The 60,948-nt window shown below is 43.0% G+C and overlaps 1 protein-coding gene across 1 annotated transcript; it reads left to right on the forward strand.

Annotated features, from left to right (window-relative positions):
- Positions 1-21,464: 21,464 nt before the first annotated feature.
- Positions 21,465-59,580, forward strand: STOX1 (storkhead box 1). The gene is made up of 4 exons (XM_075258579.1): positions 21,465-21,788; positions 55,398-55,550; positions 56,192-58,496; positions 59,393-59,580. Exons 1-4 carry the CDS (start codon positions 21,476-21,478, stop codon positions 59,547-59,549), a joined length of 2,928 nt encoding a protein of 975 aa, XP_075114680.1. The 5' UTR covers positions 21,465-21,475; the 3' UTR covers positions 59,550-59,580.
- The last annotated feature ends 1,368 nt before the right edge of the window (positions 59,581-60,948 follow it).

Genomic DNA, 60,948 nt, shown 5'->3' on the forward strand with positions numbered 1-60,948 from the left:
TGCAGAAAAACATTTCTAGAGGAAATGCTGCGATTTGAAAGACACTTGCATTTTTGCAAATCACAGCATGTCCATTATACCTACAGAAACAGTGGCGTTTTCCGTGTAGGTATGATAGAAGTAAAAAGTTCACTGTGGACAAAAATGCGATACGTTTCCACCACAGTCTTTTCAGCAGCATATCTTTGCAGTGATTTGCTATGTGGCGCCTTAGTCTCACGCTGCAGTTTTTTGAGCCAAAGCCAGGAGTGGATTTAGCAGACAGGAGAAGTACTAGTGATTCCTCATGTCTCACATTCCTTTTGTAGCCATTTTTGACTTTGGCTCTGCAGCAAAATCTGCAATAAAAAGAAACAGCTTTTTTTCCACAACGTGGGGCCTCAGCCTTACATGGTGCTCCCTATCAGAGCTAGCCAGTGGCATAACTAGGAATGGCGGGGCCCCGTGGCAAACTTTTGACATGACCCCCCCAACCGAAGCCCTCGACCGACCCCCTCTTCCGCATTCCTGCGCGCTCTATTATGTCCCTTAGTGGCCCCTGCACACACTATTATGCCCCTTAGTGGCCCCTGCACACAGTATTATGTCCCATAGTGGCCCCTGTACACAGTATTATCCCCCATAGTGGCCCCTGCACACAGTATTATCCCCCATAGTGGCCCCTGCACACAGTATTATGTCCCACTGTGGACACCCATAAACAATTATTATACTCTGGGGTCTTTTAAGACCCCAGAGTATAATAATCGGAGACCCAGGGGAATAAAAACATAAAAAACTAATGTTTCTTACCTGTCCCCCGGCTCCTACGCTGTCGGCCTCCGCTGCCGTCCTTCTTCAATGACGTCGGACGTCACATGACCCGGGATGCAGGCCGGGTTCATGTGACATCAGAGACATCAGACAACTAGGAAGGAGGCCTGGCAGGATCGTGGAGAGGTAAATAACAGTGTTTTTTATGTTTATTACCTCTCCCAGGCCTCCGATCATTATACTCGAGGGTCTGCAAAGACCCCCGAGTATAATGATAGTGTTTGTGGGACCCGCGGTGTCACTTACCGATCCCGGCCCAGCCAGGATGGGTAAGTAAATAGGGCCCATAACGGCCTATTAAAAAAAAACAAAAAACGCAGCGGTAGTGACTGTCACCGGGCCCCCTAATGTCCCGGGCCCTGTGGCAGCTGCCCCTGCTGCTATGGCGATAGTTACGCCACTGGAGCTAGCATAGATTTCGGTCCTGCAAAGGGTGCGTCTTTTTTACGAGGAGATGTGGGCCTTGCCATAAATTTAGGCACATTCTCTGCCAGCGCAGGTGATATGGAGATAGGCCTTGAAAATTCTGGCCTTTATAAAACTCATAATCTCTCATAAATTTATATATGATGTGAGAACATCTAGTAAAGGATTGGTCTGTGAGGTCGAGCTCTGTGCACATCCATTATTTACATGTAGTTGTGCATCCATTATTTAAGTCTTTTGCAATAAAACAAGGCTTCTTAACCTAACTTATTTATGGATATGACTTTATCATTAAAGCATTTATCACAACTGGTGAATAGCCTGTTTGGTTGCCTGAAGCATGCCACCTGCCTGACTAGTATTTCCTTTAGTTTTATTGTATTATTATGGTGCACTTGGGGCCATGAATGTTAGCTCGTAGTCTAGTAGTAAGCAGATATGGATCTATTTAAAACAGAGCTGTCACTACAACACTAAAAATACAATGCAATGTGCAATTCCATGCCACAAAACACATTGAAGAGTACGATATCTGGTTACCATCCAGGCCTGACCCTTGAAACCTCCCATATATCACCTCCAGTAGTTTACCTGCCTCTCCTGTGAGACTAAAGCTATATCCACATGACAGTAAATATCGCCCATGTGATATAGGTACATATATATCACATATATAGGTTTATAGGCCACATTAAATTAAATGCATGTGAATGGGGGCTATTAATATGACCGTTTAAAAAAAAATTGTGAAAAAGTAGAATATAATGTATTTTTGTCCATTTTCGTGAATCCCTCAATACACTGAAATATATCAGGGACATGTGAATATAGGCGCCCCTCGGGGGTAAATTTATTAATGCTAGTGTAGATTTCCATTCCAATTCATGTCATAAAACTTATAATAAATCCTTTGCAAAATGTAGTTTGGTGCAAGAAAGGGCCTTGCGCCAAATATGCACCTCAATATCATCCCTCCACACTAGAAAACTGGCGTAAAGGGAATGATGAATTCCCTCCAATGTATGTTTTTCATGGCGTTCACAAAAAAACTGATAAGCTCTATCTTTGTCCATCAAATGGATATACAGTCCTATGAAAAAGTTTGGGCACCCCTATTAATCTTAATCATTTTTTGTTCTAAATATTTTGGTGTTTGCAACAGCCATTTCAGTTTGATATATCTAATAACTGATGGACACAGTAATATTTCAGGATTGAAATGAGGTTTATTGTACTAACAGAAAATGTGCAATATGCATTAAACCAAAATTTGACCGGTGCAAAAGTATGGGCACCTCAACAGAAAAGTGACATTAATATTTAGTAGATCCTCCTTTTGCAAAGATAACAGCCTCTAGTCGCTTCCTGTAGCTTTTAATCAGTTCCTGGATCCTGGATAAAGGTATTTTGGACAAACAATTCAAGTTCAGTTAAGTTAGATGGTCGCCGAGCATGGACAGCCCGCTTCAAATCATCCCACAGATGTTCAATGATATTCAGGTCTGGGGACTGGGATGGCCATTCCAGAACATTGTAATTGTTCCTCTGCATGAATGCCTGAGGATTTGGAGCGGTGTTTTGGATCATTGTCTTGCTGAAATATCCATCCCCGGCGTAACTTCAACTTCGTCACTGATTCTTGAACATTATTCTCAAGAATCTGCTGATACTGAGTGGAATCCATGCGACTCTCAACTTTAACAAGATTCCCGATGCCGGCATTGGCCACACAGCCCCAAAGCATGATGGAACCTCCACCAAATTTTACAGTGGGTAGCATGTGTTTTTCTTGGAATGCTGTTTCTTTTTGGACGCCATGCATAACGCCTTTTTTTTATAACCAAACAACTCAATATTTGTTTCCAAAATGAAGCTGCCTTGTCCAAATGTGCTTTTTCATACCTCAGGCAACTCTATTTGTGGCGTACGTGCAGAAACGGCTTCTTTCTCATCACTCTCCCATACAGCTTCTATTTGTGCAAAGTGCGCTGTATAGTTGACCGATGCACAGTGACACCATCTGCAGCAAGATGATGCTGCAGCTCTTTGGAGGTGGTCTGTGGATTGTCCTTGACTGTTCTCACCATTCTTCTTCTCTGCCTTTCTGATATTTTTCTTGGCCTGCCACTTCTGGGCTTAACAAGAACTGTCCCTGTGGTCTTCCATTTCCTTACTATGTTCCTCACAGTGGAAACTGACAGGTTAAATCTCTGAGACAACTTTTTGTATCCTTCCCCTGAACAACTATGTTGAACAATCTTTGTTTTCAGATCATTTGAGAGTTGTTTTGAGTAGCCCATGATGCCACTCTTCAGAGGAGATTCAAATAGGAGATCAACTTGCAATTGGCCACCTTAAATACCTTTTCTTATGATTGGATACATCTGGCTATGAAGTTTAAAGCTCACTGAGGTTACAAAACCAATTTTGTGCTTCAGTAAGTCAGTAAAAAGTAGTTAGGGGAATTCAAATCAATAAAATGATAAGGGTGCCCATATTTTTGCACCGGTCAAATTTTGGTTTAATGCATATTGCACATTTTCTGTTAGTACAATAAACCTCATTTCAATCCTGAAATATTACTGTGTCCATCAGTTATTAGATATATCAAACTGAAATGGCTGTTGCAAACACCAAAATATTTAGAACAAAAAATGATTAAGATTAATAGGGGTGCCCAAACTTTTTCATAGGACTGTATATAGAGCCATATGAATAGCCCTGTTGACTGAATTAAACAATATATTGAGTACCTGTGTAAGTAATGCCATTCTGATAAGGGTGTTACAATGAACATTTCAGCAACTAGTCACATCCTCAAATGAAGATATACAATGTTAATGCTAGAGAATGCAAGTGACTTTAAGGGGTTATCCAGTTTCAGAAATTGATGGCCTATCCTCAAGATAAATCAAGTGCTGTGTTCCTGCAACACAAGTCTACAGTCTGGCCAGCTATACTATTAGGCCCTGTATACTATACATACATGTTATATTGACCATGTACTACATCTCTCTATAACACAAACTGACCACAATTGCTCCATACAGCTGTCCGCTCCCATCACCCCAGTGTATTACCCATTGTATAGCTCTATATTCATGGCTGATCCTATAATTAGCACACAGGAATGACTGTAGTCAGTTCCTAAAGTTATTGGAAATAAACAAAATAAAGACACTTTATGTTCAGGCTGTTATAATAGTGCAGGGTGATGGGTGCACAGGGGTTAATAATATACTCACTTCATTTGGTTTTGCAACCACAACACACATTTGTGTAGTACTAGGTATTGCTTTGATGTTCCTGCTGCTGCCGGGGGTTAATAGGAGTCCTGATTCCCATGGTAAGTATAGAAGGCAGAGAAGTGCCCTTTATTGGCACAGCATAGCAGGATTGTGCTGGAAACATCCTTGGAAACAGTCATTCCCCCTACATCCGACAGCAGCACAATGAATGGTGTATTCCTGTCCCTGTTTGCTGTTTAGGACAAGTGGAATTTTTAATTAGTGAAACCCTCTCCGTATAAGAGGTCAGAGAGTGTGTGGGACAGGTGCGAGGTGGTTTATTGCGCTCCCTCTCTCTTCGCTTTTCTCTCTTGCCGGCATCCTGCATGTCTGGTGGTGGGGCCGGCATGGGGGAACCATTGTTTTTCGTGTCTAGTGCGGGCCTTACTTTGGCCGGCTTTGTTGTTGCGCTCCCCGCGTCACTTCCAAGAGCGCGCTCGGTACGCTTAGGAGCACACCGGGGTCGTTTTTTAGCCAGCATTTATGAGTATTTTTCCTTTTAGTGCGGCGGTCTCCCCCTGTACCATAGGGTATTTCTTCTACCCATCTAGTTGCCGCTTTTCTCTTGTTTTCTTTATCGTGGGGCAGGGTTTTGTCCTAGCTCTGCCCCTTCTGCTTTGTTTTCCTTCCCTGGGGATTTAAACCCCTGGGATTCCCAAGGCTGGTGCTTGCTAATTTTTTGATCAAGCTCCAGGTTTACACAACGAAATCCTGAGAGTTTGGAATCACAGCCCTCAAGGGCTAGACAAGCCGATCCAGATATCTATCAGAACCCGTCAATCACTCGAGTGGTGGTCTCATCTCAAAGATGGGATGTCCACGGTTCAGCCAGTTTTGTCCCGGTTTAACAACAGATGGGGGGGATGGGGAGAGATGGGGGCGCATCTAGGGGAGACCCCTGTGAGAGGGACCTGGAGAAGACCCAGTCTTCCAATTGGCGCAAACTTACCACAGTTCATCGGGCCCTACTACATTTTGCCCCTCTACTCTGCGGGAAAGCGGTGAGGGTTCGATCAGAATAACAACGGTCCTCTATTTGAACAAGCAGGGAGGTATCAGATCCCCTTCCCTGCTCAGAGTGACGAACCTCATCTTTTCATGGGCGGAAGAAAACCTGACTCACCTCAAGGTGGTCCATATAAAAGGACTTCTGGCGGATCAACTGAGCTGAGGCCTTATGGTATCAGGCGAATGGTCCCTCAACCAGGAAGTGTTCCTTCAACTCACTCAGATGTGGGGTCTCCCCGAGGTGGATCTGATGGCCACCAAATTCAATGCCAAGATGGAGAGGTTCTGCTCTCTCTACCAGGAGGACAATCCCACCTGTCCTAAACAGCACACAGGGGCAGGAATACCCCATTCATTGTGCTGCTGTTTGGACTAAGGGAAAACAGATTATCTATATAATCCTCCAATAGTTTCAATAGCAATTTTCTGGTGACAACAAGGGTCTGTAGATGGGAAGGCTGAGGCTGGTGGCACAAAGGGTGGTAGCAGAGGGTGGAGCAGAGATGCTGACAAAGGAGAATGGAGGCACAGAGGCTAGCAGTGGAAGCTGAGGGCAAGGAAGCTGGCAGTGGATGGGGGAGGGGTCTTCATACAAAATAGGCTCTATCCCAGGGGTCTCAAACTCGCGGGCCGCATGCGGCCCCCCGAACAATTTTGTGCGGCCTGCACAAGCCTAGGAACGCCGGATCCGAGTTCAATACATTGCGAGATGATTATATCCACTAGCCGCTACTTTCCGGTTAGTGGACATATAGGCGCGATGTGATGACGTCACATCATCACATCGCGCCTACAGGTCTATTAGTGAAACTGCAGAGCGCGGCGAGGGAGCGTTGGATGGTGAGTATAAGTGTTTTTTTGTGTGTTAAAGAGGACCTTTCACCATTTTGCCCACAGGCAGTTCTATATACTGCCGGAAAGCTGACAGTGCGCTGAGTTCAACACACTGTCGGCTTTCCCGATGTGGGCCCGGTGTGAAGAGCTTACGGTCCGGTACCGTAGCTCTTCTATGGTCAGAAGGGCGTTTCTGACAGTCAGTCAGAGACGTCCTTCTTAACAGCACAGCCAATCGCGCTGTACTGTGGAGCGGGGAGGAAATCCCCCTCCCTCCCTGATAATACTCGTCTATGGACGAGTACTGCGAGCAGAGGGAGGGGGTGTTCCTCCCGGCTCTCACAGCACAGCGTTTGGTTGTGCTGTGAAGAAGGACGTCTCTGACTGAGTGTCAGAAACGCACTTCTGACCATAGAAGGTCCGGTACCGTAGCTCTTCACACTGGGCCCAAATCGGGAAAGCCGACAGTGTGCTGAACTCAGCGCACTGTCAGCTTTCCGGCAGTATATAGAACTGCCTGTGGGCAAAATGATGAAAGGTCCTCTTTAAACATTGAGGTAGAATGAAGGGGCTCATGACACTGGGGGCAGACGAAGGGAGGGGGGAGAACGGCATGACACTGGGGCAGAAATGGAGGGACATGAATCTGGGGGAAGAGATGGGGGGACATGAATCTGGGGGCAGAGATGGGGGGACAAGAATCTGGGGGCAGAGATGGGGGGACAAGAATCTGGGGGCAGAGATGTGGGGACATGAATCTGGGGGCAGAGATGGGGGGACATGAATCTGGGGGCAGAGATGGGGGGACATGAATCTGGGGGCAGAGATGGAGAGGACATGAATCTGGGGGCAGAGATGGGGGACATGAATCTGGGGGCAGAGATGGGGGACATGAATCTGGGGGCAGAGATGGAGGGACATGAATCTGGGGGCAGAGATGGAGGGACATGAATCTGGGGGCAGAGATGGGGGGACATGAATCTGGGGGCAGAGATGGGGGGACATGAATCTGGGGGCAGAGATGGGGGGACATGAATCTGGAAGCAGAGATGGGGGGACATGAATCTGGGGGCAGAGATGGAGGGACATGAATCTGGGGGCAGAGATGGAGGGACATGAATCTGGGGGCAGAGATGGGGGGACATGAATCTGGGGGCAGAGATGGGGGGACATGAATCTGGGGGCAGAGATGGGGGGACATGAATCTGGAAGCAGAGATGGGGGGACATGAATCTGGGGGCAGAGATGGAGGGACATGAATCTGGGGGCAGATGAAGGGTGTATATGTAACTGGGGGAAAGATGGAGGGGGGACATATAGTTTACGAGTGACTGTAGGAAGATTATACTGTGTGCGGGCACATGAAAAATGAATGGGCGGAGTCAACATAAAAGTGGGCGGAGCTAAATTTGCCGCGGTGCGGCCCGCCGACTGGCTGGGATCTTGCTCTGCGGCCCACATGCTGAGTTGAGTTTGAGACCCCTGCTCTATCCATATCACTTTCTTTACATCCGTTTAGAACTTCAGTTTAATGGATGCAACAAATGTACACAAATGGATGCCAGCTGATGGCCATCTGTTTACATAGACATCAATGTAAAAAAAAAAAAAAATGGATCCACTTCTGTCCATTTTTTTGCAGGAAACAAAAACGTATCATACCATACTTTTGTGTCCGTCCAAAAAACACAGACAGACAGACAGACAGAAAGGGATCCGTTTTTCTTTTTAAATTGATGGCTACGTCATCCGTTTGTGTCTGTTTTTTGCATCCGTTAAACAGATGTTCCTTTAGATGTATTTCTAGTATATGCAGATAATATTAAGAGACTGGTGGTGGTTGGGGTGTATCTAGATGACTTTCTGTGAAAAGCGCAGCAGTACTCTTCATGGGGCCTTAGCCTAAGGCTGAGGCCCCACTTTGTGGAAATGCAGCTTTTTTTGTTGCAGATTTTGCTGCGGTTTTTTGAGCCAAAGCCAGAGGTGGATTGATCAGTAAGTAGAAGTATAAGAACTTTTTATAAATTTCCTATTACTTCTGTAGCCATTCTTGGCTTTGGCTCAAAAAACCGCAGCAAAATCTGCAACAAAAAAAGCTGCTTTTCCGAGACATGGGGCCTTAGCCTAAAAGTGTTTTCCGGTTCCTAATACATGTTTTATACTAATGACCAATCCACAGGTAATTTGTGAGGGGTTTGACAGCCTCCGGGTACTGGGAACTACAGAAGTGGATGGGAAGCAGCTCTGTATTCAAGTAATACAAGCAAAACTGCAGCCACATCCATTGCTTAACAGTGGCAGGGTGGCTGTGGGGGATTGCGGTAGTAGGGGATTCCTACTACTTGAATAGGAGCAGAGCCACTTCTTCTCCATGTCCACAGTAGCAGCTTCTAGAGCAGGAGTTCTCAAACTTTTTAAACAGGGGGCCAGTTCACTGTCACTCAGACCATTGAAGGGCCAAAATATAGTTAAAAAAAAAATTAACATTATACACTCCACAGTAGTTCCCCTCACAGTATTATACGTTTCACAGCAGTCCCCCCACAGTATTATATGCTCCACAGTACAAACCCCCACATACACAGTATTATATGCTCTTCATTACGCCCCCCTACACTGTATTATATGCTCCTCAGTATGCCCCACACAAAGTATTATATACTCCTCAGTACACCCCCACACACAGTATTATATGCTCCTCAGTATGGCCCTCCCACACACAGTATTATATGCTCCTCAGTACGCCCCCCCACAGTGTTATATGCTCCTCAGTACGCCCTCCCCACACACAGTATTATATACTCCTGAGTACACCCAACCATACTGTATTATATGCTCCCCAGTACGCCCCACAGTATTATATGATCCTCAGTACACCCCCAAACACCCCCCCCCCCACACACACACACAGTAATCTATGCTGCTGAGTACACCCCCCACACGGTATTATCTGCTCCTCGGTACATTCTCCCCCCCAAACAGTATTATATGCTCCTCAGTACACCCCACCTGCACTGTATTATATGCTCAGTATGACACACACACACTCATTCTATTATACTTACCCATGAAGAGCCGCCGTGCATCCTCCTTCTCCTTCTCCATCCTCCTTCTCCGACTGCAGTCGCTGATGAATTACGTCATGGCGCTTGCATCGGGCATATGTCACACTCTGCCCCAGGCGCATGGCCTACACTTACTGCTTTCAGCTGTATATGCATTTGCACATACAACTGAAAGCAGTGATTGCTCTCTAATGGGTAATCCTGTACTGGATTCCCCGTTAGTGAGCGATCTGAGCGACGTCGCACGGGCCTCATGCGGCGGGCCGGAAAAATGTCCACGGCAGGCCGCACGTGGCCCCCGGGCCATAGTTTGAGGACCCCTGTTCTAGAGGTTGCCTGGACAGCTGATCTGTACTGGGTCCGGGTCACATACTAATCACATCCTGTAGATAGGTAATGAATGTGAAACATGCATTAGGGGCTGAAAACCCCTTTATGCTTTATTGTAGATTTTGTGCCATTTTTTTGAGCCAAAGTCAGGAGTGGATTTAACAAACAAAATGTCTCAGAGCTTCCTTTATGTTTTCCATTCTTTCCAAGACACTCCTGACTTTGGCTCAAAAAAACGCAGCAAAATCTGCAAGAAAAAACACGGTCTTAAACTTAAAACCCCTGATGTCTGATGTCAATTATTGCTGCAGGTTATACATGAAGATTGCAAAACCAGGGGTGAGAAAAACGCTGCTGAATTTCTCTATGGACACTTAGAAACATTTCAGTGTGTGTGGCCTTTGCGTAATAAGGAAAATTGGCATCAAGCACAAATAACACAGGCTTGTGTACTTTTACATATTGTTCTGCTAATGTGGGTTTTATAGAAACAACTCTATAAAATAGACCATGATTTACTAAATACAATATCACATTTATGCTGTGTTTTTGTAGCAATAGAGATGTGTTTCTATATACCCGCTGATGTATTCGTCACATCCCAGCTTGTAATTTACAATGTCAATTTGTTAAGGTTCAGATACAACAGTAAATATAGTGTTATTAGTATATGTGTGTGTGATATAGTGCAGCTAGAATCGTGGTCTATATAAGTATTATTCTAGTAGACCACATGAATCATTTAGAAGGTGTAAAGGTGAATTCACTGTAATGTGATACAAAAGAATGAAAAGTAAACAGCAAAGCTGTCACAAAGTGATGGAAAAGCAAATGCAGAGGAACACACACAAAAGAAAATACAGTCCTCATCCAAAGTAAATAAACAGGCAGAAAGGGCATTGCAGCAACGCTTAGGAGAAAGGTTTCGACCACTTCTACTTCTACTCTATGTGATTTCACAGTGCTGTAAAATAAGGTGGCCGTACTAGGTGTGATTCTGGTCCAATGATGGTCTAGGAGGCCATGTATTGAGTTTTCATTGAGTAGGATCAGACTCAATGTAACACAATAGGTACAGGAAATGTATCTCCATCATTGAGATTCTCTAATACACTCCCTGTTAATATTATACCCACGGGAACTGATACTAGAGAGGGGCAGAATGTTTTGTTAACATTTGGATACACCCCACATAACATATGTAATGTGGGGTGCATCCATAGGGATCAATGTACTTATCCCATCCATATTGATGAGATGTAGCAGCGCTCAGCACACAGTCAGCTCTGTGTTCAGTGCACAGCCAGCTCTACTACATCTCAGATGTAGCAGCGCTGTAGCAGCGCACAGCCAGCTCTGTGTTCAGCGCACAGCCAGCTCTACTACATCTCAGATGTAGCAGCGCTCAGCGCACAGCCAGCTCTGTAGCAGCGCACAGCCAGCTCTGCTACATCTTAGATGTAGCAGTGCTCAGCACACATTCAGCTCTGTGTTCAGGGCACAGCCAGCTCTGCTACATCTCAGATGTAGCAGTGCTCAGCGCACAGCCAGCTCTGTGTTCAGCACACAGCCAGCTCTTCTGCATCTCAGATGTAGCATCTCTGTGCGCTGAACTCTGCTACATCTGAGATGTAGCAGAGCTGGCTGTGCGCTGAACACAGAGCTGGCTGTGCACTGAGCGCTGCTACATCTGAGATCAGACCACAATGGAGACTGCTGTGGACCGATCTTAGACTCTGCCTCCTCACAGACGAGCCTCTGGCAGAACCAGCGTTGATTGGCCAATGCTGTACACTGTATGGCATTCAGCCAATCAACACTGGTCAATGCATTCCTATGAGAAAAAGGCAGCGCCCGCATAATGCAAGCTGCCAGGGATCCCGACTAGCATATAATGGGCTGCCACGAGATTTGCTTGTAGGTGAAGTTTGAAAGTGATGAGACCTTGCCAGCCGAGCTAAATGCAAGAGTAAGTTCAATGCAAACACATCGTGGCATCGCATCATATGCTAGTCGGGATCGCTGGCAGCTTGCATTATGCGTGGGCTGACTTTTTCCCATAGGAATGCATTGAATGTACTCTTGCATGTATCTCGGGCTGGCAAGGAAGGTATATAGAGCCCCAAAGAGCTGTTTGAGTAACATTCCTACCTAAATAAAGCTAATTCCTAGCTAACCCTGTCAGTACATCTATCCCTGTCTCATAGTCACATAGTTCACAGTCTCATATGAACCGAATCTGAAATCCACTATTCGTATAAAGTGAAGGTCACCTGATTTAGCCAGCCAATTACTTTTTCAGATTTTTTTTCAATGCCTACGTTTTCCAACTTCCCATCCCACCTCCCCTGCACAGTTATTGGTGTAAAAAAAGCGCCAAGGAAGGTGGGAGGGGATACAAATTTTTAGTGCGTTTGCTGCGTGGTATTCGATCGGAATCAAATACCTCGAACAACCTGATATTCCATCGAATACCAATTCGATCGAACGCCATTCGCTCATCTCTACTGATGACCTGTTCCAAGGATAGAGCATCACTCATATCATATCAGCGGGTGTCTGACACCCAGCACCCCTGACAGTCATCTGTTACAGGAAGCTACAAAACTCAGGAGAGCATCACTTCTTTATAATAGAGAATGAGCTGCAGAACCAAGTGTAGTCGCTATACAATGAATCAAGTTGTGCCTGGTATTCAATAAAGAGACAACAATGCTCTTTCAAGTACTGTGGCCATTTCAGAGAGCTGGCCTGCAGGGGTGCCTGGTGTCAACCCCCCCTGATCTGATATAGGTTAGCAGTATCATGATTTTGGAAAACTCTGTCTTGTACATTTACACTGCCGGATTATGATCACAACTCGCTTGACTCTCATTGATCTTAAAAATAACTGGTCACTGTGAATGCAAAAAAAAGCTTCATTGATGTGGCCATCATAAACCCAAGCAAGAGGATCTAAAGCAGCTATGTTATCCTTAGTTGTCCCACAGAAAATCCACAGGTATGATGTTTAGTCTAGAATTGCATAGGGTTTGGATCTTGCAGTCCTATTATTGCCATCAGACTCACTTTAAAGTTACTCAATCGGGATTTGAGACGGTACATCAGTAGGTGTTTGCATAAAGGAAGCCTTGAAGTGCCGAAACTGTGCACACAGGAGTTATTACACAGAGCCGCTGTATAGGTGCATTGTCACTGGTCTTTACCACACATTAACACAAGAGAGAATTGTTTCTTGCCATCAAGAGAACAGCAATCTCCTCCTGTGCAGGAAGATCTATGTAGTTCGTCAACAGACAGGAGAGAACACTATGGAGCACCTTGGATTGTTGGTCTAAATGTGCCAATTAAAATGAATGGGTGTGCTAAAAGAGGATGTGTGAATAAGCCCTTAAACAGGCAGGCCTAAGCCACTTTAATTAACAGAGTCTACAGAAGTGCAGGTCTCCACCCTCCACAACTCTATACAGGGATTAGGGTTTTGCTGTTACAATCCCAAAGTTGCATACGACGAGTATCTGCCAACCTAGAAAAGCAGAAATTTAAAACACAACCAAATACAAAGTACACCCTCATTCTCTATAGGAGTAACCCCTTCTCAGAATCAGCAGAGGTCTCAGTGGTTAGGTTCCACCAATCTGCAATTTTTGTGGCACAACCCCTTTAAATATTACAGGGCTGCAAGGATAGCCTAACTGACCTTGGTTAATGCTTCCGAAGATGGTTCCCTTTGAATGATTTAGGTTGATCTTAAGTTTGATATAGCCTCCCTATATGCTCTTTATGCTCTTTCAACAACTTTATACCTTCCACCTGGAGTTCTGCAAATACCTTCTCGATGTCCACTGCAGCACCTCCAACATGGCTTGCAGGGCAGAGCTAGGCAGGCTCCCCCTATGGCTCACCATACAGAAGAGGGCATTAGTATTCCAGACACACATTCAAAGCAGCAACCCCGACTCCTACCACCACCAAGCATGGCATAGAACTCGAAACAAACCCGACACCCCCCAACCAAACAACAGCCAACCGCCAAACCAAAAACACCAACAGATGATGACCAAGGCCCAAATAAAGGTGACTATAGAGGCAAACAGAGAGCAATACATCGAAGAATAGAGAAACTAAATAAACAACTCCAAGAAACTCAACGTATACCAATCTCTGCAAAAAAACTACACCATGGCCACCTACCTGGAGAAAATACCATACCCCAAACACAGACAGACCCTGAGCCGATACAGACTGAGCACCCACAATCTAAAAATTGAAACGGGGCGGGACAAGCAGTCATACAAGCCACAGGTGTCCACACGTGTCCAGCTGCCACCAAACAAGAGGAAGATGAGACCCCACAGACTATTAAACCCCCACCACCATCCAGTAGTCGTGAATAAGGTTTGAACACTCTGTTGTCTATTGTCTAGTTGGAACAAAACTGTCTCAAACGCTCTGTCTGCCACCTAGTCTCCACAAAGCTTGATAGTTGCCAGCAGCCTCAACAACGTATAGTTGCCTGCTACCTCCATAACAAAAAGTTGTCAATGGCTCATGTATGAGGCCACACGGTGGCTCAGTGGTTAGCACTGCAGCCTTGCAATGCTGGAGTCCTGGTGTTCAAATCCCGCCAAGGGCAAAAAACCATCTGCAAGGAGTTTGTATGTTCTCCCTGTGTTTGCATGGATTTCCATCCCATATTCCAAAAAGACATACTGATAGGGAAAAAGTGTACATTGTGAGCTCCATGTGGGGCTCACAATCTACATTAAAAAAAAAAAAAAGAAAGTTGCCAATGGCTCAACAACAGAGATTTCCCTGCTGTCTTGACATCAGAGGGTTGCCTTCCACCTTCACAACAGTTTCCTGCTGCCACCCAACAGAGTTGCCCACTGTTGCCTAGTCACCACAACTCTGTCTCAAACAATCTGTTGTTCACTACGCATTTGTCATGAAACTGGTTCAGTGTCTCTGTTGTTTATCGTTTTCCTTGAACCCTAAAAAAAAAAAACTTGACTCGAATTCTCTGTTGTCTGCCACCTAGTCACCAATACCTTGGCACAAACTCTCTATCCTTTGGCATACAGTTACCACAGACCCGTCTTGAGCTCTGTTTCTGCTGCCCACCCTCAAACTTCGCTATAACTCTCAAAATCTGTATTATCTTAATTATGCCCCAAGAACAAAGATTTACCCTTCATCTTCACAATAGAGCTTTGCCCTATGTCTTGACAACAAAAAGTGCCCATTGCATCGTTATCAGAGGGTTGACTGCTACTCCAACATGAAGGTTGCAAAATTGTACTCCAGCACCTGAAAAATGGCATAAAACATAACTTGTGCTTCATATTAAGTTAAAAATTGGGAATGAGTACCTATAAATTAGACATTGCTTATGGAAATTAGCCTCTTACTCAACTGTAGAAACTGGGTAACCCCTTCAATTCTCTGTCACCATGACTCAAACTTTCTATTGCCTAGTTGCCATGAACCCATGTCAAACTCTGTTGTCTGCCAAACAGTTGCCGTGAACTTGATTCGAACTCTCTGCTGTCACGTACAGTATTTGCCAAAAACCTAGGTCTGAATACTGTTGTCTGCCACTCAGTTGCCACAAACCTGGCTGAAACTCACAGTTGCATGTCACCAAGTTGCCATAAACTTTGCTCAAACCCTCTGTTGTCTGACACCTGGTCACCACAAATCATTTTCAAATTGTGTATTATCTGCCCTCTGCCTTGACAACAGAGAGTTGCCCCAACCTCAAGGCTACTGCCTAGTTGCAAGAAAACCGCCTCAATTCTCTGTTGTCTGTCGGACAATTACTACAAAATCTTCTCAAATTCTGTGTTATCTGCCCTTGAGACTAGAAAGTTGCCCACCATCTTGACAATTGAGAGTTGCCATTCAGTAACCACAAACATGGCACAAATTCTCTGTTGGCTCCAGGGGACCACACGGTGGCTCAGTGGTTAGCACTGCAGCGCTGGGTCCTGGTGTTCACATCCCGCCAAGGTCAAAAAACCATCTGCAAGGAGTTTGTATGTTCTCCCCGTGTTTGCATGGATTTCCATCCCATATTCCGAAAAGACATACTGGTAGTGAAAAAATGTACATTGTGAGCCTTATGTGGGGCTCACAATCTACATTTAATAAAAAAAAATTCTCTGTTGTCTCCAGTCACCATAAATCTAGATCAAACTCTTTGCTGTCTGTCACCCAGTCGCCATGAAACAGGTTTGAACTCTCTGTTGTCTTTCACCCAGTCACATCAAACTCTTTACTTTCCAGTTGTCACAAATCCAGCTGAAGCTCTTAGTCATCTGCCACCCAGTCAATATGAATCTAGCCTGCAATCTCTGTTGTGTGCAGCAAAGTCGCCATGAATTTGCCTTTAACACTCTGTTGTCACAAATCAGGTTCAAACTCTTGCCTCGACAACATAGAGATTCCTGCCACTGCCTAGTCACCACAAATCCATCTCAAAATCACTGTTGTGTACCACCTTGTCTTCAGTAACTTGACTTGAACTCTCTGTTATCTGCCACCTTGTTGTGCCAGATTTCTCAAATTCTTTACTATGGGCAGATAACATATCTTGGCAACAGAGTGCTGCCCTATCGCCTTAAAAACAGAGCTGTCCAAAATAGCTGTCCAAGCTATTTCTATATGTGTGCACCATTGCCAAAACCTTCATTGCTTTCCACTGGAAGGTGTCCCCCCATGGGTCCTGAACTAATTGCTTGTATGAAGGATGTCCGTAGTTTGGAATATCTGACCGCTTCCCTTAAAGGGATCCTGTCATTCAAACTATTTTTTTTTCCTCACTAACATGTCTCAATAGCCTTATGAAAGGCTATTCTTCTCCTACCTTTGGATGTCTTCTCCGCATCGCCGTTCACTTGAAATCCTGTTTTTTGTTCGTATGCAAATGAGTTCTCTTGCAGCAGTGGGGACAGGCCCCAGCGCTCAAACAGCACTGGGGGACTCTTCACGAGTCTTCTTCCAGCACGTGGGGGGTCAAAATTCAAAGCATGTGCAAGATGGCTCTGCTAGCGGACCTCGGGCAGAGATGACTTCATAAGCGGGCGGCCATTTTTTTGTGTCCACTTACGCAAGCATGCACAATACACTCCTGTAGTTCTATGGCTGCTGGCATGTGAAGGCCCGCTGGCAGAGCCAACTTGCACATGCATTGAATTTTGACCCCCCACGCTCCAGAAGAAGAAGAGTGAAGAGGCTGTTGCTGAAGAAGATGGAGGCGGTGCTGGAGAGAATTCTTTTGCAGCATTGGGGACGCCCCCAGTGCTGTTTGAGACAAAAAACGGGATTTCAAGTGAACAGCGGCGCGGAGAAGACATCGAAAGGTAGGAGAAGAATAGACTTTTTTAAGGCTAATCCGATGTGTTAGTGAGAAAAAAATGAATTTGAATGATAGGATCCCTTTAACCATAGGATGGAGGCCTTTGATGCCATATGGTCTTCCCGGGATGCCCATTGCATTCTGTAAGGTCTCTAACTCCTACCCTCCCTTCCCTATTTTCCTTGTCGTCTTCCCTATACTCTCTGTGTTACTCGTTCTTTCTGTATGCACGCCCATATTTGTTTAGCTAATGTTGAGCTACCTGGCATGTTGTGCCACAATTCTTTTGTTATTTTTTTTATTATTATTGTTATTGTGTATCTCATGAAAATTGTAATAAAATTACAGTTTATTGTAATGTCTATGGCTAGGCTTATTTTGCACCGTACAAAGTATTAGTAAATCTACTCCAGTGTGCCTGCCATCTGTGCATGAGAAGGTCCTACATGTTTGGAAATGACTCGAAGACACTTCTGTTTTAGTGAAGAAAGCATCAGCTCAGATTTCTGCCACAGTTGGGGCTAAATACCATGTGGGCACCTGCTGTGGTCTTGTTTCTATTTTCAGCATTGAAATGACAGCAGGATAGGAAAGAAAGTATAAAAATGTTATCAGAATCTGTATGCAAAAATGTCATGTGAACATCTTCTTATGGAACTTCAACTAGCTTTACCAGTTTTGGAGATGTGAACCTGGGAGATCCTTTTACAGGGTGATACCTGAGCAGTGGGTCATGACAAACAGGTTTATGGCCTTTATAAGGAGCTATAGAAGGGCATAGTAAAAAAGATTCTGATTGGAGCCGCCAACCTATTAGATGGTCCAATATTCTGGGCAATTATCGGCAATGAGTGCTCCTAGGAATGCCTGTTGCTGACAACTGCCCTGTCTAATAGTGCTGATGATCTTTTAAGCATGGTAATAGTAGAGATGGGTGAACCTCTCAAGGTTGTTTTATTCAAGATTTGGGTAACTTGATAGAACCGGAAATTAAATTATATTACTCTGGGGTCCCTTCAGAAGCGGAAGCAGCTCACCCATCGCTAGTTAGAAGATGCCAACCATTGGCAAAATGATGTAATTAGGACAGTGCTGCCGAATGGTGGAAGAACACTGGCAGAAGAGACCATTCTTCCCCATTCAGTTTGCATTGGCCTATGTATAGCAGATGCAAATGAATGGCGATCAACACATTTCTCGATAATCAGAACTTGTTTGCTTTTGATTTGGCTGTCTAATATCGCCTTATGGCATCAAACTCTAGATAACACATCGAAATAAATTCAGACCAGAATAAAAAAAAAAAAAAATCTGCTTCATGCACTCTCCCTATATATTGTACTAACCCCTGTGTCTCCCTATACATTGTATTCACTACTATTTCTCTAACTTTCGCATATGCCTTCTTTCTCCATGGTGTTCTTCCTATACGTAGTATTAAACCCCAACAGGTAAGGTTCACTAAGGGCTCGTTCACATCTGCGGCCCGGCACTCCGTACTTAGGTTTCCGTTTCCTGCCTAAAACACAGGCAGGATACGGAAACCTGCAGGAGTCTCTCTCACCCATTCATTTGAATGGGTGAGAAAGCTGTCTGACCGTGAGCGGCAGTGAGCGTTTTAGGCTCTCCGCTGCGAAATCGGGTTTTATAATCCGGACACAGAGTCGGACATGCAGTACTCTGTGTCCGGATAAAAAAATCCGGTTTCGTGGCGGAGAGCCTAAAACGCTCACCGCCGCGCACGGCCGGACCCGGTCTATGGTTTCCGTCTTCTGGCATGCAGAAGACGGAAACCATAGAACGGAGACCCCAAACGCAGGTGTGAACCCAGCGTAACTTGGACGGTATGTACACTTCCTCTAACTTCTTACTGTCTATACTTGTCCCCACTTCTCCTGTGATTGCAGTCTCTATTCCACACAGCCAATATACTGTTAATAAAGGACCTTTCACCACCTTCACCAACTCCAAATCTTTACAAAATTTTGGATTTTTTTTTCTCTAGCCTCCACTGCTGTGTAGACACACAGTGTATTATAGACCATAATACCTACTGTTGTGTAAGTAAGTAATAAAGTGCCAAGATCTTGGATGAAAAGTGTAACTGACAGGTTGAGGAAAAATCTGAGCATTAGTTGACATCTCCGTCATCTCCTTAAAGGCAAATTTTTTATGCCTGGCTTTACGCTTTATAGGTGACTCTCAGAAGGACCCGACTACGCATGGGTATATTTAATTTTTTGTTTGTGTACTGGCCCCATAAGAATAGGTTGGTTGCTATGGAAACCTAGTGTAAAGCTGTGTGTGTGTGTGTGAAGACTGAAGAACTTGCGAGTTTACATTGGTCCATAAGCGTTATATGATCATGTGTATCTCAGTTTGGATATCAGTGAAAAACCTGCGATTGGTTGTTGGGGAAACCTGGAGTAAAGCTATGTGTATGTGACCTTGTGTAACAGTGTCATCCACAGCGCCCTGCCCCTTTAAATCTAACCTATAGCAGTGAAGACAAATGACTGGGTTGTTATAGTAATCTGGAGTAAAGCTGTGTGCATGTGGAGACTAAGCGACTGCGAGCTTCCATTGGCAGACAAGGGAGATGTGACTGTATGTATGGAATATGACTGAAAGACTTGCAGGCTTGTATTGGCTAATGCAGGTAATATTTTAGGAATACTGTAACTCAGGTAAGTCCTAGAGAGCTGAGACCCAGTCTAAAACATTCCTGGACATCTGATGTACCTGTGTGCCAAATTTAGTGAGAATCGGTCAAGTCGTTTGGTTGCGCATAAAGAATGAACAGACAGAAACTCATTTTTATATATATAGTATGAGACATAGATAAATGTCTGAAAGCCAAGCTTCTAATATTCACAAGAAGGAGGTCCTGTGTCCCCCAGTTTAAAGGGGCTCTATCACTGGGAAAAGTCATTTTTACCTAAACACATGCTTGCATAGGCTTTAGAAATGCTACTTCACACCTACCTTTAGTATGTAGATTGCCTCAGTGGTCTCTGAATAAGTCCGTTTTTATTCATATGCAAATGAGCTTCCAGCCAGTACAGGAAGTTCCCAGCAGCCTCCTCTCTCCTATTATCTCCTATGTGTGTGAGGCAAACAGGAAGCTGAGTCATCATCATCAGCCTCCCATAGGAAACCACAGGAGAGGAGTGCACGATATATCGTGCAACAGTCTAATTAGCATATGTATAAAAACGGACTTATTCAGAAACCACTGAGGCAATCTACATACTAAAGGTAGGTGTGGACATTGGTCATGCAAGTCTAATGACGCTCCATTCAACTTTATGGGGCTAACCAAGCTGTCTAAAGTGCTATCTTCTGTAGTGGGATGACTGGTAGCAGACGTGTGACTACAGTTCCACTCATTGGACCCCAAGCAATCCTTTATCTTCTGTTCTGTGAATATTGCTTAAAGGAGTTTTCCAGGCTGCAGAAGTTATCCCCTATCCACAGACATCCATTCACTTCAATAGGAGTGATAGAGCACCTATGGGGTTCTGAGTAGTTGGACGCCCAATGATCTGCATTAGAGATGAGTGAGTAGTATTCGATCGAATACCTCCCCTGCATAGTTATTGGTGTAAAAAAAGCGCCAGGGAAGGTGGGAGGGGAATCGAATTTTTGCTGCGTTTACCGCGTGGTATTCGACTGATTACACCAATCACTATGCAGGGGAGGTATTCGATCGAATACTACTCGCTCATCTCTAATCTGCATGTTTAATAACCCCAGATAGGTAAACCCCTGTAAGGCCAAGGCTCCATGTATCAGGCCAAGGCTCCATGTATCAGGCTGCAGCCAAAAAGCGCTGCGGGAAAAATGCATTGTGGTTTTTCCTTCTGGGCTTTTCACAAGAAGGTTTTCAGAGTTTTCCTCTGTAGACATTGTGCTGCAATAGACCTATATGGACGCCGCCAATGTTTCCATAGATATGATTGACATGGTGTGAATTCCAAAAAGTTCCCTTCAGTGGTCATATTGGTCATCCGTTGTCGCCCAATTTTTCCCGACAATTTTTGAACAACAGGTGTTTTGTTTTTTTTTACTTTCGGTGACTGTTCCCCAGCTTCTCTTCCTCCATAGAGTCTATGTGCAGAGTATTAGGGGTCCCTCCTCTCCGCCATCACTACTTCACCTCTCCACGTTACCAGCCTCACAAACCAAGGTGCACAGCTCTGCCCCGCCCCCCCACCGCCGCCACTTGCAATTGGTCGCCGCGAAGGTGATTGGCTGTGGCCGGCCCCGCCCCTCAGCGCTAGTCGCTGCAGGGTGTAATTGATGAGTTGCATGTAAGGTCCCGTGTATGTGAGGAGCGCCGAGACCTCAGCATGTCCCGGGACAGGGTAGTCCAGCTGGCTGCCTCCTCTCTCGCCCTGGTTCTCTGTAGGCTGGAGGGCACAGCAGCAGCGGCGGTGGAGGAGGAGAAGGGCAGTCAAGTCTTCCAGGACTTCCAGGCTGCAAATGCGAGGTGCTTCTGGAACAGGAGGCTGGTCCGAGCCGTGGCCGAGGTGTCTTTCCAGGGCTGGCTGGAGAGCTGGGTGCTGCTGGTCCAGGGCCAGAGTGCCAACCTGGAGGTGCTGCGAGATGCCTGGGTCAGGAGGGCACTGAGACCCCCCAGGGGCTTCCTCATCACCGCGCTAGGTGAGTACTGGTCACATCCCTGAGCTCACTAGTGTTGCTGAGAACCATGAGGGTATGTGCTCATGCAACAGGTTTTATTGCAGAACTTTCATCTTAATTGGACTTGCACACCCAGATCTATGTCCTTGCTGCTTAATGGGACTTGCACACCCAGATCTATGTCCTTGCTGCTTAATGGGACTTGCACACCCAGATCCATGTCCTTGCTGCTTAATGGGACTTGCACACCCAGATCCATGTCCTTGCTGCTTAATGGGACTTGCACACCCAGATCCATGTCCTTGCTGCTTAATGGGACTTGCACACCCAGATCCATGTCCTTGCTGCTTAATGGGACTTGCACACCCAGATCCATGTCCTTGCTGCTTAATGGGACTTGCACACCCAGATCCATGTCCTTGCTGCTTAATGGGACTTGCACACCCAGATCCATGTCCTTGCTGCTTAATGGGACTTGCACACCCAGATCCATGTCCTTGCTGCCAACAGATCTGTGGTTGTGATCCAGTACATGTGTTTTTGTTATGATGGTGTGTTACATTTGCCTGTGTTGTTTTGTTTCTACATTGTGGCTGGATTCACCCTTGGTGTCTTCATGCTGCATTTTCTCTGCAGGACACTGTTCACACTGGGGTCATGGCTTTCATTATGGATTAGTGCATTTCCTTCATCAGAGAAGAAAATTGAAAACAATTGAATGTGTAATTTTACTGTAAAAAACAAAATGTGTGCTATTGTGTTTAATTTCTTGCAAATGTGATGAAATCTGTGAGACGTTCAACCCAGCCATACAGTGGAAACTGATCTTGTCCTGGATCTAAGGGGTTGTCCAGCCCCAAATCAATTTATTTTTTCATACCATGCCTGCACAATCTCCATGTCCAGTGTCCAGACACTGTCAGAATCGCGGATATCCAACCCTGTGAATAGGTCATCAGTTGAAAAATCGATTTAGGGCTGGAAACCCTCTTATGAACACAGATCTAAATGGTAACCAGCCGTACCCTATAATGGGTTCAGTTGAGGTTCTCATTGTTTTGATGGTAACTATAATACGTCCTGCTGTAATAGTTTCCTTGTAACAAGTGGTGGTTAAAGCTCTGAAAAGTGTTATGGCAAATATATGAGCAATGCCTGAAAGGGATATTTTGGCAATTATCCATATGGTAGGGGGTTACTGCTAAATCGGTGGCTGTCCGATTCCTGGAGATCCCACCAATCTCAAAGAACAGGAATCCCATGTGCCTTGTATGAATGTAGCAGCAGTCACACATACCCCACACTGCTTCATTCAGTTCTGTGGGACTGCTGGATATAGCTGATCTGCTTCTCCATTGATTTTGGGCACATGAGACCCCTGTTCTTGTGATCAGTGAAGCTTGTAGTGCTTGAACCACCATCCAGATAGGTGATAATAACTATACCCTTTCAAGCAAGGGTTGAAAAGCCTCCCATTGATTTCAATATGTAGCGCACGTAAGACTGCACCCATTGAAGTCAATAGGATCTATTTTGAAGCGCTCACTCTGACACGTGTTTACGTGTCAGAATGAGTGGCGCGTTACTCTGTGGGAACGGAGCCTTAGGGTCACATTTACTATTTTGGTACAATTGTATTAGAAGCAATGCTGTGCATTCTCTATGCTGTAGGTCGTACGGCTCCTATAAATTTTTACTGTTGGATACAATTCTTATTTCGGTTCATACCTGCTATTAGAGGATGTTCTACCCCCTCCATGGGGGTTGTGAAGGAGTCACAGCCAAAGCTGCCTTGTAACCCAAAACTTGCAAATATTGTCTATAGACTGTTCACAGCCATTTGGTGATTGTTCCAGAACATTTTCTCTTTCTTGTCCTTGTGAATTTCCATTTGTTTTTCACACCTTGATTCCTAGCACCCTATTCCGCATTGTACGGTGTACCTGCTCCACTCATGGCTGCACAACCCCTGGTTGATGGAAAAACTTGTAACATAAGTCTGAACAGAGGCATATGTCATCCTTTACTAAAAATATGTTTTACCATCTGTAATAGATGCAAAAACACGTTTTTGTTTTTTTTTCGTTTTTTTTTTACGCTATGTGAATGGATGGCCATTTAGAAAGTGACACAAGGGGCTTTGACATCATGTTCTGACTGTCCGGGTTAGTGGGTCAGTTTGCAAAAACTGATGAAATGGAAAGTGATACATGGGGCCACACGGTGGCTCAGTGGTTAGCACTGCAGCCTTGCAGCACTGGAGTCCTGGTGTTCAAATCCCGCCAAGGGCAAAAAAAAACATCTGCAAGGAGTTTGTATGTTCTCCCTGTGTTTGCATGGATTTCCAGCCCATATTTCAAAGACACGCTGATAGGGAAAAAATGTACATTGTTAGCTCTATGTGGGGCTCTCAATCTACATTAAAAAAAAAAGAAAAAGAAATGGAAAGTGATACATGTCTTATGACGGAGTTATGGAGAAAAGTTATGATATTGTATTTTTGAGCCTTCGTTATTGTGTGTATAATGCTATGTATAGATTCACTTTCTAATACACAATTATAACTTGGGGGGGGGGGGGAGGAGGGACATGGGGGTTGTCTGCCTAGTCCCATTCATAGGCTATTATCTATGGACAAGCAAATGTAAACAAACAGTGTCTCCTCTGCAGCTGTGCTTGCAGGGATCAGCCCTCGGTCACTGAATTTAGTGAGAGCATCACATGTGACCGATTATTTTACCTACCAATATACACATACATATTTCTTTTTCCACAAGGGTCTCCATTTTTGCCACAGCCCAGTGCACCATTAAAGTAAAGCATTGGACATGTCCTATGCAGAGATGTTTTTATCTCTACAGGGGATGAAGGGCATATATCTTAAGTAAATGTACAGATGCCATGTTCTATGGCCAGTTAAAAAGAACCATTAATAAAAACCCAAGAAGTGAATATCCCTGTCTTAGTCTACACTGCCATTACAAAAACGTCTTGTGAATAACACCTTAGTCCCATACAGTAAATGGAGTAGTAGTGCACATGTGCAACCATTGTACCGTTTAAATAGGGGTCTTGGGATCTTTGTCCTTGCAATCGAATGGCTATCTCTTACCTTATACATATCTTGTTGCTAGAATACCCCTTTAAGGTATTTCTTTTTACCATATAAAGTATTGTAGGGATTAATAATGTCCTTTCACTAATCTATCAATCGTTGCACACTGTGTACATTGGATTTGCCACTCTGTATGGACAGGTTTTATATGGTGCTGAGTTGCATTGTACATATTCATTGGGAAAGAATGATTAATGTAACAGCAGATCCAGTAAACAAACTGCTCCTTCATTTGTTCAGAGCTAGAAATGTATTCAGCATGGTGTGTACAGTGTCTTGTTGCTGAAGAGTGAGAAATGTGTGCGACAAGTGGACGTGTGTGTATCCATGGATGGCTGCTGTCTGACTACAAGGTGGGGCTAGAGACAAACATATCCATATTTGTTATGTTACTAACCAAGTACCCCGAGTGCCAACTTAGGGATCTTGACATTATCACATCAGTTCTGTTTCCACATATTTAGTGTATTATGCACCTAGAAAGAGACTGCGCGATTTTGGGGGAAGAAGGTGCTAATTTTCTTTGTAGTTGATATGAAGATTTATAAGCTGGAGACTAACGCGCTTCTTTTTCCCTATTTGTACACGCAACAAAGTTGTGTCGTGTCATCTCTTCTCTGGTACTTTGATATGTTGACTCTGTGCAGGGTACATAATAATGGTTGCCTCTGAAAAGTCCATTAAAATAAAGCAGATCAATTCTCAAAGCCTGCCACCTTCCAGTCTTTACACCATGCAACACTAGTTCTATTCAATGTAACCACGTGTTATTGCCAACTGGAAGTGGATTCTGTCTGAAAAATGTATTTCTTGTATCAGTGCCTGTTCCTAAACTGAAGGTATTAATCGGTGAGACATCTTGCATCTGGCATTGGATCGGAGGCAGAGTTGGTGGAATTCATATTAGTTCTTAAGATGCCTAAAGAAAATTCTGTAGTGTCTTATATAATATATAGTACTGTGTGCTTCCTTCAGTGTCGGATATAGAATATTTGTCTTATAAAATTGCACGTGTTACTTTGCGCATTAGCTCGATAGTTGTGTATGCACATTGTGAATCTCTATGCAATTGTTGCAGCATGCTAAAAATTGTAGTAAATTTTTGACCGTGAGTAACAAGAATGGACAGTCGTAGACGGACATAATACTGCAGATTGTAGGGGCTCCTATACCTTTTTATGAGGCTCAACAATTTAAATCTGCATAGACATTCGTAGAAAACAACCAAAAAAAAAATTGCTGTCAGTATCCCATTGGTTACCTGGCTGCTGATCTAAGGGCAAAATGTTTTGCTCTCCTTTCTTTTTAATCCCTGGTACAGAACAGGTTGAGCAATAAGAGCCAGAGACATGTTTTATCTGGTTGTAATGTAATATCTTACAGAGGATTTGCATAAGAAGTACCTTGTAATGAGTTGTATCCCGTTACAGCGTGATTCTCGTCTGTCCAGTACTAAACAGCTGTTTGTGTCATGCACTATTGGTAATGGCGCAACGTATCGTACATGAAGGCACGATGCATCACTTTAGTCCTTTGGTTGGGTGTTGGTGCCGTTGTTGAGGATCTCTTGTTTCACATAAACCTATACAAATTTATAAATAAAACTTAAACATTTTTGCAAAGATAATAACAAAAAATTAGTAATTGTAATTAAAGGGGTTATCCAGCTTTTACTTGTGGTCTATCCTTAGGTTGGATCTGCGGGGGTCCGATATCCCGGACTCCTGTTGATTAGCTGTATCGAGACATTGTGGCTCTTGGTAATGTTTACATACTATGAAATCCGCTGTGCAAACTGTAGCGGCAGCTGTATGAACTTACTGCAGCACTGCCCCACAGACTTTATTAGGGGGGAAATATATCTGTGTCAGGATTTTGTAATGACAGCGTTTGTAAGAGTTCAGTACTGACAGATGAACAGCATGACCCACCACTGTTACTAGTTATCCAAATCTTTGCCGACAAGCAAGTTACTATAACCTTAGGTCACCCTGTACGCCATGTTCACACATTCAGGATTGTGTCAGAATTTAAGTGCAGATCCTATAAATTCAAGTGTTTTCATATGGCAACAGTGACTGGACATTACTAGGAACAGTCATTCCCAAATACATAAAGCAATAATTGCTAAAACGTTGACCCCTGTATAGTTTGCATTTGTTATTGGCACCTTGTACTACTGACAAACCACATTTTATGATGTACTCCCCCAGCTGAATGATCACTGGCACCTTTACATGGCCCATTGGGAACAGCTGCTCTTAGGATAAATAATTCATGATAATTGGGCCAGTTCTCTGCTGGTGGAAATGACCTAAGTCTAGGACTACTTGTCTGGACAACATGACCTGCGTGACGAATAATGTGGTTGCATTACCACCCCTAACCCTAGTAATCCAGATGGATGAGATAAGATAAGATAATCCTTTAATAGTCCCACAGTGGGGAAATTTCAGCATGTAACAGCAGCATAGTAATACAGGTACAGGATAATACACAGTAATATATTACAGAAGTATATACACTTAAGCTGAGAAGAGAAGATATACTAGGAGTCCATAGCAGCTAAGGAACAGAAGAAGAAAGAAGGAAGACTTCATAATCATTAGTTTTCTGTGCGGAGTGATCTTCGCTTGGTCTGATGTAGATTATACAGCCTGGTCGCGGTTGGAAGGAAGGACTTGCGATAGCGCTCCTTCTCACACTAAGTGCCATCAAGGTCCCATACATGGTGTGGGATTTGGAGGTCACCACGGACAGTATCCTTTTGTCACCCACCACATGTACTGGGTCCAGGGAGCTGTCCCTGGTTGATATACTGCTCCCCCAGCAGGCTACACCAAAAAAGATGGCAGAAGCAACCACAGAGTTGAAGAAGGTCCTAAGAAGTGGCCCCTGGACTCCGAAGGCCCTCAGCCTCCTGAGCAGGTAGTCTGCTGTGGCCCTTTCTGTGCAGCGCCTCCAGGTGATCAGCCCAGTCTAGTTTATTATTGAGGAGCACACCCAGATGCTTATAGGTCCTGACTATCTCAATGCATGTCCCTTGGATCTCCAATGGGGTCGGAGCACTTCTCCGTTTACTAAAGTCCACCACCATCTCCTTGGTCTTCCCAGCATTAATCCTGAGGTGGTTCTGCTGGCACCATTCAACAAAGTCCCGGTTTAAGTCTCTGTATTCCCTATCGTCACCATCAGTGATAAGGCCTACTATTGCAGAGCCATCGGAGTACTTCTGTAAGTAACAGCTGGAGGAGTTGTGCCTAAAGTCAGCAGTGTACAGTGTGAAGAGAAATGGGGCAAGAACTGTACCTTGTGGTGCCCCCGTACTACAGATCACAGTATCAGACACACAGTCCCGGGCTCTCACATACTGAGGGCGGTTTGTCAGGTAGTCTAGGATCCAGTCGGACAGGTGATGGTCCACACTACCAAAGTTCAGCTTCTCCCTCAGTAGCCCTGCCCGAATGGTGTTGAACGCACTGGAGAAGTCAAAGAACATTATTCTCACAGTCTGCTGACTGCAGTGTTGTGGTTGCACCATTTTATGGGTTTTAATAGGGGTTCTCAAATCCACAGCATGTATACTATTGTTGTGGATACCACATGGAAAAACTGTAATATTTCTTAGAAATGTGCATGCGTTTTTCAGACTGACAAGTGACTATTTTCCTTTCCTTTCAGCAATAAATTTTTATAAATCTCGCCAGAACGGTTTCCCAATGTAAATCTCAGTAGGAGCCAGTGGTAATAAATCCAATATTGCATGGCCAGGCTCATTAACCCTGTTGTGCTGGATACGGGTGCGGTGTCTTAGCTATTCATACAAGATCATATTATATTGAACTAGTAACATAAGCTGCTGTTTGCTCCTGCACGTCCAGCTGTCCCATTGTAATATGTCCTTATAAGTAAGGAAATTGTCTCCTACCTCTGATGCTTACGATAGATTCCTGCTTGAGATCTTGTAAAAGATATATTGCAAATGACGGAAGAAATAATTACACAGCCATAGAAATGTTTTGTCGGAAGCATCAATTGGCTTGTGAATTATTTATTATGGAAAATCCTATATTACGGAGCCCACGCACCTGACATATGATGTGTATAGAGATCACTGTTGTGTTTTCAAACCTTTACCATATAGACTCTTGTGCAAATATGGGCCTGGAGCTGAGAATTTGGGGATCACAATTCATTACAGTGAATAGTACAAGGAAGGTTCTGACTGATGCAAGTGATTATCGCTTACTTAGCTCCGTTCATATGGTGCAGTCATTGGTAATGTATATGACCAGGCCTGTGGAATCCGTAGGCCAAACCAATGACTCAAAGTCCTCCAAGTGAGTTGGCAACTTTTTTTTCGACTCCAGCCAAAATCGGTCCTGGCTCTGTCTCCACAGCCCTGTATATGACCAGTTTATTGGTGGTGTGATTGTCTAGGGACAAACAGTTTCCATGGATTTTAATGGCCGCATAGAAGATGTAGTCAGCGGGTGACTGAGAGTGTTTGCTGGCTGACTACAGGCGTATTTACACGGGTGGGGTGATTAGAAATGAACATTTGTTCAGCCAATCATTGTCTGATGGAAAGGGACATAAGATGGAAACTGGACGTCAGATGAACAGCTGATGGTACTTTTCACCACCGGCTTTGTGAACTTTCTATAGCCATTTCTGATGATTGTGCTGTAGTCATTTCACTATGTGCTGACCTCACGTTTAGGCCCGACATCTACAATTGTCTGTATCCCAAAAGGCAAATTCTCAGCTGCCGAATCCTGGTACTGTGCATCTGTTGTTTGGGTTGTGTCATCCAGACATCACCCAGTGAGTCACTCACGTAGGAATTACAACTACTATGCTTTGGTTGAGTTCAACCACATATTGTAAAAGATGGGGGGGGGGGGGTAATTTTTTTTAAAAAAAAAAATAAATTGATCATATATCGGGTCCTTCAGTGTGAGATGTTAGGGATCTCGCAACCTAAATTTCAAGGTGTCCCATCCCTACCGAGCCAATTCTCATGGTGATTCCATGGTGTAAAGATGTAACAATCGAACTGTATGTGTACATTTCTGGTAGAGCCACCACTATAGACTTTAGGAGCCAGTTAGACCACTTCAGGTGCCAGGTTTTTTTTTTTTTTTTGTTTAGTCCAGCAACTTCCTTAGAGATGATTATTGACTATCTGGTTCCTCAGATTAGTTTATCCCTAGTAAAGTATTAAAGCGATTGTATCAGGTTAAGTGTTATTACTTGTTCACAGGTTATATTAGTGTCTACTCAATTACCCCCCCCCCCCCCAATCTAAACTTAACCCCCACAGAGGTCTATGTTAATGATGGGAAGGCAATTAATAAAAAAAAAACGGGGGGTAACCCCTTTAAACTTCAATTCAAACAATAGGAAGAAGGGGGAGGACAAGAGGCAAAGTGCTTGAATAATGGTAGAGCTATCTGAACCAAATTAGGGGGTTTTATGATGTGTTTTAGGACCTATTCAAAACTAGAAACGTGGAATAGTAATCAGAATGTCCGAAGTAAGCCCATCCAGAGAATTGCAGCAACTTGAGAGGTCTTGGAGTGGAAGGTTCAAATTATGGCGTACTAGTATCTGCCCGCGACTTCATCTGTGGGTTAGCGGTGGCACTGAGCCACTTATATTTAGCCGATAGCTGTTGCTTCTGATTCGCGGTGTGCACACGTGCCTACCCCTGCGCACCCTGGCCCCCATTGCCCCTCGCTTGGCACCGTGTTCTCTCTACCTACCGCCTGCCTCTGGCTCCCCCTCCGCGTACCTGCCCCCTTCGACTCCCGGGTTGATGCCCCTTCCCACCCTGGCGCCCCCGTCCTCCCGCTGTTTTTCATGGGCCGGGCCCCCACCCACCGCAGCACCCTCATATCGATCCCAACCTCGCAAGGCCCCCCGTGTCTCCTGCTGCACCCCGGCTCTCCCTCCCTAGCCCCTCTCTCCCGTGGCCCCCTCCCGGCTGCACCCCCCCCCCACCCCCAGAAAATCCCCTGCTGTGACAACCTCTCTCCTGCAGATGAATGATGCGCCGTAATTACCCAAGCTTGGCCTGTGACAGTGTGTGCGACTGCAGACAGAGGCTATAGCCGGTCGAAACGAGGTTCCCGACAGTGGTGCAGGCGAGCCCTTCCCCGGGTGCTGCGGCGAAGCACGTCTGTTCTCCCGCGTGCGCACACAGCTGGCACCGCCGAACCTCCTCTCATGGCTCCACAGTACGGCTGCTTGTTTGGTACGCTCCGGGACGTTAAGAGCCGCCATGTTATTTTGCTTGCTGGCCGGCCGATCACTCCGCCCTCACAGTCGCGCCAGCCAACCAAGGAGTGCGGCTCAAGAGCCTGTGATGACGTCATCTAAGGTCCTTGAGCAAATTCCGGAGTGCAAATCACTGTTAGCGCCCAGGACCTCCAGTGGTCTACGGAAATATTAAGTAGCCTATGTTTCAGTCATGTGCCCAAGGTATGTATGTGTGAAATTTGAGGCAAATCCGTTTAGGCGTGATTGAGGAACAAACATCCAAATGCACAAACCCACAAACTTTCAAACACACAAACTTTCACATTTATAATATTAGTAGGATCTTGGGCTTAAATAATTGGCAAGATTGAGATGTGAGTGGGGTGAGCGCTATGGAGAGCTTTTCACATGTGCGTGCGAAGTTTAATCTGTTGTCTAAAGTAAACAGACAACTGGTGTTGCGACTGGCACGGACTGGAGACGTCGGTGTAGCGACTGGCACGGACTGGAGGCGTCGGTGTAGCGACTGGCACGGACTGGAGGCGTCGGTGTAGCGACTGGCACGGACTGGAGGCGTCGGTGTAACGACTGGCACGGACTGGAGGCGTCGGTGTAGCGACTGGCACGGACTGGAGGCGTCGGTGTAGCGACTGGCACGGACTGGAGGCGTCGGTGTAGCGACTGGCACGGACTGGAGGCGTCGGTGTAGCGACTGGCACGGACTGGAGGCGTCGGTGTAGCGACTGGCACGGACTGGAGGCGTCGGTGTAGCATTTGAACTTAAAGATGAGCCTGGCTGCTGCATTCAGGATAGATTGGAGAGTTTAGTAAGTAGAAGACACAGATAAAGAGTTACAGTAATTGACGTGAGATAAATAAGAGCAACAAAGGTTTTTGATGATTCTACGTTGAGAAAAGGTCAGATTCTGGAGATGTTTTTTTAGGTGACATGCAAGTAATTGAATCTAGCTGACGAAAGAAGGGTCTGAGTCAAACATATCCACAAGACAGGGGTTATGGTAAGCTCAAAGACTGAAATAAAATGTCAGCTATGAGTTTTAACAAGCAAACCTATATTTGACACTACGATGGCGATGAAGACTGACACATGAAGTAAAAGAAGAAAGAGATGAAATAAGTCCTTAGCATGGCTGACGTTTTTATGATCTACCTGATATTCTTATAGTATTCGCTTGTCCCATGTGCACCTGGGGCAGGACCGGTGAGGATCTTTGGGCAACTCCCCTCATTCAGTTGCCTAGGGAGTTTTGTGGAATGCAGTCATTATAATTGAGGTCTGAAAATTGTGCAGAATAAAGAAGTCTCAGACCGTCCATGTATAATTGTAAAAATATGCTAACCAAAGTGGTGACCTTCTTTTTAGAAGAGATTGACCTTGTACCAACATTCATCTCGGAGGGACGGATGGAAGTGTAAATATAATTATCGTCATGTTAACATTTTATTTCCAAAAGCATTCCACTGAAGACCTGCCTGCCCCGAGATTATTCCAGAATGTCACAGGCCTCCTGCTTATTAAACGTGATCTGTTTCCCTTATACCATGTGGTTCAGCTCTTTCACGGGGCCTCTATATATCGCTTATTATGAAAAAGAGGATTTGCATTGAACGTCACATATGTATGTTTTTCCTGTATGATTAAAGCTGAGCTCCCCACTTAGATGAAATAGCAAGTGGAACCTTTGTGTCTTCATAGATGAAGTCCTCTAAGCTGAATATAGTGAAGTTCTTCATGTTTGATGCCCGCACTAAAAATTTGTAATCCTTCCATACGGACCTCCTGTGTGATTTGGCTTTTTTAAAGACGCCCAGCAATGATGACAACCCTACAGATTATTCTGCTTGCTATAACCGGGACCTTGAGATATAATAAGTATACAACTTGATATAGTAATATCCAATTCTTTGTAAAAAAAAAAATAAAAATCCTCTTATTTGGGTTACTAAAGATGGCCATACTTATTAGACTAACCAAACTCCTGATTTCTTATTTTACCCATTGAAAGATGGGTGAGCTAAGGATTGGGCTGCTGGATTTCAACATCCCCAATCCTTTTGTTTTGGTTTAGGAATATGGTTTAGGAATATGTGGCATATCCACAGGAAATGCCATAAATATCTGGTAGATTTGGGTCCTATCTCTGGGACTCAAGCCAGTCTTTAAAGTGGGAGTCCAGGTCTGGACTGTACTCCCTGTTGTTGTTGTTGCCACCAAATTCACTATGAGAATGAATGTAGAGGTAGCAGCTCATATGTAACCCTTTCTCCATTGCTCAGCGTTGAGATGTCCATAATCCAGGAAAAAGTAGCATGTGCGTGGATCGTGGAGGTTTTTCAGCCAAGCAATATATTTTTTTGCGAATAAAACCTAACCTAATATGTATTTGCTGGATTTGCCAGCTAGAACACAGTTCAGCTGAATTGAACTTGGCTTGTCCATTCCATCCAGCTTAAGAAATATTATTGTGCGCCAGAATGCTGAAACCCCCACCATTTACTAGAAAGAATGGGCATGAGTACACAGTTGACTGCTGCTCTCCTTCGCCTCTTGACTTAGTTGTATATGGTCTGTATATTTTGTTGAAGATGGTTGATCATCTTTGCATCTGGAATTTGAACAATGTATCTGATATGTCAAAAGTTTATTTCAACAATAAGTGCCCTTTAAATTGGGTGTCACATCCGTGCTATCTGCAGCAGTAAGGACCTGCTCAGCTGTCATAAATGTATATTTTGCAGTTCTCTCAGACAAAGGGACATAAGGTCTCTAATCTGGTTTGGCTATGTCAGATACCAGCTATGCTACTGCAGACTGGAATCATACAGAGGGTTTTTGTTGCAGATTTTGCTGCAGTTTTTAAGCCAAAGCAAGAAGTGGATTCAAAGGGAATGGGAAGGATTTTGGATTTAGTATAAATTCCTCCTTCATAGTCTCCATTCCCTTTGAATCCTCTATTCTTTTGCTAAAAAAAAAACCTACTGCAAATCTGCACCAAAAAAGCTGCACAAACTCCATGTGTGTGTCCAGCCATATACATGTTTATTGAAATAACTTGGTCCGTGAACCTCAGTAATAAACATCCTTATTATTCATTTCCCAGTTAATCTATAGCTAAGCCCATATATAATGTAATTGTGATCATTGCATAAAGCGTGTTTTCTTTACCCCTGGCTTCCAGTCACGAGTGAACTTCTTGGTCAGTTTGGGACTCGGGTTTGTGATCTCGTAATTATGCGTTCCCAGAAGACTGGTTTAGTATGCGCGCTCGCTAGGAGCCAGTAACCAGATAGTGTATTTTTGTTTCCATTCTGTTTCACAGGCTTTTGGAACAAATAGTGTAGTCTTGGGTGAATTACATTAGCATCCATACAAAGTCAGCCTAAAGCTTCTGAATAAGGCAGGATTTCAGGGCTTGACTTGTATCTTTTTTTTGTTTTTCTACACAAATGTATATCTGTTTAGTGAAAGGAGTCCTGTTTATGTGCAGAGCATTTTTCCCCAAATGCAAAAATATTGCTAGTAAACATCACTCTTTGCCAAGTTTTCCATGAGATTCTGGGAAAGCTCCTATAGGGGTTCTCATCCAGCTCTCCTATACTTGTCAGCACTTTTCTAATATCGCTTCATAATTTAGCATATTAACCTAAAAGTTTAACAAAATTCTATGACCATCTGTATTAGAACTGTAATGGCGACTACACTGATCAGCCATTACAATCAAATATTCTGTAGGTTCTCGTCCTACCACTAAGGCATCTAGTAGATACAAAAGACGGCACCGAGCGGTGCCTAGTGTAATACCGCCAGGTAAATATATAGATGGGTAAGTTACAAAATTGGGGCTTGCCTTTTGGAGTTGTGAATGAGTCACAACTACCTGAAATGCAGAATGAAAAAGACACAGGGCTGATATAATGGTCGCTGCTGGATCTCAGTCACTAGTAGATCAGTTGCAATGAGGACTAAAGCCAAATCCGAATGGCGGTATAGAAGGATCCGCACTTACCAGGATGTGAACAGAAAACTAAAGAATAACGGAATCTTCTGTTATCATCCTGGTAAGCATGGGTCCTTCCTTACCTCCATTTGGATTTGGCTTTGGTCCTCATTGCAACAGATCTGGCCTGTCGAGACACGGACTCCTTAAGACCTCTAAACAGTACTCTGTGGCATAGTTTAGGTCTTGCAGCATGGGGGCTACAATGATTAGACTCACATCAAAGCGCGTTAGCGCCACTGATCCTGTCCCTTGTCCACCATTTGTCTTTCCTTGGACTACTTTTGGTAGATACTGACCATACCCTAGAAGACATGGCTGTTTAGAGGATACTCTGACAATTTCTAGCTATCACATTTTAGTTCTTGTCATGCTCGTCCATGTTGCTAGATCCTTACAATTGCCCAATTTTCCTCCTTTCTGTACATTGGCTACTTGACAGGTGGTGGTGTCACATACAGGGCTGTGGAGTCAGTCAAGGCCAGTTTTCAGAAAAAAGTTACCGACTCCGGCGTCAAATTAAAGTGTTGCATTATTTTTAATACTGTATAATTAATTATTACATTACATTGTTGCACATTCACTTCCATAGTAACTCAGTCACAAGGAGATGACTGCTTCTGGCTGACTGTGGCTGTATGCGTTTTGTGAAGGAGTCTGCGCTGGTGCTTTGGCCTACTGACTCCACAGTCATCATTAGACATTTCACATGTAAGTGGCTTTAGGGTTAGGGTAATGAGCACTCCATTTTAAATAGACCCTTAATGTTATTGCCGGGCACTGATTATTTAGAAAGCTATGTGACATCCAATATACATTGAACTATGACTAGCACCAAAGCATCATTTATTCCCGAAGTCCCCAGGTAGCGTGTCTGCGTCATGTGCATAGTACATAGTCCTGAAGGTGGAAGATGATTTCTTACTACAAGTCTGGAATTAATATTTATTAGTCCAAATTAAATGGATTTTCCAAAGGAACATTTTTACAAATGTAAATAATTCAAAAGTTGAAGTTTTTTTTTTTATTTTTTATTTTGTGGTGGTCTGTGTCTTTTGATTGCTTACCAATGGATAAGACCATGAATGCAGGATCTATGGTCTTTCACCCAGCCATGTTCTCCTTATTTTGGTCGGATTATCTTCTCATGTATGTACTGTTGCTACCTGATGATATGTCTAGAGATGAGCGAACACTGTTTGGATCAGCCGATCCGAACAGCACGCACCCATAGAAATGAATGGAAGCACCTGGCACGTACACTTTGCCGGCGGCCAGTCGCCGTGCCAGGCGCTTCCATTCATTTCTATGGGTGCGTGCTGTTCGGATCGGCTGATCCGAACAGTGTTCGCTCATCTCTAATTATGTCCACAATTGTAAAATCATGGCTTGTTTTCAGACAAGTCCAAACCATAAAAAGTTCCTGCATTTTTGGTTGTATCTATTGGGAACTGACAAGGATAAGACTATCACCACTAAGATGTTTGGAGAAAATCTTTACAACTCTGCAAAATTTTTCATTTCTTTATATTTACGAAAATTTTTTAACTTTTAATTGTCTACAAAGTGAACGGGAAAACTCCTTTAATATAGTGACTTGGATTATTCTGCAAGCATGTTGGAATGCTGACCGGACTTGCATTGCTTGGAATAACATGGTCTCCATTGATGTAACCCTGAACCCACCATTGAATGGAGTCTGGAAGTGACTGGGCATCTAGCGCTTCCAGATTTAGTTATTTCCTCTGTAAGGATCTTCTCCTTGTCTAATGTAATATTACATATACAAGCAGATTTCATACAGCATTGTAGTCAGACACTTTGATAAATGGCCCTGGGGTGAGCGTTTCCACAGGGAAATAAACATTCATTCTCTATAAGCCCGATATTTATGTTGTAGAAAATTACACTTTCCACCTCTTCCGACACACAGCTGCCCATGCAACCTTACATTTTATGTATCAATTGATCTCCATGGCAGAAAGATAAATCTGTACTTTGACATCAAGCTGAAACGCATTTGCGTTTTCTTGGACTTCAAAGTCATTCCAAATAATTCTACTTTGTACAAGTGCAGTAGGGTGTGGATATCTGGCAGAAATACCCATTTCCCCATAGCAGCGGCAGTGTATTCAGTTTCTGAGAGACCAAATCTTGCAGCAATTTAGACCACGTTTACCCATGGGGCGCATTTCCTACAAGCTTTAAAGAGAAGTGTCAAACTGTGTTTACTGTTGTAGAGGGCTGGAACTTTTCTGAATGGCTGCCATAGGGATCTGCTAATTGTATGGACCTCTTCTGTGAATATGCTAATAACACCTTCCTCCTCTTGTTAGGATGTATGGCTTCCCCAAAGGCTCTGCTTCTACTAGATGTACTCCTTATGGAAGCCATCTGATCACATCACAGTCTGGTGCAAGTTACAGCCCAAGGGGTTTTGCGCTTATGTAGCTTATTAAAAAAAAGTATTAACATATGAACTGAATTTTCTTGAGAACACTTTGCTTTACCCAGTGTGGCTTTTCTTCCATGTTTTATTATACAGAATACAACTGTAAAATAATATTATGAGGTGTAGTAGTTTCTACAAAAATGGTTCCCTTTGTTCTTTCTGAAACCCTGAAAGGAAAAGCCTGCAGAACCTTCTACGCCATCAGAAGACAACTGTACCACCTCAAACCACCGGTGAGGGTCTGGCTGAAGATATTTGACGCAGTCATCTCCCCGATCCTTCTCTATGGCAGTGAGGTTTGGGCCCAGCCACCTACCCAGACCAGCCAAAATGGGACTCTAGCCCAACAGAGACCTTCCACCTGGCAAATACCTGCTCCATGTCCACCGCAACACCCCCAACATGGCCTTCAGGACAGAGCTAGGCAGACTCCCCCTATGGATCACCAAGTGGGGGGAAAAAAACAGTCCTCAAGCTCAGGGAAGGGGCAGACAGACAACCAAAACACCCCCTCCCCTTCCCCAGCACCCAGCAACTACTGCACCCAAAAACTCCGACCATTTTAATTTTTGAAATTTTCCAATAGTTGCTGCATTTCCCCCCCTAGGCTTATTCTCGTGTCAATACGTTTTCCCAGTTTTTTTGTGGTAAAATTAGGGGCCTCGGCTTATATTTGGGTCGGCTTATACTCGAATATATACAATATATATATATATATATATATATATATATATATAATTATTATTATCATTATTATTTATTGATATAGCACATTAATTCCATGGTGCTTTACATTTGGATATATATATATATATATATATATATATATATATATATATATATATATATATATATTCCTTTTGTAGCTATTCTTGGCTTTAGCTTAAAAAAAAAACAAAAAAAAAAAACTGCAGCAAAATCTGCAACAAAAAAAGCTGCATAATCACAATGTGGGGCCTTAGCCTTAAAGTGCAATGAACAGAAAATTGCAGAAATAAAAATCTTGTAATTTTTTTTTTTATTTTCCTGCTTATATAGTGCCAACATATTCCACATTGCTGTATAACATGTCACTGTTTGCATCAGTCCCTGTTCACAATAGAGCTTGCATTTCAAATTCCCTATATATATATATATATATATATATATAATATATATATATATATCCAGCCATACACTTCATATCAATGGTGGACAATTGCATGTTCTACCAACAGCTATCGTGCCTTATATTTGCATTTATGGGGTGGCCAAGCAGTTCATGGGTAGAAGAAGAAAGGAGAAAGCTGCTGCCAAACGGTTCAGATTCAATGATGCTGTGCTTAAAGAAATCTTTTCGGCCAGGGAAATGCAGCTGACGTCTAGTCCATATCTCAGTGTGAAGCTAACCTAAACAAGGCTTCTTAACCAATTTTATGCTGTTTACTACCATTCCTGCCATAGGAGTCGTCCTTCTGGATTGAAAACATTGTCCATTAGATAGTCCTATAATAGTCTCACCGTGGGGAAATTTCAGTTTGTTACAGCAGCATAGTAATACAGATACAGCATAATAAAAAGTAATATATTACAGAAGAAGACACATTAGCTGATATGGTTTCCTAATATTTTTCTCAGCTTAAGAAAGAAAGAAGAATTCAGGATCATTTAGGATCATCTCTCTCTTCGCTTGGTCTGATGTAGATTATACAGCCTGATCGCGGTTGGAAGGAAGGACTTGCGATGGCTCCTTCTCACACTTGGGGTGAAGTAGTCGGCCACTGATAGTGCAGCCAAGTGCCGTCAAGGTCTCATACATGGGATGGGATTTATTCTCCAGCATGGAGCTCACCACAGACAGTATCCTTCTGTCACCCACCACCTGTACTGGGTCCCTTCTAACCAGCCTATCAAGTCTATTTCTATCCCTGGTTGATGTACTGCTCCCCCAGCAGGCCACTTGAAAAAGATGGCTGATTGCCAGATTCTATGTACACATAGCCCAGACAAACCTGCATTTGTCAACAAAAGAATTATAACTTGGCCACCGTTATGACAAAATTCCCGTTTAATCCACCGCCATAGCCTTCTTTATTGACAGACTGATAGATAAAAAGACATCTATGTGCAAATAGCCTAAAGGCTAGTTTCTGTTCTTGTGTGTATTGTGTAGGTGCTGAGTGTTTCTGACACGTTGCGTTTACGCTCTTGTTGTAGAGTTTATGGATTCACCTCTTATCCGATTTATTCTGTATTGTCTGGGTATTATGTAGAGTACTGGTAAAGGTGTTCTTTAGTATTGATGTAAATTGGCTTGTTAGCACATGGGGAGACAGCAGGGGTTCCTCTTATTAATTCCCCACCACTTTCTTTTAGCCAGAAGACTCTTTGTGGACATTTTGTGATGGCTATTGAATTCAATGGGTGTCTTTTCACTGGACGTACTAATGCACTTTGGGCGTAGGGTTCACGAATGGTTGTTTGTGTCAATGTTGCATTTGATATTCATCCGGATCTGACTATATCGATTGTTTCAGGAAACTTTCCTCTAATGTGTATGGGCAGCTTAGGCCTGTGGTCGGGCTATGTGAGTACACGATTGTGCAGTTACCTCACTATGTTCCTTTTTAACATATGTTCCGTCATTATATTGGCCTCAATCCAAGAGGGAAACCACAAGGGTTTACTGATACTAACTATAGTGTTACATCCAGTCCATGTTTAATGAGTAGTATTTACACGTGTTTATAGCATACAGTCCTGAAAATAGTTAGGGCTTGGGTTTAGTAGTGGATCTTGTAGGAATATGCTTCAGTCTGGTGCAATGTATCGCATGCCAGTAGACTGTTGGTCGGTATGATATAGCTGTGCATTACATTGCATGTGAGATATGTGTAACACAAGAACTGACATTCTCTAGCTGTAATAACAACACATTGCATGGTCCAGCTGTCTCAATGTGACAAGTCCAAGACTGGAGATATTTTATCGATGAACATATCGATGAGCATAATATTATTTTTGCCCCTTCCCCTAACAATTCAATGATACTGAGGACTGAAACAGGGAACAAAATAAGTTTGAGTATAAGCCACAGCTCCCCCCAGCCCTTCCCATTTGGCCCTGGTCCATTTCTACCCATGTCCATTTGCATCTCCACACTTTATAATGCCCTTTCAGTGGCCCTGACACCGTAACATACCCCCTTGTGGCCCTAAATCCACCCCCACAGATCAGCTGGTTAAAGAGGTTGCTTTGGTTTCTTCACTGAATACCAAGCACTGTGCTGTGCATGGCATAGGGCAGGGGTCAGCAACCTTCGGCACTCTAACTGCTGTGAAACTACAACAACCAACATGCTCCATTCACTTTCATAGGAGTTCCAAGTATGCATGCTGGGAGTTGTAGTTTTACAACAGCTGGAGTGCCGAAGGTTGCCTATGTTTGGCGTAGGGGATGTGCTTGGTGTTGCAGTCTACTTTAATGGGACTGAGCTGCTGTTATACCATGTGACTGATGAATGTGACGACATTGGCACAGGAAAGAGCCCTTTCCCTTTTCAAACAGCTGAGCAGCAGGGTTCCCAGGTGTTGAACCCCCTCCGATCACATATTGATGACCTGTCCTAAAGATAGGTCGTCATCATGCAAGTCTTGGAAATCCCTTTTACTTTTTGCATAAAATAACAATTATAGTGGTTGTTTTTTTTTTTGTTGTTTTTTTTTTTTGGGGGGGGGGGGATGTTTCCTGAGAATTTTGTTATGCTACTCCTCGTTTTATACCCCCTGGAAGAAATGCAAAAAAAAATTGAAAAGTTGATATTACGACTCTACTTCACGATGAGGGGTATCTCTATATAATCGGACAATGGCATTTTGTACCTTTCCTACCATTGGGTCACCTTGACAATGAAGACAGTCGTATCTACAGAACACTTCCCTAATGTCTTAGCTGAGGTCTTGTGTGGTCTCAATGAGTGGAACAATTTGTTACCATCTTTTTGCCAAGGCTCACAATATAAGAATACTAGAGGCCAGTTTACATCATGTATTAATACAGTGCTGGCCACACATCCCTATCACATTACAGAGGCTCAGCCATTTAATCCATATTATTATAGCCTAACTCCAGATGATTATTTTGGCACAGCGGGATTTATAAATTGTATCATATTTCTTACATGGTTGACCGCCTGCAGAGAACTTGCTACGATATTCAATGTACCTCACCATTAGGGGTGCACTAGTATAAGAACATACAAGTCTTATTATGTTTCTCATCAATAAGAAATTCACTTACCGTAGTTCCATCCAACCATTTACTATAATGTACAAATCAAGCTGACCAAAACCAATCAATAATAAAGATACTTGACTATACAGTACTGCGCAAAAGTTTTAGGTAGAATTGAACAATTGCTGCAAAGAATGTTTTAAAAATAGAAAAGTCAAGTAACAAAATGCAAAGTGAATGAACAGAAGAAAAATCCAAATCCCATCAATTTTTGGTGTAACCACAGCAAATGGCATTGTAGGAACTCATCGGGGAGGTTGTTCCTGCCATCTTGGAGAACGAAGCACAGATCTTCTGTGGATGTAGGCTTGCTCCAATCCTTCTCTCTCTTCATTTAATCCCAGACAGACTGAAGGATGATGAGATCAGGATTCTGTGGGCCATATCATCACTTCCAGGACTCCTTCTCCAAAGACTGGTCACAGCAAATATTGATGGGATTTACATTTCTCTTTTTTTTTTTTTTATTCATGTATTTTTACTAATTGACAAAGAATAATCCATTAACACTTCTATTTATGAAATTATTCTTATGCTGCAGCATTTTTTTCACACATGCCTGAAACTTTTGCACAACATTGTAGGCTGTAATGGGATTTACCATCTTGGATATAGCTGGGGGTCCTATCAGGCGAACAGGGAGGCAGAATCCCTGCTGGGCCAGGCAGTTCAGCTGTTATTTATAATCCCTGTAAACGTCCATGGAGAGAGCCACCCGCATGCATGTCCACTTCTCCGGACGATTAATGGTCACCTCACCTGTAAATGACTGGGGGGGAGCCAAATTCCTGTTTTTACGTTGGTTTATAATAACCATCTGGGTATTGTGTACTATCTGTGCAATGACATCTATTTGTATCCAGTCTGAAGCTTCTTATAACATATTCTTTGGGAGTTGCTCACAATACCATTCCTAGACCTGTATATGATGAAGCAATCTTGGTGGCAGAATGTAGGAACTGGACAATACGTCTTTATATGATATTATGTTGCAGGTCTCCATTACATTATATAAAGTGATCCAGATTGTATTGTAACTTTAAATGGCTTCTCCTGTGAACATAACCACAGTAGTCATTGTAGACAATTCAAAGTTAAAACATTTTTTCAGGGTTTTGCAGATTTTTTTTTTCTCATCTTTTAGTGGTGATTTTTTATCTTATTTTTTTGCTTGACCTTTTGCCAATGCATATGACCATGAACGCAGGAACTGTTTATATTCTCCTTATTGTGGCCGGCTTATCTTCTGCATGCATTGTACCTTATCTGATAACCTGACCACTAGGAGGAAATCCTGGCTGGGTTTCTGACCATAGAATGTTCCTCCATTCATGGTCCTACCCATTGGCAACTGATCACCATGAAGATGGCTAGAGAAAATCTTTTAAAAAATAGTTCTAATTTCAAAACTTTAAATTGTTTTCCCATTTTACTGTGAAAAACAAAAAACTTGAGTCTTCAGTAGTTGATACCTTTTTTAATGGCTAACTAATAATGATGACAGATTACAACGTTTCGAAGCTCTTGGCTTCTTCTTCAGGTATATCTAAAACAATTTCTGAAGGCTGCATATTTATGTACATCAGGACACTCAGGAATAGAATTCTAGGAGGAAGGGGGAAGAAGGTTATTGGTACATACAAATAAACTTCGAAACGTTGTAATCGGTCATCATTATTAGTTAGCCATTAAAAAAAGATATCAACTACTACTACATGGGATCCTCCTTTTATGTTTTCCCACCGATTTGTATATGGTTGTACTTGTGCATTTTATATTCTGTATCCGTCTTCTGTTTCTGCTGTATACCTCCTCTTTTTGCTATACATGTGTAATGTGTTCCATAAGCTCTCCCCACCCCCACATACAGTGCCTCAACCACAGTCCCTGTGAGCCATTTGGTGTGGTTTGCCTTGTGTCCTGGGTTAGGGAGGAACCTCCAAACCTCTCTGGGGTGGTAAATCCACAGGAGGCCGCTTCTCTGCTCTTTCCATTCTCATTTGGCATCTTTCATGTGAGTGCGGCTCAGGGATAGCCCAGGAGCTGCTGCGGCTGGAATTCCTTAGGATACATTAGCTGTGAGCATGTGTTTCAGATGAAGTTACTACACTTTGGAGACGGGCCACTTCCATGCGGCTCCCGCTGTTTTCTTTTTTTTTTTTTTTTTTTTTATAATACACTTTCTGAATGGCTCTGGTTGAAAAGTTTAAACAAACTGCATTAAAACTGGCCATTCCCACATGTAATAAACCTGAGGCTGGCGGATGGCTCCTTGCTGTTCTGTGCCAGGCTAAGTGGTAATGCCACTTCCCTTTTGAGATTTATAAACTCTCTGTATTACTGTTTAACCCTTTCCTTGAATTGATATTCCCGTATTCTCACACACTGAATTCCAGCTGGGATACATCCTAAATAAATGTCTTTCTGCTGAGCGGCATTAGACACGAATGTTCCAACCACATGTATTTATATTCGTTATTTTATAGGCTAAGACATATTAATAAGGTTGTCGGCGTTTATGTAAGCTAGATAAATCATTGTGTAAATACAATAAATACAGGTTATAAATATTTTTATTGGCCAAAAACCCTGGAAACACTTGCCGCCCCGATACAAGACAGCTGAGAGTATGTAACAGTGTATCCAATAAGTCAAAAAGCTTGGATTTTCAGACTGATGGCTATTATATATTGATACACTAGTAGAATACCCGCGGCTTCGCTCGTGGAAAATATGTTATATTGTTGGTTATGATCTAGTAAAATTATCAGTGTCACACTGAAATTGACATTTTCAGAGCTACAATAAATCATTTTTCCACTTTAAATTTTTATTATTTTGGCATTTTACTAATTTGTCGTGACATTGATGTGAACAACTTTTTTTTTTTTTAATTTCCAAATTTTTATTGATTTTATATATTCAATACATATTATGTAGTATGAAGTATTACAATTATACTTTAACTGTTTTTTTTTTAATAAAATTTTTTAAATTTATGTCTCTTAGACACAGAGGCCCGTGAAAAATACTATAGTGTACAAGCAGCCACTAAAAAAAAATACTTTTTTTTTTTTTTTTTTTTTTTGCTGACTCGAGTATAAGCCGAGGGGGGCTTTTTCAGCACAACAACTGTGCTGAAAGATTCGGCTTATACTCGAGTATATACGGTAATCATACACATTAGGGGGAGAGTGTGTGCCTACATAGGCGTACGGAGACTTAAAAGTCATTCCTGCTCCGCTAGGGATCTATTCTCCAGGATGTAATTAGGAGAACAGTGCCTCTGTATGCTGCCCTCTAGGGAAATCAGTATCCCTGCACTATGCTGAGGAGGTCCAAAAGACCGAAACAGCGCTGTCCATAGCTGGGAATCTGTTCCTTTTGGAATAGAAATACTAATTTGTCAATAAAACTCCGCATCATGTCAGTAGGCTTTTTAACTGAGTCATGTATGTTGTTTAGGGGGCTGTCCCTAGAGGGCAGCATACAGAGGCACTGTTATCATGACTGACTGTCACACACACTCTTATACTTACCCATGAAGAGCCGCCGGTGTCCACCTCCTTTTGACTGCGGGTGCTCATGATTCACAAATCGCGCCTACGTCGGGGCAGAGGTCAAACTCTGCAGTCAGTGTAGGTCACAGTCGCGTGATCTGCGGCCTACACTGACAACTTTCAGCTGTATGTGCATTTGCACATACAACTAAAGGCAGTGATTGTTCACCAACGGGAAATCCTGTACCGGATTCCCTGTTAGTGAGCGATCTGGGCGACCAAACGCGCGCCAGCATAGAGGACTCTGTGTGCCCTCTCTGGCACGCGAGCCATAGGTTCGCCATCACTGACATAGTGCAACCCTTCTCGCCTCCCTACAGTATAATCTAGAAGTAGTTCACGGACAAAAGAGTAAAAATTGGTTTCCAGTTACACAACTATCTATTGTAGTGCTTCAGTGATAAAAGCTCCTGTACAGTAAGCAATAATGACAATCTTATTATGAGGCAGTTTTCACCTGACCAATATTACTGCTTAGTAAGGCTGCTTGCACACTACAGTAACACAACAGCCAAGCTGTGGATTCTACAGCTTCATAGACTTCTATGGAGCCTGCAAATTTCACAGCTTTGCGCACAAATAAGGCTATGGAACCTCCAAATCCATGGCCTGGAGGCCCGTGAAAAATACTGTAGTGTGCAAGCAGCTACTAAGGATCCCAGACATGTTTTGTCAGTGCATGCGTGTATATGTGTGTGGGCATGCGCGCGCATGTCATCCATGTGTATGTATGCTTGTGTGCATGCATGTGTGTGGTCCATGTATATGTATGCGTGTGTGTGTGCATGCATGTGATCCATGTGTATGTATGCGTGAAAGTCACAGATGTGATGTACATCTTGAATGAAGCTACGAGACTTGTGAACATAGCAGAGTCCTATACTATCCACATGAAAGCTTATGGCATGTGCTCTACAGCTGACTGTAAAATATTTTCACTATCCATCAGAGAGCTATTGTCAATTTTGGATGCAATGATGGGTTAATGGTCTTATCTTCTATTGTAATGTGCGATGTAAATTAGGTGTTTGATGTGAAAAAAATCCCTTAGTGTGGAAACTGCACTATTTACTCTCTCTTTAAGATAAAATAGGGATATGGAAAATTCTTTAAAATATCAAATATATCTAAAATATCTATCTATCTATCTATCTCTCGAGAGATAGATAGATAGATAGATAGATAGATAGATAGATAGATAGATAGATAGATATGGGGGTTTGTGGGTTTGGATGTTTGCTCCTCAATCACACCCGAACGGCTGAATGGATTTCATAGAAATTTCACACACACCTAGATATTGATCAGGAAAGAAAAATGGGCTACTTTAAAAGTGTCTCACTCACCCCAAAACGCCACCGCGACCCTCAAAAGTTGTCTCCTGCTCCGCTGTCGGCCCGGGCATGACGTCAGCGCAGGTAATTACATGCCTCTCCTATTGGTGCATGGCGGTGTGTGGGCGGGTTAGGGAGCCAGCACAGCAGCCTATAGGTTGGCGCCAAATTGTGGGTGTGGCCAGCGCGCAGGGACCCTTTGCTCAACATGGCGGCTGCCCACATGGTTCCGAACGCCGCTGACATGCCGGCCGGCCACACATTGCCTCAGGCCGGCGTAGCATGCAGCAGCGCACCCGGCCCGAACAAGCCCAGCCGCATGTACCCGCGAACTGTGCGGCTGGGAACACACATGGCATGGGAAGGACTATCCGGAGGAAACTTACAAAAACACAGGGAGAACATATAAACTGCATACAGATGTTTGTCTGGATTTGAATCCAGGACCCCAGCACTGCAAGACAGCAATACAAACCACTCAGCCACCATGCTGCCCATTGGATAGAGGGTAACTTGTTGACCACATAAGGCGATGGAAAATTTCTGTCTCTGAGATTTGACACTGCAGTGATATTGGTGCTAATATTAATGGCACCGATATCTCTGGCACTGGGCGCATACCTGAAAAGCTGACAGTATGCTGAATTCAGTGCACTGTCCGCTTTCTAGCGGTATATAGTGCCACCTATAACAGAGGACATGTAAGTTCCTCTTTAGGCCAGGGCCACACATGACGTAACTGCTGCAGTAAAAAAAAATCAAAAAAATCAGCATTTTAGTGTCTCTATGTAGTGGATGAGATTCTAATGGTAAAATACGTCCAGCAGAGATGCTGTGATTTTGCGAAATCGCAGCATGTCAATTATACAGTACTTATAGGTATAAGAAACCTGTGAAAGGCACTGTGGGAAAAACTGCAATGCATTGCTGCCACGGTTATTCCCACATTTTTGCTTCAGGGCGCTATGTGGGGCTTTAGACTTAAGTATTTAAGATGTGTCTAAATTTATTGTCCCAAAATAGGATGTCAGAAGTAAGAATGGCCCATATTTCAGACTGATAGCCAGTGGCGTAACTAGGAATGGCGGGGCCCCGTGGCAAACTTTTGACATGCCCGACACCGACGACCTCGAACGACCCCCTCCTCCGTATTCCTGCGCGCTCTATTATGTCCCTTAGTGGCCCCTGCACACAGTATTATGTCCCTTAGTGGCCCCTGCACACAGTATTATGTCCCATAGTGGCCCCTGCACACAGTATTATGTCCCATAGTGGCCCCTGCACACAGTATTATGTCCCATAGTGGCCCCTGTACACAGTATTATATCCCTTAGTGGCCCCTGCACACAGTACTATGCCCCATAGTGGCCCCTGCACACAGTATTATGTCCCACTGTGGACACCCATAAACAATTATTATACTCTGGGGTCTTTTCAGACCCCAGAGTATAATAATCGGAGACCCGGGGGAATAAAAACATAAAAAACTACTGTTTCTTACCTGTCCCCCGGCTCCTACGTTGTCGGCCTCTGCTGCCGTCCTTCTTCAATGAGGTCGGACGTCACATGACCCGGGACGCAGGCCGGGTTCATGTGATGTCAGAGACATCAGACAACTAGAAAGGAGGCCTGGCAGGATCGTGGAGAGGTAAGTAACAGTGTTTCTTATGTTTCTTACCTCTCCCGGGCCTCCGTTCATTATACTCGGGGGGTCTGCAAAGACCCCCGAGTATAATGATAGTGTTTGTGGGGCCCGTGGTGTCACTTACTGATAGCATATCTCCTTGATCATGGATGGCAGTATAGGACTATGCAATATTTTTCAGAAGCTCCAAAGGGCGACACTTCTGATCCTAATCCAGAGAATTGTCCTTTTGTGTGGGAATATGAGGTGTCCATGTGATGTCATGATGAAAGCACTACGGCACTATTGCACTTCATTGTAGTTGAGAATGGCTTTTTTCACACGCAAGTGTTGTTTGAGAAGAGGACTAGAAGCCATTGGCAGTTTACTCCCAACAATTACTGGGACAAGGAGATGCGTGGCACTACAAAGAGCTTTGTCTCAGAGAATACAACCTGACTTTGTGTATTGTTGCTTTCATGTTGTTGGCTCGTACACATCCCGTTTGTCATGTCTGGCGTTTGCAGAGCAGTAAATGGGACACCTGACTGGCTTGAAAGCCTGAAACCGGTCTGACACATGAGAGAGACAGATATTTAAGCGAACATCTTCTCGGATTCCCCTGTAAGCTAACATGGATGTTCCGAGTATACACAATGGTTTCAGTAGAGAGTAGTCAATAAGATGTTGCCATCAGCTCTTGCTTATCAACACAAATCATTGGACATGCTGAAATACATCATGGCGGTGGCTCAATATCTGAATCTGCTCAGAAACTTTTCAGGTTGCCTGTATGTTATCTACTATACATGCCCATAATGCACAGCTTGTATCTCGTTTCAAGAAGGAAGTTTTGGGCATTCGTGACTGGTTACTTGCAAACGTCTTTAGGTCAGTAGTATGCTAAACGTACATACCCTGGGGTAAAAGGTCACCAGATCCTAGCACAAAGTGGCAGCACCTGGTAAACACATTGACACCCCTGTCATGTTGATGCATTGTCTTGCTATAATTTGTAAAAACATTAGCAAAAGGTTGACTGGTTGAGGTTGATCAGCATCAGAAGGTAAACATATCCTGGAAATCCCACCAAGCAGGGGGTCTGCTCATTGGTTGTCACCATTCATGATGAGTCCACATTCTCCCACGTCTAACATGAAGCTTCTATCCTTCATAAAGCAGTCGTTGTTTGCACGTATCAGAACCAATTATGGACGTCCTTCCTTCTCAAAGCAAAAGAAACTGTGCAAGGTTACTTGTAGAAACAGAGGCACCAGATCCTGAATTCAGGAAGGAAAAGGCATAATTTTGGCGGCAGCTGTTTTCTCATTTGGAGAATGTAAAGCATGTGGCCGCCTGGTGCAGGGGCATGCGAGTAACCTTGTTATGATTGCTGGTAGGAGAATGTGAATGAATGCGACCATTGGTGGTTATTTTCTTTTGAAGGAGAGGAAGATCTCCAGATGACTGGCTTCTACATCTTAGTTGGTCTTGTTTGGTAAACACCAGGTACTTGAATACAACCGGTTCATGTGTTGGGCATTCAACATCTCACAGACTGTAGTTTTGTTGTGCAATTAGGCCGATGTTTCCAGGGAAATATTCACAACTTCAAAATGGGCCCTCTCACTTCACAAGCCACATGGAGGCGCTGCCGACCACAACGTTACATATCATTACTGCAAGTAAGCGTGTCTAATAAGCAGGATGGAATTGGCCGCCCTTAGGTCAATAATATACATTCATGTGTAGACTACAAATGAATTACATTCTAGCCTAGGCTTCCTCCTAGCTAACTAGTTCTTAAAGGGAATACATTGGCAGAAAATCATATTTTTTTTATTTTTTTTATTTAATTTTTTAAACCAAGTTTTCACGTTAGACTTTATTAATATAATATTATATATATATATATATATATATATATATATATATATATATATATATGATAAAGAATTTTCCATATCCCTTATATTAAAGAGAGTAAATAGTGATATCAGACACCTAATTTACATCACAGACAGTATTATAATAAAAGATAACACACACACGTCACCTATTCTGTGAGTAAGGAATGAGTTATTATTATAGGAGCGGCCCTTAAAATGTTGTCCTTATAATCCTCTTGCTTACATATTTGCTTAAGTCTGGGTTCACACATTGCAGTAAAGTACCATACAACAGAACTGCGTGTTTTACCACCAATTGCTATGCATCTATTGGCTATGTTGTTTTTTTTGTTTTTTTTTTTACCATAACCGATACACAAGTAAAAATGTGCAGTGTATTACAGTAACATGTGACCCATACTTTTTAAGAAGCCATCTAAAAGGTTAATACCATAAGGATCAGATAACATCACTTAATCTGTGAAACTGCCATATCTGATATCTTGTTAAAATGTAGTAAAATAGTTGTGGAAACCCAGCCAGGGAGTCTAACCCATGTACGTAGAGCCAGCCCTACCTAATATGTCTCCACTGTCACCATAAGTGATCATGTTACGGATTCCTATGTGCACTGAGATCGTTGATGGAAGAGAGAACAAGGTCAGGTCAGGTTAAATGCTATTGTGTTGTCATGAGGCAGAGACGGGCACAACGATACACCACCTGACAAAAACTTCTCCATTTCACTATGAAAATATTCTGCGGCACTTCCAAAGTTCATATTTTTTTTTCCATCAATATGTATCATGGCTAATCCCAAATCCTTGATCAGATCTGCCATGACCTTTTTATTGCTTTTTGCTTTTGTCTAAGGGGCCCAAAGGAAGGCCGGCCTCCGACCCCTCACCTGTTGGTTCTTTTCAGGTTTTCAGGTATTTTCCATCTTTTTTGGTGCTTTTTATGACACTCTTTTAAGCACTTATACATTTTTGAATTTGACTTCATTATTTTATTGGCTTATTCTATTAAAAGATAGGTTTTATTTTATCATTTTTACCAGTGAAAATTTTCAGGGAAGTCTCTAGATACAGGTCTTGTCATCGTGTTTCAGTGATTTGGCCTGACTTACCAGTACACTTTCTCGCTTGGTTCCTTCACAGCTTCACATGCCTGATGAAGGGTTTATAAATCTACATGTGTTGTGAAAGAAACTGTCTCTCTGTAATGCAGATCTCTCTCTTCTTTGAGGCGCTCTCTTCTTCTTCCTCCTCCTCCCTTCTCCTTCACCTTCTATTTCACAGATTAGATGAGTAGTAGGAGGTAGCAAATTATTTAAGAAAATGTCCTATTTGTCATGTACTTACCGTATTTTTCGGACTATAAGATGCACTGGACTATAAGACGTACTTAGGTTTTTGAGGAGGAAAATAGGGGAAAACAATTTGAAGCAAAAAATGGTAAAATATTTAATATATGGGAGTTGTAGTTTTGCAACAGCTGCAAGGCCACATTGACAGGTGACCCTGCAGCTGTACGGGGATGCATAGAGCGTTTTTTTGGGGGGCAAGATGTACTTTTTAGTTATACCATTTTGGGGAATGTCTATTGCTTAGATCACCATTTACCGTATATACTCGAGTATAAGCCGACCCCCCCCTAATTTTACCACAAAAAACTGGGAAAACTTATTGACTCGAGTATAAGCCTAGGGGGGAAATGCAGCAGCTACTGGAAAATTTCAAAAACTAAAATGGCCGAGTTCTTGGGTGCAGTAAGTGCTGGGAAAGGGGAGGGGGTGTTTTGGTTGTCTGTCTGCCCCTTCGCCGAACTTGAGGACTGGATTTTTTACCCCCACTTGGAATTCAGCCTGGCTGAATATAGGGGATCTGCAGTGCTCCTATTAACCCGTTCCCGACGGAATAGAAGCAGTGCGGGTACCCTATATTCAGTAGACCGGGCACTCTTAGACACAAGAATACCTAATGTGTATGTGTTTCACAGTAATTTTCTACTTTGAGGGCAGGTTCACACCAGCGTCCAATCTCCGTTATGCAGGTTTCCGTTTCCTGCCCGAGAAACATTCATGGGTTTGAAAAGTGTCCACCGGTGAGCGTCTTCTGCTCTCTGCAGCGAAACCGTTTTTTTTTACTGGACTTTGTGTCCGGTAAAAAAAAAAAAAAAAAAAAAAAAACGGTTTCGCCATGGGCAGCAGAAGACGCTCACCAGCAGACACTGAATGTCGGTTTCTGTCTTCTGCTTTTTTTTATTTTTTTACTTTTTTTTTTTTTTAGCCCCCCCCTGGGGAACTTGAACCTGCAGTCATTTGATTGCAAGTCCCATAGACGGCAATACAAGTGTATTGCCGTCTATGGGAGGTTCTCTACATTACTATTATGGCTGGTCATAGACCAGCCGTAAAAGTAATATAGCGATGACAGGCCTGGGAGCCTTCATTAGGCTCCCGGCTGTCGTCTGAACAGGTCGGCTCCTGCGAGCTCGCTGTGCAGGAGCCGGCCTGCAACTTTACAGGTATGGGGCCGGTGGGGACCGGCCCCGGGGGCTAATTTTGAACTAGGAGGGGGGAAGGCCATCTCCAGAGGGCACCTCCGCTGTAACGCTTACAGCAGAGATGCCAAAGCTTATGCCTACAATCAGAGATCGGGGAGGCGGAGTCTGACGGCATCAAAAATGCCAAACCGTTTTTCCACCGTTTTGCCTCTGATTTAAATACCGTAATGACCCGAATACAAGCCGAGGAGCACGTTTTCAGCACAAAAACTGTGCTGAAAAACTCGGCTTATACTCGAGTATATACGGTATTTAAATCAGAGGCAAAACGGTGGAAAAACGGTTTGGCATTTTTGATTTTGACGTTCACCGTACAGGAAAACTATTAGTAGACTGGGCATTTTCGGACACAGGAATACCTAATGTGTATGTGTTTGACATATGATTTTCTACTTTTATATGTATTCTAGGGAAAGGAGGTGATTTAGAACTTTGATTTTTCATTCTTTATTATATATTTTTAGCGTCTAACCATCCCCGGCATCCGCCTTTCTATTACAGCGGATGCCGGGTCTGTATTGGCGGCCACATTCGGACTATAAGACGCACCCTTCTTTTCCCCCCAAATTTGGGGGAAAAAAGAGTGCATCTTATAGTCCGAAAAATACCTTCTGTTGTACTGTGGATTTATGAAAAAAATCTAATAAAGTTTACTTATGCTTTACAATACACCTTCCGAGTAGCTCCGAGCCCCCAGTCTAATTTCCCTCCATCTTTGTCTTTCAGGAAATCCAAAATTTATCTTTACTGGTATTTCTACAGAAATCATTTTTGGATTTCCTGCCATTAACTTGACTTGAGCGCCTAAGGACAATAGAATTTTCTTTTGGTATACATAATGAAAAGCATATGGCAGGTTAGGTCCTAGTTCCTTACTATGTTCCTCTCCGTACCAAATGAGATCACGCGCCGTCTGAGCGAAATTGATGTGTTGTAAATGTTGTAGTCAGTCATAACAAAGTCATTGGGCTGCGGCTAACAGGTTCCCCTTTCACCTATCTTAAGTGGCTTTTTCAGGGCATTCCCGTCTCATGGCAGCGATATTATGTTTCAGAGCTGACATAAGTTGACACAGGAGGGAAGGGATCTGAAGTCTGTCTTTCTTTACTCTATACAAAGACATTTCCCTGATTTATACACCTGAAAGTGGTAGCATAGCAACTACTCAGGATAAAAGGCTCTGGGAAAGCTCTCGATAAACAGGCTTTGTGGAAGTTGACAATGGCAGGCTGTAAAACAAAGGTCAAGAGTAATTTAACAGTCTCCTAAGATGTGGCTCCGTCACAATCAGTGCATTAGGAGTTGCAGGACTGCCCTGACCTTGCATACTGTACGGAAAATGCTATTTCGTTTTTTCTTTTTTTTTTTTTTTTTAGGCTGCAACTATATTTTTCCCTAGTTTCCTCTTTTTAGCTTTGTGTTCCTCATTGACTAGATATGCTATAAAAGGCTGACCAATGGGATGAAAGCAAATGCTACAAAAATATCATTGCTAGTCCACTAATAGACGTGACTGTGTCTGGAGACTACAAAAAATAGCATCCCCAGGGGAGGGGGGGGTTCTATGACCAGCCACAATATCAATGTATAGAATCTCCCATAAAATGGTGCAAAAAAAAAAAAAATTAAAAATAGTAAAAGTTCTAAATCACTCCTTTCCCTGGAATACATACAAAAGTAGAAAATGACTGTGAAACACATTATACACATTAGGTATCCCTGTGTCTGAAAGTGCCCGGTCTACTGAATATAGGGGATCTGCAGTGCTCCTCTTCTGTCAGCAAGGGGTTAATAGCAGCTCTGCAGATCCCCTATATTCAGCCAGACTGAATTCCAAGTGGGGGGGGGGGGGAAAAACCCCAGTCCTCAAAGCTCAGGGAAGGGGCAAACAGACAACCAAAACACCTAATCCCCTTTCCCAGCACCCAGCACCTGCTGCACCCAAAAACTCCCACCATTTTTATTTTTGAAATTTTCCAGTAGCTGCTGCATTCCCCCCCCCCCCCCCCCCCGGCTTATACTCGAGTCAGCAAGTTTTCCCAGTTTTTTTGTGGTAAAATTAGGGGCCTCGGCTTATATTCGGGTCGGCTTATACTCGAGTATATACAGAGGTATAGAGGCTGCCAAGAATCAAAATTCCAAAAAGTTATTTCAAAAATATTTCTGTAGAGAATTTTGTTTTATACATTTGCAATTCGCCACCAATTTTGGGTAGAGTTGAAAAGGTATTACGATCTCTGACTAATAAAAATTATATAAACTTTTTAATATTGTATAATTTGATGCATAGTTTGCTGCATATTTACTTTCACAGGAATTGACCAGGTTTATGAATTCGAGGATCTTTACAGCTTCTGAGTAACCATGGCTGTCAGCCATTTTGAAGAAGTTGGCGGCAGAGGTTGGTCCTATTGACCCCACAGCCCTGTTTAGCACTTACATGCTGTCATTTGCAATGTTTTTTGACATGACCATTTTTTAATCCTTACACAGTTTGCCTAATAGCCTCCTATTCTGTTTTCTCTCGTTGCAGGTGATGTATCTCCGGTACAGATGAATCCGGTATCTCAGTCCCAGTTTATTCCCCTGGCAGAAGTATTGTGCTGTGCAATATCTGATATGAACGCAACGCAGAATCTGGTGACACAGGAATCTCTAATGGAGCAGCTGATAAAACATTATCCAGGTGCCGACCATTTGCAGTCTGTATTTAGAATATGTGTAATCTATCCGTGGCAATGTACTTGTGGACATGTCCTACACGTACACTTTTGGTTCAGTGTTGCACATACATACCAGTATTGTGCAGTTTTGTTGGCTTCTTTACATGTAGCTTTAATAATTATTTTATAATTATTTATAATTTTTTAAATGTGTATATATATATATATATATATATATATATATATATAATTATTTAGAGATTATAATCTTTATCTATATTGGCCTGATCCTCCATGACAGTCTTGTTGTTTTTGTAACGTCCCATTAAAGAGCCCATAAAGTCCTGCATAATTTAATCTGCTAGTTACACCCCATGTCATAGTTCAATGTTGCATTCATATGTTGCTGGTTGGTATTAGAAGCAGCTGACAGCAATGAATGCTTGTTGATAGACTGTACATTACTCGTGTAAAGAATGGCAGATGCTGTAGACATTGAACAAGCAGGGCTGCTGAGAGATTTCACTTCGGAAGCCACCAGTACATGTCTAAGAAGGAATTGGGACACCATTGCTTAAGATTTTATGTTGATTGTAGAAGTGTTATCTGCTAAATTATGTTGAATGTTGACATGTAGAATATAATGTTGTATTATTTTATATAGGTATAGCCACACCATCCCAGGAGATTCTGTATTCTACTCTTGGAACGCTCATCAAAGACAGGAAAATCTATCATACTGGAGAAGGCTACTTCATAGTGACTCCTCAGACTTACTTTATCACCAGGAAGCCCATGTCACACAGTAAGTGTGGGGCAGCTCCAGATAATTCTGTCTCTCCACCAGCCGTCACTTACCTTGTCAGCATGGAGAGTTGTGCTGACCTAACAAAAGCTAATGTTTCTTCAGTATCGCACTGCAGGTCCTGCAGCTGCTTCTCTGAGAACTCCTCTCATAATATACTGGGGCAACAGTCCCTCAATGAGGGCAATGGAAAGGAACACAAATCAGTGAAAGACTCCAAGCCGTCTGTGCAAAACCAAGCCACGTCCACATCCCGGGACCATCACACATGTATTAAAACTAAACCTCAACAATCACTAAAAGAAAAAGAGAAGTGCAATAAGAAATTTGGAATCGGTCTCTTTTGGCGCAATGTTGCCAAGAAAGAAAAATCCAAAAAAGAGTTGGTGAGCTTTGCAGCACAATTTCCACCCGAAGAATGGCCCGTCCGGGATGAAGACAATCTAGATAATATCCCTCGCGACATAGAACATGAGATAATTAAACGCATCAACCCTGTTCTAACTGTGGACAACTTGATGAAACATACAATGATGATGCAGAAAGCAGAGGAGCAGAAAAAATATTTTAGTAAAGGAACCTCGACCGACATAATGAAAAATAAAAATGCACACAATCTGCGAGGAAGTAACAAAAAGAAAAACAATAGAATATCTAAATATCACAAAAAAGTGCAGGCTAACAAAGAAAAGAGTAGGAAAGACACAAATGCGCCGAGGTTGACCACAGAAGTAGAAAAGAAGTCCCATAACCAGTTCACCATGGAGGATTTAAGAGTTCCAGAAGTATTCACTCCTGGTAATGTAGATGGTAACCAGCCTGAGGTGATGTACAAAAAGCAAATTTGTAATCCATTTGAGGGCATCTCCTACAGAGAGAGTACTAATGTCGGCGGATGCAAACCTATAAAAGAGGTCAAGAAGTGCAGATCTGTGAAGGACAGAAAAAATCTGCCACGACCAAAGTCTCTAGACTGCTCTGGCTTAAATGTCAAAGCCGGACCTAGACACCTAAAAGCTGAAAGGCCTGAAAATGAATATTGTGAGGAACTGTTCCATGATCAGATAGTGCCGATCAATGAGAAAGATGATCTGCAAGAGTACCCTTCTAGTTACCCTCAATGCAGTACCCTAAGGATAGATGATAAGTTTAAACACATTAAAGAAAATGGCTCGGCACTAGGCTTACCACGTGAAGAAGGAAGTCCTCCTTTTGGTGACAATCAAACAAATGTATTGGTAAAATCAGAACGGAGTTGGGAACATGAAGCAAGTAATCTGTATTCTGCTGTGTCGTATTGTAACAAGATGACCTCCATCAACGAATCATTACAACACGCACAAACAAGTCTTGTTAGAAGTATAAACCCTTCTAAATGTTTTGGTAGATCCAGTGTGGGTGCGGTGGAGAAAAATGAGAATGCGTCCCATGGGAGTTATTCAGCAAGTGAGAGCAGCAGTAAAGACTTACCAAAGTACACGGCATTCTCCAGTTCACACAATGAAGAGCTTGTTGAGGAAGATCAGATGTTTTACAAGAAAGAGGACAATGATGGTGCCTCAAGCTCCTTCTACTTTGAGGGGGACACTGATGAACACATTGGAACTTGTCAGAACATTGAAATGTCCAGGCAAAATCGGGAATTGGATTTGCACAATTTGTATGACCTACATGAGGAAAGTCATGCTGCACAAGAGAACTCTCCGAGTCATTGGGATCCAAGTAGGGCTTTGAAACATCAGTTTTCTTCAGCCAACCTTCACCAAGAAGACTATACATCATCTGTCTTCTCTTCTGAGAGTTCTCAAAGTTATACTAGACCTGCTTTACATGTAAAGGGAAGTTCTTGTCAGCCAATGTCTCAGTATGTCCTTCACCATCAAGTAGATGTGGATACAGCTGAATGTATTCAACCTGAGCTTTGTGAAGGAAGTATATTCGATTACTGCAATTCCAGTGACTGTAACTCTATGGCAGAGACTGTTCAGACGTCCATTAAAGGAAGTGATGAGAAACAGGTGAAGAACTTGGGAGAACAGTCAGGAGAAGGAAGGACATACTATGAGCGCACCTTGAAATTATTCAACACCAAGACCAATCCATTGGAAGTTAACCAAAATGAAAATCATAGCACAACTGGTGACAGTGGGATTGAATCTCCACGGTAAGAAATTTTTTTTTTTTTTTTTTTCATGCATTCAAATGACTGGTAAAACACTGCTTTACAGGCTTTACTGTTTAGTCTGTTCTTCTGATTCTATGATGAAACACAAGAACGGCCTAACCAACGTTGATGGCAATACTTCTACAAAAATAGTTACAATGGGGCAGATTTATTAAGACCTATCTTACAAATCCAAATAAATGGCCTGACTGGCACAGGAACCGAGAAATTTCTGAAGAGGCTGTGGCAATCAAAGCTAGGTAGTAACTCTGCCCAGAACCACACATGTTCACCAAATGTGGTGGATGAGGAACAGATTGGCGATTGAGGATCATGTTTAGTGCAAGAAAAGGCACCAAACTTGTCTCAGTATCATCCCTCTACACAAGGGCGTGATAAATTCCCTCTAGTATACCTCAAGTGGTGCATTTGCACACCACATCACAAGCAACTCTAGGTGCCCTGCAACAATGAATGTAGAGACCAGCCCCACTTTTTATTTAGGAAAGTCTGGGATGCCTCCGTTTAGTAGCATATGGACACGCCAGTGCTGTAGGGACCTCAAACCAAACCAGTGACTGGTTCCCTTTTAATTATCAGGTCTGAGTGTAACAAAAGTGGACCCCATCCCACCACTACTACACATCTATTGGCCTGTACAGCACCACTGAGTCCCTACGTTTTATAGTATTGCTTCCTGGGAAATAAAAACTGTCTCTTGTAGAGACTATGGTTCAGTTATCTATAAAGTTCAATGCCCGTTTGGCTTATTCCATGGTTAGAATTACGGTACACCTGGTGGGCTAGGGGGCAGTACTTGTGGGTGGGCTGGAGTGTGAGGTCTTCATGTTCTGAATTAATATTATCTTATATTGTTGTTTTTTTTTCCCTCGCAGAACTCGGATAAGTCTGGCATCTAATAATTCTGTGATTTTTGAGAAACTAAAGAAAAGGACATTTCTGCAGAACCTAGAAGTCAGTGTTGGGAACAAGAATGAAGGACTTCTTGCATCCAGCTCTATAATGCAGCTGACCCCTGCTATGAATGTATAGCCTACCGTATATACCCAAGACGAGACTTCAATGTAGCTAAATACCAAACTATTCCTATTGTACATTTTTACCTCCTGACCAATGACTGAAATGTGTTTGAGGAAATGACTATGATTTTTTGCCTTTTTTTTTTTTTACCCCAAAACTTAAGTGCCTTAAGTAAAAACCTCTGTCTAGGTTCCATGAATGTAGAATATTACTACCTAACTGTTATGCCTTCTCATTCTCTTGCGGCTGTCTGCTTGGGAGGTTATGGCTCCATAGAAAACTGGTTTCCTTTGCTTTTATACATAGTTCCCATTTGTATCATGGTTTTTGTTCTGTACCATGACTCAGTTATGACGATGGCCAGTGGACTCTGTGGCTTAAGAGGGGGTCCTTCAGACTTTGGTGACGTGATCATAGTTTAGCAATAAGGCCTATGGCTTTACTTTTTAATCCACAATTGAAGACATATATTTCATTGGGGCCCATGCACACAGCTATAGTTTTTATGGTTCTGTGTCCAAGCCGTATCGAAGAGCCACAAACTATGGAGCAAGTCCTATACCTGGCCGTAATTCTGGCTGTCAATTCAATTTCAATGGATGGGTCGGTGAAAGCCACGGATGATCCACTGATATCAATTTGTGTGTCGTCTGTGCCATTTTTAGTGACCTGTGCACTGCACATAGTTGTGTGCATGTAGCCTAAATGCTTCTGACGGAGCCTCAACGCAGATGTTAACAAGACATAAAGGATATGAAGGGTACCCACCTACAACCTGCACCCCATAAGTCAGTGGACACCTCTGTCACACAATCTTTCAGCCTTTTGTGCCTGCTATGGGCACAAGACACTAACTGGTATGTGATACAAATGCCACATTACAGCTGTCTAAATGGGGATGTTTCTTCACTGTTGTCAATGGGGCCAGCAATAAACCATTTTTCCAAAGTGCTGTTATGGTGTTTGGGCCAGGAAACGCTGTCCATTTTTTGTCTGCATTATAGTGTAGCTCTGCTGAACTGAACTCACTGCATCATAAATCCTACAGTGCTGTGAGTACAGTTAAGCTACAGCCTGAACATGGCCGGCCATCTGTCAGCCTTTTCAATATGATCAGCTAAAAATATGCAATGACTAGAATCCAAATAATACATGCCACTGCCATGTGCTAAAAATGTTATTAGAAAGTGGCTGTATATGAAAATAAATGAAATATTTGTTATATTCATATGCATGCCTCCAAAGACAAATGACTTTAAAATTCTATTTATATTTCTGAAATGTGATGTAATTTCTGCAGTTTCAGGCGTGAACTTCATGTAAATTGTATGTAAATAACCTGTAAAATATAATTTGTTATACTGGATTTATCTCTATTGTTACTGTAGTAACAGTGGTAAAGATTACAGTG

Source organism: Leptodactylus fuscus, chromosome 10, assembly GCF_031893055.1.
Source record: "Leptodactylus fuscus isolate aLepFus1 chromosome 10, aLepFus1.hap2, whole genome shotgun sequence".
In the NCBI taxonomy this organism is placed as follows: Eukaryota; Metazoa; Chordata; class Amphibia; order Anura; family Leptodactylidae; genus Leptodactylus; species Leptodactylus fuscus.

Coding starts and splice junctions, on each gene's coding strand:
- STOX1 (XM_075258579.1), top strand. CDS start 21,476: ATGTCCCGGGACAGGGTAGTCCAGCTGGCTGCCTCCTCTCTCGCCCTG. Junction 55,551..56,191: donor GCTGATAAAACATTATCCAG/GTGCCGACCATT, acceptor TATTTTATATAG/GTATAGCCACACCATCCCAG. Junction 58,497..59,392: donor AGTGGGATTGAATCTCCACG/GTAAGAAATTTT, acceptor TTTCCCTCGCAG/AACTCGGATAAGTCTGGCAT.